Source organism: Anopheles ziemanni, chromosome 3, assembly GCF_943734765.1.
Source record: "Anopheles ziemanni chromosome 3, idAnoZiCoDA_A2_x.2, whole genome shotgun sequence".
Taxonomy (NCBI): Eukaryota; Metazoa; Arthropoda; class Insecta; order Diptera; family Culicidae; genus Anopheles; species Anopheles ziemanni.
The window spans coordinates 86,426,135-86,498,223 of NC_080706.1; the positions used below are offsets into that span (position 1 = coordinate 86,426,135).

Below are 72,089 nucleotides of genomic sequence, written 5' to 3' on the forward strand. Positions count from 1 at the left end.
TGCTTCTATTTCACTCTCCGAGGTTTGATATTACACAATTGAAATAGAACCTCCTCATACCTTTACAAAAAAAAAAGCTATTGAAAAACCCCTGCTTGGTTTTTTTTGCTTTCACAGCCTTGTTTTGTTTTTTTCTGGTATTTTATCTGATCCATGTTTGGTCCCCTGATCCAAAAGTGGCGTAAGAAATTTAATTTCTACTACCATTTCTTTCAGTACATTCAAGTGAATTATTAATTCTTAGTGGTGGCATTCTTAAGTAGCTTTATTAATATATGGCAATATCGTAATAGATACGTACATCGTTTCACCGTATGGTATTCGTTTTTTATTCTTGTTCCATTGTTTGTTCATGTTTCTTGTTCTTATCGCGGCGGCAAATCTCAACCTATAAACCACGAAATTATACGATATTTTTAAATAAACAGTAAAATGACTTTTGTGAGATTCTTTTCGCACTTTTTCGCACTTATTAAAATTATCAAAATGCGCTCGTAGGCAAACATCAAGCATGATGAATCTATCGACAATGATGATCATCGATGAACGCTTGTCAAGAATTCTCCGATCGACGTTAGAGAAGCTTTTACTCATGCAGCATCCACTCAGCATTCTCTCGGAGAGATCAAGACGACCTTTCGTAGAATGAAAAAGCGTTTATCTCTCCACGATACAGTGAGATGAGGTGTTTCGATCTTTGACCACCGCGGTGCTCAAAAGCTTTTGCGAAAAAGCAGCATCTCATGTTGTTGACCAGCGCGTGATGAGATGCCTATTATTTTGACGAGGTTATTGTTCGTACTCTCTCATTTTCCCTGGTCAGGATTTCACTGCTCGCCGACCGAACGGTGTCAAGCCTACGCCCGATCGCGTACCGGCGCCTCCATTCGCGCAGTTTTTTCATTGAAAATGCTGTTCGCGCAACTGCTCGAATATGCTGGTTGAGCTTCTCGTTCTCTATTGAAGGTCTTTCTTTCTCCCTTCTCACTATGGTGAGGCGCTACGGCACGCTCCATGATCGTTACACTGCTCGGTCATGGCCTCAAGGCTCCATCGTTTTATTGCCCGTCGAGCGACGCTCAGTTGACTGACGTCTTCCGTTCGAACCGGTTCACGGAAACCTCTCGGATCTTTTGGACGCGCGTTTGGTTTTAGTTTGGGTTGGATTCCCCGATCAGATAGAAGCATCCCAAGACTTGTGTGTGCTATGTAGTGCTACATTTAATCCAATTTATTGTGGATTTATAAGAAAAATATAGTGTTGTGAATATTGGTTTGTGGATTAAATCAACAAATTTGTGATTGAAAAAGTTTTTAGTGAGTGAGTCACTGTCTAGAAGATGTTTAATGTGATGTGTGAAAAGGTTGGGAATATTAGTTAACAGAGATTTGTGAAACCTATTGTGGTAACCTCATCGTGTGTCTTCGTGTTCACATCTTCGAGTAAAACTAGCTGTTGATGCGGAATTCGTGTATATGAATTTCGTTTGAGTACAACAAGTTCCATCGTTCCCAGCGAAATTTATGGTACCAAGTTTAAACATAACCCGTTCTTCCAGCGATAATGCACACTCAATTCCAGTGATGTAAGTTTACTCCAAATATCTTAAATCTGTCTTCCATCGCAACGCCAATCGTTGGCTACGTTTACCGAAAGTGACCAAAGATCAAACACAAATTCAGCGTTTCGTTTCTACACAGCCGATACCAGGTGTCGAAAGTGGGATAAAGTTAATGTTATCCGCTGTTTAAATTGATGGTATTAAGTACGTGCTTAGGGATCGCTACACCATCTGCCGATTGGTGGTAAATCGCAGAATCATAATCCGCCAACTAACACCGAAACGAGGCTCCATCGCCATCGAAAGTGCCTCGATAAGGAGTGCCGTTGCTTTGATATTTTCATCCGCACCTTCCAAACGAGCGCACTTTGTGAGGCGCGATATTTTCGGCGGCTGCGCAAACGTGGCGTTCGATCGTCGTGCCGTGCACTTTCGTATTCCAAACTCTAGCCCCAAAGGTAGGGGGAGTGCTCAGCCCAGCACCACACGACACTGGCCCAGCATCTCGCAGAACTAAGTCTGGAAAGAAAACTGGCTCCCTCTTTCCATCGGTGCCCATCGATCGCTTCGTTTGCGGTGGAAAGTCAGCGCGATCGACGTACAGACGCCCCGAGCCTCGGAACCTCGGTTTGGGGCACGGTTTTTCGAAGCGAGGAATAAAACACAAACGACAGCGGCGATTTGCAATTTTCTGTGTATTTATGTGTGTGTGTGTATGTTTGTTTGTGTCTTGGGGTGTCCTTCCATCAGCCCTGTTCTCCCTTCCTACCGGTGGTGATCGTACGCCAACACCGAAGCGCAACTTCGCGAGACCAACGGCGACTACTCCGTAGTAATAATAATAATAGCGACCCGAGCGAAGGCGTCGCTTTTGTGGAACACCATCAGATTAACATTTGAACCACGGGCAGCTCGGTAGGGTTAGGCAAAGAAGGAAGCAATAACAACACGAAGTGGCTTGAGTTAGAGAGGGAAAGGGCATATCCAACCGCCACCGCAACAGCATCTTCTGCAGCATCAGAAGACTCGACGTGTGTTTGGCGATCGCAGTGCTTCTGCAGTCCGCTTTTGCAGGCCAGAAAAACTCTGCTGTGTGCCATATGCTACACGTAAACGTTTTGCGCCTCGGAGGAGCGTCGACGAGAATCAATTTATTTTTATAGTCTCTCCCCCCCCCGGGTTTGGAAGCCGGATTGGCGCGGAGGTAAACGGCATACCGGCACGAGGGTACCACGCGGGTCTGTTTGGTTGGCATATTTTTCCACGCAAAACACAATTTTCTTAAGTTTATAGAGTTCTCACTCCATCGGCTGTTTTGACTGTTTTTTTTTTTGTAATGAAATATCATAATTTGGGCTTATGCTTATCTCTGGTTCTTTCATAAGTTAGTTATACAGTTTTAAAGACCCTTTGCAGAATGCACAATTTTTTGAGCTTTTCAACTCGTCGTTCCAACGTTCAAAGCAATTAGCTACACATACTAAGGTTCAATAATTGGTACCTTTTTCTTCCTGCACACATTTGGTCCGTGTATTAGTCATTGGAAGACAAATCTAGCTCACAGGTCGTCCTTATTTGGCCACTGTAGGTCCGTATGCATTGCGGCACCTCCGAGCGTGCCATGCCAAATTTAATTCTAATGAAGCGAGAGTTCAAACGCTCGAGGGAAGTGGAAGTATAAATCTGTCGCAAGGAAAGAACGAGGGGAGTACTGTCGATCCAAGCGCTCAAACAAATGATCATTAGACGGCCAAAACGATCGATTGAACGTCCACACGGCACACGAAGTCAATCAAACCCGCTCTCCTATGGTAATCGAATGAAGTGGGTTTGCTGTTTCTTTTTCCATTTGACCAATGAATCGCTGCTCGCTGCAGTCATTCATGTGTGCAGTTCATGAGCCTGAGCAAAGCCCGTGCCAAGCTGCAAAGAATGAGGCACAATTTGACGGGAACGGCACTTTGGAGCACGGCGCGAAAGAATATTGGCCCGGGTGGCCTAAAAAAACGTCTACGATGCATGGTTCGCTCTGCCAGAAGAGGCTTATTTTTATATATTGTACTTTGTACTTGCTGATTTCAATCTTTCTCGAATTTCTGATGCATTGGTGGACAAAAACATTATGTGTCTATGTGGTTCTGTTTTCCTGTATCTAAGTCTGACCAGAGAGCAAAACGATAGCAGCAAGCACAACACAAACCGCTTCATTTCATTTTTTTTCGTTTGAAATAAGCGCAAACCGGGCATGAAAAACTCCGCATTCAAGACTGAAATAAAAAAACTACAGTTTCTTTAAGGAAAAGTTTAAACCCAGAACGGCCGTGGGCAGCTGTCGGGTAGACTAGCGCTAAAGCAAACAGTGAATTTGCGCCGTCCCGCCGATCGCTTGAGACACGTAAATTGGTTTCACTTTTCACTTCGCTACGTATCTCTCCGTTTGGCAACAGGCAGGTGAGAAGCTGAAATGTATATCTGGCTTTGGTCTTTGGCTCGGGCGAGTCAAGAATAGCTCCATGACAACCCCAACAATTCTGGTACGAAGCTGTTCGACATCAGAGCAAACTCCCCGCAGAGCCTCGCAGCTCGTAGGGGGATGTTGTTGTTTTTACTCAAACACCAACCCGGCGCCAAAGCGGCATATGTGGGAGTTAGATTTATTCGCCATCCAATGGGCGAAGGGTGGCTGGAAGTCAAAGTTTATGGACAGCTTGGAAAACAGCGAATGCAAAGCGTCGCGGCCCCGGTTGGAAATGGTTCTCGACAATTTTATTGTTTCTTGTTTTCACGTTCTGCATTCATCTCCGTTAGCACCAAGGTCAACATCGAGACAAACTCCCGGCTTCTTAGAAGAAACCTTGTTTCCAAACTTGGGTTCCGCCTGTTTTGGTTCGGTTGGGCATTCTTTCAACATTCGGACCCATCGTTTTCGTTGCGAAATTCCAAACGCTCTTTTTGCGACCGAGAGGAGATGCTCAAACTTTCTCCAAACGTCCCAGCAGCCGTTCTGAAGCGGCTCCAACTTGACGAAGGTTTCTGAGCGATTGTTAAATAATTCGTACACCCGAGGTTTGACCTCAATTTGATTCTGGGAAGTTTAGGGTCTTGGATTTCTCGAGGAACCAGAAACTGTTGTCTTCCGTCGAACATTCCTGGCCCCTCTTAACGTCACGCAAGATGGCTTATTGTACCGTTTGTTTTGGGGGATCGAGAGATCACATTGATAATATTCAACATTGTAAACTTGACGAAGGAAAACGCGTTTTGTTGATATGTCGAGGAACCGTTCTTTCCATCTTTAATTGCCACTCCAAGGCGGCATTCTGGCGTTTGTTCAAGGTCCGGTGTCACAAGTTTTCGGACAACTATGTTGATATGGTGGCACAGTTTGGCGCATCGTTTAATCTCTTCTAGCTATTTTGTTGTTATGTTATGCATTCTTCCGAACCAGATTGGAAGTCGACGGGCGTGTTTTATATAATCCTACCATCTCGAAGGTTGACGTGAAATGTTTCCTTCCCAAATCTGACCCTCTCGCCTTTCGATGTGTAAACACTCCGATAACGAGGCAAAAGAAAGGGCTAGACGAGATGAAGTGCGGTTACCAGCGGCAATAAACCGGTTTGGCCGGGAGAAATGTTCGTGGAAAAGGGTGTTGGGCCGGCTGCCGGGGCGGGTGGTTGTTGCCCCCTCGCAAGAGAACAAGATGCTGATTATTGTTTCACCTTCTGCCGTGCTCGGACGGGATCGTTCCCGCTTGGTGTTTGCTCTCTTGCCATGTTGTTGACCACCACCACGCAATGAAGATAGTTCATCTTTATTTGCCAGAAGCAAACGGAACGTGTGCTTTCGTGCCCGGTGGTTAATCACCTTGCGTCTAAATACTATCTCAGATTGGGGGAGCTGTATGAACATGTCTCATTAGTTGGACCAAAACATTGTTTTAAAAGAAAGAGTGTTTCTTAACCCTGAATTAAATTGCCAATTCTTGATGATTGTTTCGCTACAGTGATGAGATTGTTTGTTTCAGAAAATACGTTATAATATAATTTATTTATCTTTTTGTTAGGTAACTGTTAAAACTAAAGATGTTTTTCAGCAAAATATTAGTTTTTTGCTTGAAACACTTGTGAATCAACTAAATTCCAATTATTTTGAAATACTTGTCGTTACTTTTTGTTACATTTTTTATAGCAGTTTTATATTTCATACCATGTTCAAGAACATTCTTCATCCATTCGCTCGTCGAATGACTAACTCCAGCTTATCGCTCACATGATAATCATTTATTGTCGATTTGGCCACAGTTACTTCCGGCCGAGTGGTTAATGTAACGCTCAAAGTATCCACCCAACATTAACGCTGGGCGTGGGTTATTGTTGTTTGCCTCGATAGGTTGGTAGTGGGGTGATGTATGGCTAACAGTTTAACGATTTCCGATTCGTTCCGACAGCCGACCGTCATGGCTAAAAGTGAGTCGGCTAATAACACAATGGTCGGCTAAAAATCATCACCAGCATTACAATGCTCCCCGCGAGCCGAGTACCCATCGTTCCCGAAACGTTGCCAGCGTTTGTCCTCCGAAGGTGAAGTTCATACGGCAGCAAATTTTTTTGGTATTCCTCCAAATGTGTGGTGCGGGATATCATTTTTTGACCATCAACAAAAAAACGCCATGTTTATTTTTTTAGTTTTTCCGATCCCATCGGTCATCTTGTTTTTTGCCACGGGATTTTTAGATGCCAAACATGTACAAATATTTTTGTCGTGCAACATACAAGCGCCACTGAATACAAAGTAAAATTAAGCCTCATACTTCATAATGATTATACGCCAGTTGAAAAATCATGTTGTTAGTGTGTCGGTGTTATGAGAATTTCTTTGCCAACCCCTGGAACTGGACAATAGAATAAAACGGTAAAAAATACGGTCGCAAAGCGGAAGCACCATCGTGATAACGATGGTCAGCAGCGCCATTTCGTGTGGAATTTATCGTTCACCGGACTTATGGACCCAACGCTGTGCACGCAAAGTCGGGCGTGTGCATTGAAAAGTCGTACTAGATTTTCATAATACTTTCATGCACGCCCCCGATCACCCGCCTTCCCGCGTTGTTGCCTTACGTTTGGTGCTGCTGAATTGCGCATCAATCGTCGTCGCGCACGAGAAAACTTGCTGTCGTCGTCGGCAGTCGTTTTCATCCGGCCTAGTTTTGTTTCCGAACGCGGGGCCCAGGCCCGGCCGCGTCCAAGGTGTGGAAAACTGGCGGGAAAACGCCGTAAAAATGGATGAAAAATAATGATGACTCCTTCTTGTTGTTTTTCACTTTCCCCACCGCCCCGCCGTTCCCTGTGTGCATCAGCGGTTTATTTACACTCCCCTCTGGCAGATCGGATGCACAAATAATGGCCACCAATTTTCTGATGCATTGGCAGATGCATTCGGTCGAAAACAAATACACGCGGAACGCGAATTTAGGCCAACGGTAGTCAGGCGATGGCGGTGAGCATCGAGTTGGAAATAACGCGGACGGTAGCTGTGTGTTGCTTGAAGGGAGGGAGAGGGAGAAAACGGAACGGAGGGTGGAGTGCTTGTAAAAAAGGGACACGGGAAGGGCTGGTTTCGGTCGTGAACATTGAAAATGCATTTGCCGTACGAGTTCTCGGACTCATTTTTATGTCGGCTGCTAATTTGCAACAACGTTCGATTAGGACGCGGCTGCGGAGTGTGGACAACTGAGGTTTGGACGAAGTGGTATCACAAACATGGAAAACTGGTTTTAAAGTTGGTTTTTCATTTTTTTTCTGCAATTGTGCATCGGAAAAGTTAAAACTAAAACCAATTGGGGAATTTTTGGCGGCTTCCTCAAAGATGTTTTTTGAAAATGCTCTTCATCATCACGCTTATGTCACAACTGGATGACCTTGTTACACATATGAAAACATCTTAAATGGAAAAGAAAAACAAATGGAGGAAATCCCGCAATAATGGCCCATCAAAATAGTTCGAGTTTACAAGTTCCTATGTAACGAAGTTTTAAGAGAGCCGGTTACATCAATCAAATACATTGTGTTAACGACTGTTTAGTATTGGACTGTTGGCGGCACCTTAAGTGGACCAAACGCGTAGCTTAAGATTCTTCAGACATTGCACAAGCAATGCGTCGGTTTACCTTACCGACAATCATAATTATGTTGTACGGTTACGTCGCATTTGAAAGATGACCATTGGGCAGCTGAAACAGGTGGTGAGCTTACTTGCAACTGATGGTTGATGCTCACGTGCCTAGCTTTTAACAAAGAGTGGTCAGCTGAATGAATGGTTTAAAACGATTTAAAGATTAGTTAATCCTTAAAATAAATGTAAACTTTAAGGATGATATTTTCGTATGTTACATTTTGATATTTTTTTTAAATTGTTTTTTTTTAACTTGCTCTGCGCATGTTCTCTCAACAGGCAGCATCACTTGTAAAACGGTTTCTAAACTGATTGTAAAATGAAAGCGTTTCGATCGCGTACGCACCAAGTCGTAAAGGAAGCGCGCACAGTGCAAGTGATGGAACGTTAGCCAAAAACCTGTTTATAAAGTTAAAAAAAAAAGTGCTAGAGAAGCAGAGAAATGTACACCATAAGGAACACGACGCCACTTTGAGCATCATAAGAAGGTCCAACCCTTGGTCACCTCATTCGTGAAGTCGCTCGACCGTACGTCGTCGCATTAATCGCATTTTTCGTATGGTGCAACCCGAGCGCCACACCGAGTTGATGATTTAATTCAGTCACGACTTACTCCCGTCGTGAAAATAATGCGCTGGTGAGCGTCTCCAGTCGTCGGTCATATCTTGAGGCTTCGAAGATTTCGTTTAGGTCGTTGTAGCTGTTCTGCAGTTGAGCATGCAACCACGATTCAAACGAAGACCATCTGGTCAAACCGAACCGGTCTCGAACCGGGGCCTTTTGAAGGGGTAATTAACTTCGTACCGCGTTTCAAATATTATGAATTGCTAGCGAGCAATAGGTTATGAGCGAACGTAGTCAACCGTCCGGTCAAATGTTCAATGCACACCGAGAGTAGAATTGTGATTTTTTAATTGAATCGGTTACGGCCTCTGTACCAAATCCTCGGGCAACATTATCCATGGGCATTGTAGGAAAAATAGGAAACAGTGCATGCACGCACGCATGAAACTGAATAAAGGTCACTATTATTAAGGGATTGTTTCTGGTTTTCTTCCTGAACTTTGTCACCATGCGTGTTCCGTTTGGCTCCCAGCGAACAATGAGCATTTACATAATTCTGTAGGGCTCGTTAGTGTCTGGTGGGCCGTTGTTGCTTAGTCGTAAAAGATCCTGGACATGGCTTGGACCCTTGGTAGGAGCGTAAGCTTCGGTGGAACGGTATTGCTATCCGCACGATGTCATTTCCAGCATCCAACGCGTAGGTTTACTGCTGCCATCAATTACGGATCGTTGTGCCGGTACGTGAAATTATTTTCTTTCATTAACCTTTTGCGTGCAGGAAAACGCGAGTCTGCCCGAGGAAGGTTGTACGCGTGGGGTCATATGATCACCACCATTGTGGTCATTGCGTAGTTTTTATTTTCCATGATATAGGTTTGAGGTTTGTTTCTCGTAAATACCCCTCTCGTCAGCGTTTGAGTACTTCGGTAGCGGAGTGATAATTGCGGTACAATGTGACCTCTACAGCTGAGGTTAGCTCTGAGGCTACTTTACCGATGTGTGAGATTTTCGTTCATTTTTTCCATCTAAAAAAGATTGCCACCAGGTTCGTCACTTACTACTCTGCGGTTTTGATCGGCATTGAAGTCGTTTGATTAACGCGTGCCCAGCGTTTGCTGGCTTTCAGGCGCACGAAAGCCAACCCATGCCCAGTTCGGGCCCTTCGATTGTTTGACCTTTATCACCGGGAAAATCTTGTTCTCAACACTCCCATCCAATTGTGGTGTCCGATTTATACACACCACTAATCGAAATGGAAAACGACAGTAAATCCATATGTGGAAGTATTATTGGACAGAAAATGGCCCAATCGTCTCAAGGGCGTCTCGCTTAGCGGCCAATTCCGAGTGCCCAAATGGATGATTCGCGTAGGATGATAAATAAAATCGTTACATTTAACAACGCCTTCTTTTCGCATCTGGGAAGCCGATTCAGACGGTGGGGAATGGTGGCGTCCGATAAACGATGAAGCCGTAAAAGCACTCTCGCCGAACGGGCAGTTCATAAATGTATGGGTAAATATAATCCATAAGGTTACGAAACCAGCTGTGTAAAGTATGCTCAACCAAATCGGGCGCGCGGGAGTGCCAATAAAGCGTTAGTTTTATGCGAATATTCCCTCCACGGAGTTCGAGTTTTTGGAAGCGAAGCAAGCGTCAATGAAGAAAACTGCCTCCTTTAAAGTTGAATGCAAATCGTAGATCTAAATTCACATATTTGAATGAGCGCACTGTTTTTTTTTCTTTTGCATGTGTTACGTGTATCTGCGCAAATGAAGAAACTTCCAGGTTTGGTCTTTTTTTTGCCTTTGCTGATTTGGTTTTATCCGTTTTAAAGAAAGCGGCGTAGTGATGCTTCGTGGGAAATGAAACATGTATCAGTTTTGCTTGGCATAATTTTTGGGAAATTTGGAAAACTCACCCCGCATCTAATCACGGGTGCCGTAAGGTTTGCCTTACGGAAAATATGTAAAAAACTACTTCCTACCGCTTTGATAATAGCGTACGGAGCCGAAAGGGCCATCGAAGCGATTTATCATCATTTAATCAACCGTTTGAGTGCTCGGCGCAATTATGCGAAGGCTGGCTTGGTTGATCGTTCCCGCGCGACCGCTTCTCAAGGGTTTTTACACACGGAAAGAAAGTGCCCGCCCGTTGTTCGGTGCGGTGGAGTGGATGGGCGCGATGATTTTGCGTAACCAGACCACCAGAGCCGGCCGCTTTTCTTTTAATGCTCACGCAAACCAAAGACGATCCATTTTGTTTTTTTCCCGGCTATTGACAGCGCTTACGTTTGGGTGGAAAGTGTTTTCGAACTGTCGGGTAAGCGTTAAAGATCGTCACGGATTAGGCGGCACTTTCCATTCGTTGTTTGGGGCGTACGATCCACTTTTCCTTCGTTTCGTCGCCCTCACGGTGCTTACGTTCTAAAGCGCTAAACAGTCTGTAACGGCTTGTCAACCGTTTTCATCGCTGCAAGTGAGGATGAAAGTAGTGTTGGAAGTAATTATGCTGGTGGAACGCCGAAGAAAAAGCAGACAATAAAAAAAGAACGAACTCATCGAAAGTGAAATCTACCAATTCTTTTTCGGTTTTACAGTTCGTGTAAGATTACCATCGGAAAAAAAAAATCCTGAAGAGGTGATCTATTTTCTGGGGTTTTTACATAGCTATCTCTTATTGCCTTCTTCGTTCCTTCTCTCCCCCAAACGATCTATAAAATAAAATAAAAAACCAAACATAAAAGTATGCTCTCGGATGGAACGAACTCGAGTATCAAAATCGCGATCGACGATTGGAAGATTGTTTTCCTCTACCCGGCTTCCTTTCCACAGCCCCGTTTCCCATCGGCAAAACGATGATGATACAATTTCCGTCTGCGCTAACACTTTTAAATGGCTTCCAAATCGATTGCTTTCTATTAGGACGTTTTCCACCATCGTCTTTCAGTTTCTTCTTTTCTGGTGGATTTGGGTTTTTTTTTTGCGCTCTCATCGTTCATCGATGGGGTGAAGGGTTTTCCTCTGCGCGCCTGGTGGTAAAAGCCCAAAAGAAGATCTTCTTGGCAAACTGTTTCGTCGGGGCGCAATAATCCACCCTATTGAGCGTTCAATTGGCCTATCGATGCCCCGCGCACGCAGCGGCAATTGAAAAACGGAAAACAACCGGAACCTATTTCGCTATCATATTTTACGCTTTTCGCGAGCCGAATCGCTCAGTTGTCCGATCGTGGGAAAGGAAGGTATACCGGGTGCTATTACTCGTAAAGTGGTAACATATTAATTATACTTCTGTACGCTTTTGCTTCGAATGCACCTTTCGTTTTCTATTGACGCACATGGGTATCTTAGCAAACCAAATGTTTCGGTACCTTTTGCTTTTTATCTACAAAAGGTTTTCATTTTTCAAATGCAACGCAGTTACCTTGGGTTAAAAGAGCATAATGGCCTCGAAGCTATTGTGCAATGTTAACGACGTTCGCACAAGTTATCTTCACTGACCCAAATTGTTTAAGCTAACGAACCGCCAGCCGTCAATGCAAATGCGTTGGGACAAACAGCGAGGCAGGTGTTCAACTTATCAATACGGTTTTGAAAGTTTCACTGTTTATCGGGATGTCCCAGCAGGAAAAGAAGCATATTGTCTTCAAGGTGGGGAGCAAACAAGGGCTTGAGAACTTTTTCGCCTTGTTTCACCAATGCTGATAAGGAAGACTAGAACCAACCCCTTTTATTCGATGTTGTACAGGTTGTGCATAGAGTTGGAAAACTTTCACTTTCCCGAAAGGGCTTTGAGGATTTAAAATTCGTTGCAGCGGGTACTTAAAAGTTTAAAGAATTGCATTATGGTCCACGACAGAATGTTCGTTGGTGGAGTGCAGAAAAGCTCGGCAATGGCTTAAAATTTAAAAAACTTTTTCGCTTCATTCTGGTAAGAGTGGTTTGAATAAGATAAACATAAATTAATCGCAATGAATTTAGTAATACTTTAGTGGACAAAGATAACGCAATCGTTGGAAACATTAACCGAAAATATCTTCTAATGTTTTACCAAATGAGAAAAGTTGTGCCACACTCCTTGCTTTGCCTTAAAACCCAAAAGTTGGATAGTTATAATCATCAACATTGTTGGCCACTTTCTCTTTCGTTTAAAAATCATATGCAATTTTCTCTTAATCGAACGGATTCGTTCCGAAGCAGCAAGTTTATGCGAAACTTCCACCCAACGATAAACACTCGATCCCAATTCCCCCCTTGTGACCTATCCGCAACAAGATTAGGCAAATTGGTGTAAAGTTTGCGGCAAAGTTCGACTGGTCGGGTTTTATGAGTTAGTATCCAAGAGCAGAGGGTTTTTTTCTCCCACGTTTGGCAAAGTTGCAGCTTAATAGTTTGAGGTAGCTTTTGCATTGTGCTACCTTCGCGCTAACAAGTGGAAAAGCATTCCGTACGCTTGTTTTGGGTCTAATTCCCTCAGCTTTCCGACGAAAGGGAGTAGCGTAAAATTAAAGTATGTTGTGTTTCTTCAAAGTTTTTAATTAGCGACGCCTTGGACCGTTCATAGGCGATGTTCCAGACACCTCGACACCGGCACAACTGTGCCGCTGCTGCCCGTAGTCTTCTGCTTTCGGGCCCGCTTTGATGCAGCATACTTGTGTGCGCACCCGTGCGAGGATCTGGTACGACGATACGTTATGTTCAAGTAAAATGGTTCGCACGTGAAATGGCCTTTTTTGAGTGAACGGAGTCGGTGTGAGGGAAGTGTGAGGTGAAATATAGAGGCGCAAAGTGGAGAGATTTCGTAAGAGTTTTCGTTGTGCATCAGCCTTTTCCCCCCTTCTCCCCCTTCTCCTCCTAATACTCCTGCCAAACATCGCTGGCGCGTTCCAAAAAACCTTCCAAATAAATAATGCTTCCCCAACGAACGCCCTTCAGCATAACGAGGCGAAGAGAAAAGAAATATGTTGCAAAGCTTCGGAAGGGTGGTATTGGAGCGTTGTTTGTGGCCCCTACTTTGTGGCCGGGGAAGAAAAGGCTCTTCTGGTGGTTGCACTTTCTTGGCCACGGAATCCTCAAACTCCACCAGCGGTCAACAAACGGCAAAACACACACAGTGCGCTGGCGGGTTTCGATTGCGCCCGACTTTTTAAAGATGTGTGCTTCTATTTTCCTTTCTCCCCATTGCTCGCTGATGTTGATGTTGATTCGCTGTTAATGCTGTGATGATTGGCCGATGGCCGGTAAAAAGATGCCACGAATCGATTCGCTCCGATCGAATCCGAGCGACCGAGATCGAGACGATCGAAGCTGAATGTAGTTTGTTGTGTGAAAGTATGGGCACACGTTCATCCATTGTTGTGGGCTTCGAAATTATGTTTAATGTTTTTTTCTTTTTGACTGATTTTCCTCTTTGTTTGGAACGAAAATCAATTTTCATATTTTCAGCCTAAGCGGTCCTTGCGCCCGCCTCCTCGTTACCCGGTCATCTTGTTGGTAGCCTGTAGGAAATCTCGCGCATGTTATTCCGCCGATTAGCGCCCCGAAATTGGCTATAATTTTATGCGTGAAGCTAGAAAGCTTTATTTTATGTGTACACATGTGTGTTTGCTTTTAAATTCGATTGCAAAAGTGTAACCACAAACTTTTCGATTTCGATTAATCGAATATTGCAATTCCATGCAAAACTAATAAACGAATTCTCTTAACAGTTGCCCTTGGAACGAATTAGGGATGCTTTCGATTTTTTTGATGCCCAACACCAGCTTTTACGCTATTTTTAAACGGTCTTCGAAACAATCCTACTAACAGTTAACCACTTTGAAAAACGGTAAACGTGCTGCTCGAATCGTTATCCAATGAGTCATTGCATAAAGAGCATCGGGTTTTTTCGCAGTGGCAAACGTTTGCTTGGTGTTGGTATTTATGTTAGCAAAGCAAGGTAAAATCAAAACCGCATCAAAATCCTTTGCAGCATCAGCCTTCGTAGGACTTGGAATGCAACGATGCAACAGATTCGAAATCGAAGTTGTCGCCATTTTTGGCAACCGTCGCGTGTGAGGAGGATGGAGTGCAAAATTTGTGTTCCGCCCAAAAATGGCATGTTGGCGGTCTCACATCACGTTCCTTCCATGTGCTCGATTTCCAAACCGGATTGAATAACGTGTACTTCCTCGAATGGACAGGATCAGGCTCGATGCGTTGCTGCCATTGAGTGTGAAGATGAGTTGATGTTGCAATTTTTCTTTCGCTTGCCATAAACATTTTTCTTTGAATTAAGTCTTTCTCACACTTTTTCATTAGTTAAAGAGCTTTTGCATTCAATATCTTTAGTTATACATTCGATTTAATTTTTTATTTACTTTAACTTAAATTAAAATCTTCCAATAGATGCTTGCATTTCTTCCCAGATCAATACATCGCCCACTGGAATGCATTGTGTTGCGAGGCTCTTTTTTCTCTCTTTGGCTGAAAATAATATTTCTTTATTTACACTCTCTGTAAGCTGCCCTTTGACATACGGAAAAGAGAATCATTATTTTGTGGAGGTGTGTTGAAGGAACGCCTTACTTTCAGATTGTCAAGCCCAAAACGAAGAGACTTTTCGTTTCTTTTTTTGCCAACTTTGCGGCGTTCAAATCTTCGTTGCACCGAATTGCATCACGGTGTTCCTGGCGTGAAAGCAACGCACCTCGTGGATCCCTTTCGGGTCGAATCAGACCGCCTACGACGTCGGTGGTGCACAGTTTTTAATTTACTGGCCAAAAGACACGGGACTACGAGACTAAGGTGACAGGAATGAATAAATAAACGGACCCCCGATTGCCACAAACCGGGCGGAAAGTTCGGAACGGCAACTCGGGAAGTGGCGTATAAATTCCACTCGACACCACATCATCGCCGCCACTTCTCCGTTCGGTTTGTTCGGGTCGGGGCATCGAAAACGATTGCAAAACATTATGACGAATCCCGGTGACCCCTAGGGCCGGAGACGGTGTGGTTTGGAAAACGTTTCACTGCCGCGGTGGAAAATGAAACCACTCCTCTCTCGCTCGTAAACCACCAACCCCCAAAGGGCAGCCAAGCCCCGGGGATTGTGCTCGTCGGAGCTGTCCCGACAATAATATTTCGTGCCAATTAGTGTGAGAATTATGTCAACGAGTTCGGGCTTTTGGTAACGGTTCGGTTTGTCGAGCAGTTAGTAAATAAGCTTATGATAATTCATCTACTTTATCTATATTGCGCGTCGTTTGAAATGGAGAAAAACTACCAGTCGAATGACTGTGAAAGTGATTTACGGCTGCAGGCCGCTGATTTACGATACTTTTCAATTAGTGAACTGTAGCATTTCATATAAAACAAATGTTGTAGATATATGAGACTGACCTTTTTCTTATTGAGTTTTTAATCAATTATTTTCTAGTTAAAAGAAACAATTTTGTAACTTTGTGTTTACGCATTTACTGACAGCTGAAAATCATTTGCGGTAGTAACTTCGTGCTAACATGCCTTGATCACTAACACCACTTCTGTGCTAGTTTTCTGAAAAATATTTTTGTTTAAAGAGTAATGAGGGTAATTTGGGAAAAGCCATAGATAGTAATTGACAAATTGGTCGATTTTAAACGCTAAAGTGTTGATTAATGCTAAGTTTATATTATAAAATATCGAATACATAATTTCTTGATTCAGCTTGATGTTTTAACGGAGTAAACCAGCACTTTTATTGTTGGACATCTGCTGTGTCCATTTTTAAGCAACACGACAGGTGGGTTAAAATTTACTGAAATATTCGTCGCATGATAAAATACGCAGGACATGATGCCACTTCCATTGACAGCTGCAATGAGCGACAAACAAAAACCTGTTCCCAGGAAGAAGGAATGCGACCCGTTTCCGCCGTGTCCTCTTTTACTCGCTGCCTTGCAAATTAGTTGTAAAATTTGTACTAAAGCCGACTGCTTCGGTGTTAACAAATGTTGGGACATTTTTGAAGCTCACCGAGTTGGGAAAATGTTTCAAAGTCTTTCAAAGCCCCAAGGGCCACTTTCAAAGTTTTTGTTTCAAATTATGCATCACAGAAAACCGCCCCGAATAAATTCACTTTCGTGGCGCAAGCGGCATAATTAAATCATAGGACGGCACTTATTCTTCCGGGTGTTTCCAGGGCGAATTTGGAGCAAACAAAAACTGACCCGAACGATGTTGGTCGTGACCGCCGCCGGACGACGCCACGATTACTCGACGGCCAATGGCGATTCCCTGGGAACGGTCGTAAGCATAAAAACGCGCACTGGAACGAGGGACGGGTTTTGCGAAACGTTTAGGAGTTCAATGTCGAGGAAGCCGAAGGTGGCCCGCAAACCTAGATCCGGTCTAGCTAACGGGATAATCGCCGGTACAGGAATCACATTAAACGTGAAGAATGTGGCTCACAGCAGCAAACGCGGTGTGCTTTTGCGTTTTTTTTGACTATGGCTTTTGTTTAGAGTTGCTTTTATACCATGGTACTCTCTCACGTAAAAACCCTTTCAAATTTGCCCTTTTGGGCCTGAAGAAGCAAACGATAGGCGAAATACTACTCGAAAAAACGATGGGCGAATACTCGTTGAAAACCCAATGATTTCTTCGTCTATAATATTTCAGTTAGTGTATGCAATTTTGACAGTACCACTAATTATTTCAACTCTCCGTATCATTCTTTTACTTGCTCTAAGTTGTACGTTTTGTAGTATGTGCATGTTGTATCTTTTATTACGTTGTACGCTACGTTGTATAGCAACGTAGTGGCGCCAAATTGGCGCCGAAGCGGAGCTAACATGACGGGCTTTTGAACGCTTCTGTTAGCTAATAAGCAGGCTAAGGGCAGACTATTTTCATACTTGACGTTTAGTTGAACATGTATATGTGAACTCAATTGTTCAGATACTTCCAGATACCAAACTTCCGCAATAAAAAAAATTAGAAATCCTGCAAAATGGAAATAATGTTCCGTTATGCCGACATCAGTACTCGGAAGACGTTAGGGTTCCTCATCTGAGTGCTTAAACATAACCGGCGAAGACTTTATTAGGTATAGCTCGACTTGCTGATTTGTTTTTGTATGGAATCACATGTACACTACGTTTCGATTTTTCTTCTCAAATTTATAACGTGTTTAAAATGGTGCACTCTACCATGTAAGGACACTGGCTGTCAACAGTGGACGAATATAGGTATGCGTAATCGCTTGGATTTGTCTTATCAAGGCTTCTTAATGTGAAGATCGGTTGTGTTCTACCGAAAATTCATCGTACATATTTAACTCTCAATAACATAGTACTTACTAGTTTCTATCAGTACCATCAGTACCTATCATTGAAAATTAAAGGGGTACATGTTTGACATAAGCGGAGCTATGAAGCAAAACAACTTGATTAAATCTTCCCTTCTTGAATGAAAGATATACGAAGTTTTTAAGGTGTTTTTTTCATTAGTTTAAGTCCATATGAAATACAAAATAAACAAATAAAGAGAACCAATTAAAACATGTAAATTGTGTGCTTAGTTGACTAGCTCTTCATCCCAAAATAGGACAAACTGAGCGTTGCGATTATTAGCCATCAGGTAAAAATGCTCCACTCTTCTATGAAACCTTCACTCTACCTTATGGGTAAAGCACGGCACGTGCGTTTGGCGAGGGCACTTGCGTTTTCCGGCGTCACAAATTTGGAACATTTTAGACCGCCTCTTCTGTCTTTCGACTCGGTAACGGTACTGTGTTGCTCGAGTGTACGAATTCATACAGTCTGGCGCCGCAAAACCATCTGGACCTTGACCACAGAGCTATCCAAAGTTGGAAGAAAATACATTTGGTTTGTTTTATTTGCTTAAAAGAAAGCACAACGGAGGGCGGAAAACGTTGACTTAGAACACACGGCCGAAATTTACGAACCGTGTCTGCGTGAACCGTTGCGTTGGTTAATTTGGTTGGTTTTAGATTCGTTCCAAAGAGTTTCAGATCAAAAAGAAGTGCTCGTAGTTCGTGGTATTCGTGATTTCTGGTTTCTTATGGTTAACATTCCAACAATTTTACAAACCTTTGTCGAGGGTATCGTTTCAGCCTTGAGGACAGTTTAATCTATCATCGCCTCGTGGCATCAGCAGTTTATTATTTACCACCAGGAGTACGCGATGGTACCGTTCTGTACAGTTAGATAATGTTGAATAATGCGCGCGCGCGAGGTGCCGTAATGAAACCTGACACAGCGGCCGGGTTGGAAGGGAACAGGCACAGGACCGTGGCCTACTAATATGGCGTCTCTTACTGCCGACCCTTTGCTTTTGCTCCTCAAATAATCCACACGCATAATAACCCACCGGTACCGGTGCAGCCGGGGCGCGGAACCGGTAATCTGTTTTGCACTCCGCGGAGACGCCGGATCCCGCACGAACCGGTTCCCGAAAGATGCATTAATCATTCCACTCCTCGTGGAACCGGCTTCTTGTGTGTGGTTTGCATCGCGATGCGACGACCCTTCGCTGCCGCCGTAATCCCAAGCCACCAACGAACGCAAGAGAGATGGGCTCAATTTTCGTTCCCGAACGAGATGTAAAAGCAATTTGTTGCTATATCTTTGCGATTGCTGCAAATGTGAGGGCATTTTTCATGCGATCGGATCGGGAATGACATCATACTGAGCATATTCGACTGCGAGATTAATGGCATCCAAAACGGGCCAGGAGCTGACTACAAAGTAAAGTATATTCTTATGATAAACCGAAACTATGGAACAGGAATTTGTTGAACAACGAAATGGCAAAGATTGCCGCTTACATCGATCGACGTTCTGCACTAAAACTCGTTCGTATGGGAAAGAATAGAAATCTTTCATTTGCTGCCCACTTTCGACCGACCTGTACACCACGATCGTCTATCGGTTGTGATCGTGATCAAACCGCATGCCTTTCTTTTCGGAAGGTCCGTACCGAGGCACCGAGATCAAACATCATCATCATCATCCATCAATCATGCAAATGGGCTCGCGAAACAAGTTTGAGTAAAAAAAAAACAAATATTAACTGAATGCCAACATCTCTCTAGTCTTATGAACGAGAATTCGTCGAGGTGAATAGTAGCGCTGATCGAAAGATAGCTTTTAATTGTGTACCTCTTTTGGATGATTCCAAACGGTTTTCTTGCGCGTGCGTGAGTGGAATGGACGAACTCACGGTTCAAAGAGATTTAAATGTTAGGTTACATAACACATAGTAAGAAGTATTACCAAAAATTCTACTGCTGTGTAGACTATAAAAGAATTAGTAATTAAAAACAGCACAGATATTGCAGTTCATTAAAAATCTACAGCTCCAAAAAATTACCATCTGAGCTAACAACGCCAGGTTTTGCGTACGTTTTAAAAAGTTTATTTTTACTTTGTCAACGCTTTTTGATATTTCCACCATTAAGTTTGAGCATAGAAGATCTTGATTGTAGACAGGAGATCTTTTTTTGGAGCACATGATTCTACCAAAAAATATAGCAATTTTTCTTCCTAAACTTACCGAATCCAAGTTTGTAATGTCGCTTGTTTGCTTGACATTATCGCTTGATGTTGTGTGGTAAATCGACGGAAAGTAGAATTTTACCCGGGACGTTGATGCTGGTTATATGCAGTATCTTTGCGCTAGAGACATGTAAGTTTTTAGCTTAATTGCTTTTGTAAAACATGTGTTCAATTTGATTTTTTAATAAAGATTTGCATACATGATTCTGAGCAGTATATTTTGTTGAAGGTGCATTATCTATTTTATCGGCTTTCAAACAGGGACGCCGTACAGTACGCTCAATTTATCGTAGCACAATAGCAACAGTTTTAAAACATTTTAATTTAACTTGTACAGCTTTCAGTTTTCCGAACTGGAGTGAATATTAAATGGAAGTCTCGTTGAAATACCACAAGCATTTGATTAATTTTGGGAGGAGTAATGCATTAGTCTCTAGATATGTTTACAAGGAAAACAAGTTGCTTAATTTTGTTCAACAAAAATATCTAATTTTATTCAACCGAACACCCGGTAGATTTCTAGTGTATCGTCTGATATGTCCATTCACTGTAATTAATCTTCGCGAGACAGTATAGGAGTTTCAATATCGAAGAAAAAAGTGTAATGCTATGAGACTGTTTACATTTCTTTTATTTTTTTCGAAAACACTGAACTCATTCCAGCGACTTTTTCATGGCGCAAAGTTCTCGGTGTGAAGTTATTTATAAACTACTGCTGCTACCGTACAGCACAAACCCATCGACGGGAGAAGAAAATCGGTCGAGGAAAAACAACACATGCTTATACTTTTCCCCCTTCTAAAGGGGTAGGCGGAATGGGGCGAGATACATACATAGCAAATGAGACAACCAAGCATCGCCCTAGTCTAGTTTTGCTTCTTCACCCGCGGGTGTGCGATCGTTCGGTTGCAAAATCCCGTGCATAAATGCATGTAACGAGGGCTGATTTATTTACTAACCAACAATGACTTCGGTTGAGCTGCTTCGCCGAGCTGCTGATGTGAACATAAATCTTCACCATTCCGTGAGACAACAAGGACGAAAGACGATTAGTAGGAAAAGTGGCAACACAGCCCTGGAGCCCACTGTGGTGCTCCCCGGTCTGGTTATCAGCAGCTTTTCCAAACCGACACTCGATGACGGGTGCTCGCGGAGGAAGCAGGAAATGCGCGTTCGACACGAAGGGGAAGCATACGCACGCGTGCGCCCGCGAAGAAAGCTATGCTGCGAGCTAGTCCATCCACCCTCCGCCCCTTCTGGACTTGATCTCGCTTTAATTGAAATTTGTCCGCCAGCCAAACAGTCAACACCACCATCGTCACTGACCTGCTCTCGGAGGCAGGCTCTCGGATACTCAACCGGGGCAAGATACCAATCTGGTTGCTCATTTCATCTCGCTACCGGACTACTCCACCCAAGCTCCACTCCACTACTCCACTTTCTTCTAATGTTGCCCCATCGGGCGGGAAGCAAAAAAAAATAAAAATAACGCGGCGCAAAAAGGCTAGACATCGGTGTTGGCTGCTGCATCCCTCGCCATCCAGACTTGCCGACGAAAAAAAAAAAGTTGGTCAACTTGCAAAAGGGGGAAGGTAGTGTTGCTAGCGATGGCAAGTATTCAAATTAAACTCTGTGAAATCGGTGCCTCGGCGCATCCTCGCAAAGCGGGCCAGCATCATTCGATACTGGTTTATCGATCGATCGCGGTATATAGCAGCAGGGCGAGGATCATTAGCGCTGTTCCGCTCCTGTTCGCGACGATGTGACTCGACAATGCACGCAAACTTTCGCGAACCGCTTCGTTGGCCCGCTTCCGGTCCCAATGGGAGTAGGATGTGCGCTTGTGTTGTTGGGTTTGTTTTCTACGTTAGGTTGTTGCCAGAGCAAACGTTTGTTTGCTTCAAAACGCGCCACTATCTCAATAGGGCTCGGCATTAATTTAGCGATAAACGACTTAACGTGCCGTGCAAGTTTCAATCTCATTTAGCACGATGTGCAAAGTTTTGCCTTTTTATGACAATTTGAAATTGTTTCTTATGTTTTGCTCCAGCGAAGCCTTTCAAGATCACTTTCATCGATAAGTTTTAGATTTGTTTTGCATCCATATTGATTTACATTTCTTACATAAATTATAAAATAAACTTTAAATCAAACTCACGAAAAATAGAAGTAAAATTCAAATAATTATTCTATGCCCAGAGTGTCCATGGAGGAGTGTGTTAGAACATTCTAAAGATTGTTTTCTAATTTTATAACGGAAGTCTTAAATTATTGTTTGATGAATGTAATATGTTTTCTTTTAGCTAAAACTGTATCATTCTTTATTTTGTAGAGTAGTTTTCTAACCGTTTCAAATTATCAAACAACTGCGAAAATTATCACTTCGAATTGGAAGGCGTTACCAGATTTCTTTTGCAAGGCAAGTATCATTTAACAAAAGGTGAAATTTAAAGGTGATAATTGTAAACTACAAAGCCTGCTAAAATCGTCCCTAAAATCGAGAATGTTGTTACAACTGAAGTAAATTCAACTCGGACACTAGCAAAGTTCCTCTTAATATCAGCGCAGGGTCTCACAGGGTCCGCCCGTCATATCATGAAACACGAATGTAATATGGGATACTCGTAAATAAGTGTCGAATCATTCGCCATTAGCAAATTCAAGCAAGGGAAGACGGTCGAGGGTTTGGGCGAGCTGGAGATTGGCCCGCACGAGTGACCCACAAAGGCCGTGCTTGGCCTTTTCGGGCTTTCGAGCTGTTATACAATCCAAACGGAATCCCCTTTCGCAATTTGGCCCCGGGTTTTTAGTGTGTCCGTTTTGCCCCGCAACGGTGTTGTGCGCGCGGTCGTTTGTCGTTGTAAGGTCGTTTTGTGCCTTCCGCTTCCGCCAGCGAACCGTTCGTGCGAGGCCGCCAACTGGTGAGCTGGAATGGTTGCTTACGGTCGTCATTTCTCTTATGAGGCTTCGTCCACAGCAAACTTCACCGCGGTTCGAGAGATACTCGGGCCAAAAGTTCGTTCGACATTGAGCATCTGACCGAGTGTTGTTACCCCTCGTGTTTTACATGGCACGAGGGTCAGGGTTTGGAGGGTCCGCTTTCTTTAACGGTACCTCTCCCGTAGTCCTCCGTGGTTAAAGTTTACGATGCGCTGGAATTCTGGCGCTGGTGTTCCGTTGCGAAACTTTGTTGCGCTCACTCGCGCACGGTGAAGGTGAAGTACGCGGATCATACTCAAGTATCCAGACGCTGTTCAAGTAGTTCGTTCTCTTTTTCCTCCTGTTACGGGATTGTCTCGACATGGGAGCGAAGTGCAGCTGTACCCATTCGATCGAACTAGAGCTCGAGCCGATCTGCCAAAAATCCATCACAAGTTGTGCGATCCGATCTGTCAGAGATCGGTTGATATTGTCCGAATGGTACAGTTTAGCAACCCGCCTTGACGATGGATCATTCGGTCCTAGCTCTCGATCCGCGCTCGTTTGATGTAACCGGCAACCGGTGGGATACTGGCGATTGTTCGTGATTGTTTTAACTACGGTTGGTTCTCCTTTTTTTCCATTCCCCTTGTAGTTTTTTTCAGGTCGCGCATAGCTCGAGGTACCTCACGAAAACGGGGGGGCCTCTTCATGACTGACCTAATTATATTTGGTTCCCAGTAGGCAAGTTGCATTTTTTCACGCTGGAAAACGGGGAATGGATCTCCATGGGTGGAGGGTTCTCTTAAAGACGTGCGTACGCACGTCAAAGCTAGCTTCTCTTTATTGGACACCCGAGACACTTCGAACCGGGTCTCAGTTCCCCGCAGCCTCTAGATCCAGAGAGTTTGTGGCAAAACATGCCAAGCGAAGTATTTGAACGAAAAACGCTTCTCAACTGTTTCCGCACCCTCTAACTCGGAGGTCGGGATGCACATATCGTGGACCGGGGAGGGAGAAGGAAAAGAAAACACCAACACCCTGTGGATCACGCAACTGACACGGACTCATTAACGGGAGACAACGGGAGGTTTGAATCGGGGCGCGAGACTAAATTCAATGACGGTGCTCCGCCCAGGAGGTCATGGGAAATTAGAACTGCTACGATGCCATGATAGCACCACTTAGAGCCTCACAGTGTACAAGAGCCGCTGTATCCAGTACGCACTGTGTTCATGATCGTTAGGAAGAGAGGGAAAGAGAGCGCGAGATAGTAGACAGAGGGTTGATCAGTTGGATAGAGGAAATTGCAAGTGAAGATCGTTAGATAATCACCGATTGAAATCCAGAGGAGGTAGTTCGTGCCATTGGCAGCGTGCGTGAGTCAATGGCCCAAATAGACATAATTTGAAGTCTCTCCTAGATCGCATCGCCATGAGATCGCGGCACCCTTCCAAATGCAGACCCTGCGATCAACTGTTGTATTGGTTTAACACTGGTTGATTGTGTCAAGATACGGCTGCCAAAGACCTACATTTCGAGGTGGTTCGTTTTAGCATACGAAAATGTGTCACGCAAACGGGTTACATTGTACCCAGTTCAGCTAGAAGTTACTCACGATTTGCTGCAGATGTGTTGGAAGTTGAAAATTCCGCATGTACCGAGAAGTTCTGATCGCTGTTCTACAAGCCGCGCACTGCCTTGACCACGTTAAACTTCGCTACACAGCAACTATAGCGACTAACGGGGACTCGACTGCGATAAATATCTCACGAGCTGGGAGCGCACGGGTTCATGAAAATATTGGGCTTTTTGCAAACAAGCCGGTTTTATTTGGAGGCACAAAACGAATCTGCAACAACGCAGGGGATAAGAAATGGAGGACCAAAGAGCAAGACCTTTTGGACCTGGCGAATGTTTACCGTACGATTCGTTCAGTCTACTAGAACGAGTTTGTGAGTCAACAACCAGAACCAGAACCAAACCGCTCGGTCCAGTTCCACTGCGCGGTGATCACCGTTTCGAAGCAGCACTGCCGGAAATCGACCGTTTCGGCTTTGTGTGATTTAGGTTGGCAAGGGATTCACTGTAAGCGAAAAAAAATCAAGCTCGGTGTGATCTCATGTCTCCAAAAATTAAATTCAATCCCTCGGTAGCAAGTCTAGTCTGGACAGTTAGAGACAGCTAGAAGTGAACGACCGTCGCGGTGAGGGCTAACGGCTTAAGCTGCAGAACGTTACAAGTTCAACAACTTCAGGCCAAGCTGGGTTTGTTAATTAGATACGCGGTCAGCAAAGGGGGCCCGTTGTATAGCTAAGATTGTACTAAATACACGTGGTTTTGCACGTTGTTCTGGTTTGCTGAAAACTGTTTGCGGCAATCTTTTCCTCGCATTTTTTCGAGCTGGTCCGACGCGCAGCAGATATCAGGGCTTTCGATAAAAATGCCCCTCCGTCGATCATTCACCGACACGAGGAAGATGGGGAGGAAAAACCGAAAAGCCCGAGGTACATGCAAAACGGTCATTACGCCCGCGATGCGACGAGAAAACTCTGCGGCGTGTTCCAGCGGGGAGTAACATTCGGTTTTGTTTTGCTGGTGCTTGAACATTTTCCAATTCGACAACATCGTCGGCCATGTAGTGTTTTTCCCCAGTCGCGGCGGGGAGTGGTAAAAATATGTGCGGGCTTTGGTGCCCCTCCCCACTCTCACGCCAGTCTGCTTACTACCCGTGAGGCAAAAGGAAAGTCTCCGCGAGTGCGTGGAAGAAGGAAGGAGCGTTAAAAAATACCACGGCGAAGAAGTCGGCGAACGCGAGCACACACACACACATACACAAACACATACTAGACTTTCCCGTTTTTCGCGCCAAGGTAACACCAGCGGCGGGGTCCGCACTAACGGTTGCGTTAGTCCACGTCAAGGTCATGACGAGGAAGGATCGGCCTGCGAGCTGCTCTACTCGCGTACTCGCGTACTTTGCGACTGTGTTCGAGTTGGTGTAGCCTTGCGGCGTGCAACCCGGTTTCGCGTGTGGTTTGTTACAGCTAAGGATATATGAGACGGTTCTTGAGATTTGTGTTTGATTTCGGTCACTTTCGGCAATCCGCGTGCACAACGGTGTGGTCTGCGCTGTCGTTGCTACAAGCGACAGAAAGCGAAGTGGACAACAAGTGCGCGCCATTCGTCAATCGATCCATCCCTCTATCTCCTCCCCTTTTCTCTGTGTTTAGAATCGCGAAGAAGGACCCCGCACCATGGCCGAGCGTGTAGTGCAAGAATGAACCATTCACCCAGGAACCGGTAGTTTGGTTCCAGATATATCCCGGACGGTCTCCAAACTATGGTACCGACGAGCGCCGCACCATGAAGCCTATCACGTTCGAATCGATCCGGAATCTGCTGAAGACGAAAAAGAAACAGAAGGATAAGTCCAGCATCGACCAGAGCTTCAAGCGCAGTGACTCGTTTAAGCGCATCAGCATCCGGAAGAGCTACCTCGAGCGGGGTCGTAAGCGCAATGCGGCGGCCGTACTCCGTGGCTCGACCAAGAACCTGGTCAACATCAACGAGTTCGAGGATCAGGCAAAGGTGGTCCGGAACCCGACGGACAAGTCGAAAACGAACGCCAGTGAGCCTGCCGTGCCGGACTATGTCCAGGGTGGTCACGAGGACGCAGGCTTGAACGCCAGTGGTTCGTCGTCGATTCCCAAGCGACTGTTGGGGTCGTCCCTTACGCCGGAGCTATCGTTCGAGGAGAAGCTCGAGTCGAACGATGCGTCGCTTGACGAAAAGATCCGTGCGTTACAGGAGATCAACGATCGGTACATCAACGAAAACCGCGACTTGATTGAGAAGACGTACGAGGTCTCGCGAAACGTGGAGAAAGTGAAGATTAAGAAACCGCCCAGACCATCTAAACAGTTCCAGCAGCAGCAGCAGCAGCAGCAGCAGCAGCAACAACAATCGTCCCAGTTGCTGGAAGTTCCCAAGAAATCCCGCGAAAACGAAGTACAAAGCAGTGATCTCAGTGGTAAGCCAGTGTCGGCCTCCGGTAACGTGCCGGAGCAGCGGCTAGTCGTTCAATCGAGTGGAAAGCACCTTTCCGCGCACGAAAGTTCTGGTGCGAGAGGCAGAGCGGCAAAGAACGTTTCGCACGTCAACATCAATGTCAGCTCGGACGCTATTCCCGAGGAGGACGAGGCGCACGAAGGCAGTGTGCGCGGTAAGTCGGTCGATGATACGGCGGACGACAAGTCGTTCTACAGCATTAGCACGTTCACGATCGAAAGCAACAATACGCTAACGAACACCGGGCACCACAACAACACTAATGCATCGTCGAAGAAGTCGTTCCGGGGTAGTTTCACCAATGGGACGGGTAAAACGGCCACCGCCAGTAGTAAAACCATCGCCGCCACCACGACAACAGCGACCACGACGGAACTCCCGACCCTTGTCACGATCCGGACGTACTGCGAACCGAACGCTTTGATGCAATCGACGACCCACGTCAACGAGCGATACCTGGAGACGAGTTTTGATAGCTGCCCCGAAGAGTCCGTTGTGGCGGGCAGGAGGGACGGAAGTCTGAAGCAGCCACTTTTGCGCGTTTCAAAGGACGCACCGAAAAGTCCCTCGTTGGACGGTGATGTCGCCGAACGGCAGAGGAGTCCCTCGCGGATCCCGCGCATAAACACGCAGACGTTCAAGATGATCCGCAGCAAATCGCGCGATGGGATCGTGATACGCATTCCAGCGATGGACGATGGTCAGGAGGGGGACGGACGGGAACAATCGGGGGCAAAATCGGACACCGGTGGTGGTGGTGGTGGCCTGAAAGGCTCGGAAGATAATCTCAATCGACAGTTGAGTAACGATTCGGCGCTGGATTTGATCGACGTTGACATTAAGGTGGACGAGAAGGATCTGCTGCGGCGGCACGGTTCGGCACAAAACTTGACCGTCAACGGCTCGGGGCTGGTGGGGGCGGGTGGCGGTGATACGGTGGAGCTGAAGAACCAAAAGAACAAGTACCGCAAGAAGGCAAAAAAGGCGTCCGTGTCGAGCAAGACGGGCACACTGGATGGAGACGCGACGAGCACCTTCAAGAGCCACGAAAACTTCGACCTACAGCGTACACCCAAAGGGGTGTCGGAGGGTGGTGGTACTCCCAACGCCAACGGCATCCCGGAGCCAAAGTTTATCTTCCCGAGTAATTATTTCGAGGAGGAGAACAACATCTTCTACGATCAGACGCTGTACGATGAAGCGGAGCTTCCGTCACCGGAGAACAGCATTCCGTACGCGCTGCGCATTAAGGAGAATCCGTTCACGAAGAACAAGGAATTCTACTCGATCAACACCGGCCGCATCTGGAAGCAACTGAACCTCGGACAGCAGGAGGAGGACCTCTCCATCCTATCAACGCCCGGGCCACGGTTAGTGCCGCCGCCAAAGGTGAAGAATGAATCGTTCAAATCGATGTCTTCCCGCGATTCCGGCTTTAGCCTTACGCTAACCAAGCCGAAGAATCTCTTCCGCCGGAAGTCGAAGAAGGCAACCCTGTTGCAGCGCCGTAAACCACCGAAACTGGCCGTAAGCCGTGACGGTTACTTCAAGCGGGTAATGGTGGTGCAGCGAAACTCCTCGAAGCGCAAGAAGTCGATCCGCAAGCAGCGCGTCCCCGGGCGAGATATCTTCCGCGAGCTGTACGATGAGAACTGGAGCAAGCTTGGGGACGGGTTCGGGGATGAAGTGAGTGCGGCCGCATCGGCAGCGGTAGCTGATAGCACCCTGGAACCCGAGGCACCCGATTTTGCGCGGGACTTTGAAAACTTTTGCAACGATCGCCGGTACAACCAAGAGATACACGATCTGGAGGCATTCTATGAGGAGCACCTGAAGCGCCTGCGCCATTACTATATCCAGAAGAAAAAGATGAACGAGGCAGCTATTAAGGAATTCTATCGGGACTATGGCGCTGGTCGGGCGGCTGGATCGGGTGATGCTGCCGCACCAGGAACGGTCGCGGTTACTTCCGGTCCGGAGGTGGATGAAGAGAACGACTACTACGATACGTTTATTGTGACGAAGAACGAAACGATACGGTTCAAGAATAACGCCCTCCAGCAGCGGTACTTTCAGCAAACGGACGCCGGTTTGGAGTTTGTGTTTCCCCATCCGGACAAGCGCAAAGGTAGCTCCGCCTTACCGGGCGGGAAGTCGTCCAAGTCGATCAAATCCACCGGTTCTGCAGGCGGCAACCATAACACCGGTACGACCGCTAGTGGTCGGAAGCAGCTTTTCCACGAGGTTCGCCCATACGGAAGCCCTCTGGAATCACTGAACGGAGGTTCGTCCGCACTTGGGCACTACACCGAGGAAGAGTTCCTTCGGGCAGAACCGTCCCTAGCGGCAAAGGCCATCGTCACCAGGTATAAGGAACCAGTGATGTCGTCAATGGCGGCCTTTAAAAGGTCCATTTCTGCTCCATTCGGTGATAGCAACTTCCAGCTAACGGCCCCTGGGGACGAGCTGAAGCGCATTCGATCCGTTGGTGCGATCCAGAATGAAATCTCACTAGCCAGTATCTTTCCGTCGGTGAATGGGGATAAGGCTAGCGATCGTCATAAGTACCTCGGTAAGGAAGCGCTTGCGGATGACGACGAGGATGATGACGACGATGAGATCGAGGATCACGACGAGGGCGATGACGATGACGACGATGGGGAGTTCAGCGAGAACGAGTTCCTGATCAACAGTCTTGGGGACAATCTGTACTGCGTGCGGTGCGACAAAATGAACAGTGACTGTGAGTGCTTCGAAGAGTCGGGTGATCGGGCGATGGTACCAAGCGCACGGAAGAACTCTGGCGAACCGCTGGCCAGTAGTAGACTGAACTGTAAGGGAGCGAAAAGGGTGCTGGGTCCAAACGGTGAGGTGGTGGTAGTGGTAGGCGAAAAGGCCGACGAAAGGCGCACAAAGGAGGAACACGGTAGTGAACACACCAACGAAGAGGAGGATGATGAAGACGATGACGACGGCCAGAATGATGAGAACTACTGTGATGTGTTCGATTACAATGATATCAGCATCATTCATGTGAACCACAAGAAGAAAGTGAAGCGAAAAAAGTCCAAAAAGCGCACCGTCCGGAAGAATCATTCCACGCTGAGGCGCGGCAGCTACTGGGGTAAGTTGAACATGCAAGCTCACGAGTTGTATGCACCTTCGGACGGACAATGGCTGCGTTAAACCGTCTCACCGATTATGACAATTTTATAGCATACATTTTTATGGCGCACTTTCATTTCCCTTCGAGCTGAAGGGTTGCTGCATCCATGGGAGCCCGTTTGTAATAAATCGTCAAGGAAAAGAGTACTTGGCAAATTTGTCCGTCCATTTTTTAGAGACCTGTACCAAAAATGTTGCGATTGTCAATTTGTTTTGACCCACGGGTGACAGCTGAATGTCGGAGAGAGGTCCATTTCGGGGTAGCTATTTCGACCGTTTGGCATAAATTAGTCCGTCCCCTGTGGGCGATCGTTGTCTGGTTGAGTGACTTTCTAGCTAGCACTAAAGGAAAATCTGCGTGAGTCCAAAATTGCAAAACCTCGCGAAATATTTCACCAGAAGATGGCAGTCATTAGTGTTCAGCCCGGCCCAACCCTGGCTGCCCATATAATCCGACCCAACAAACGTCTAACAAATGGCGGTAATCGGGTATGATAAGTTGTTTTGGGCTACTGTAGAAATAAACAACAAAACGCAAAACCGCCCGTTACGCCTCCTGTACAAGCAAACAAAAACAAGACGGAATCAATTTTGAGCAACACGCACCGTCGTCCCACGTCCTCGATTTTGGTTTGTGTGGCTTGTGAGAGCTTCGAAACTGATGGCATTGAGCGTCTTTAGTCAGGCATAAACCCGTTGTATGAAATCGCAACGGAAGCAACAGGTCCGTTCACACCTAAACGCGGACGACGGTTATAAACCGAATGAAAATGGTACCGAAGAAGTTATCAACAACAAAATAAAGCACACATCTGCATTTTAAATGTCTGTCACTACCCGCCACAAGAAGAAACAACAATAGAAACCATTGAATGGAAGCGACGAGAAAAGCTAATTGATTGACGGAAAAACGTTGCTAAATGGTTAACGGTGGTAGTCATGAGATATGCTGTTGTTTTATCTTTAGTTTTGTTTTGAATGTCCATGATTTCCACTAAGTTGAAATCCGTGCGTACTAATTGGTTTGGTTGAACTTCAGCTGGAGAAGAAATATACCCTTTTGTAACCTTGACTTATCTTGACAGTAAAGATTAGGTTAGCGATTTTGTAGATTGTTATGTTCATTTTAACATTCATCCACTGTTCTGCTTTAGCTGATTTTTATCTTTTCCCATAGTTTATATTTAGTTTAGAGGATTTAATGTGTGGTCGAAAGGAATTGGTATTATGAAATTATTTTTAGTTTTCTTTTCTTTGTTTGTGTCACGGTAATTCGGTGTGTGTTTCCTCATTCATGGTCATACACGTCTCTACGAGCTCCATTCATTTCCTTCCTTTCCTATTTGACGATTTTTTATTATGCATAGGTGGATTTTGTCTACTTTTTTTAAGCAAGACATCCATATCACGCAAACGGCGTTTTTCAATTTGTCTAATTGGATGTTATGCCATAAAATCGAACGAGGTCGTAGAATTAACGGATTATCACATGAAAGGTTATTGAAAAGATAGAATATTTTATATCACACTTGGTTATTTGAGTTTACCATCCAACAATATAGCATTTGGTTTTGTTTTTGACCGGTCGTTTTCAGATTATGATCGAGCTTATACAAATAAACTTTTTATCATAAAAGTTATTTTTCCGAGTCTTTATTCTTTTGTTTGAATCATCGTCAACTGGATCACAGTCTACCTCGTCTGTTAGTCAAGGTCAATGCAGCGCAAATGTGTACTGTCTGGAGAGAGGAGTGGCTTGTGCTCTTCATGCCCGATGGGAAGGAACAGAAACAATTCATTCGTTCCGTATCGGCCTCCAAGGCAACGCACTCCGGTTAGACAAGCTGCTGGGACCCTCCACCTATGCAAAATTGATGCTGTGGAGGGCTGTGGGCGTAAAACAGGCAAACAGAAACATGCACACACACATACACGAGACTGCCAACTTGCCGCCCTCGGATTATTTTACCAGGCCTCGCCGGCCGAAGACTTTGCTCATTGACTTGTTAAAACGAGGCGAAATAAACTGTCTTTATACGATCCATAAACCTATCAAACGAACCTGTAGCCGCTTGTTTCCTGTCACGATAAGCTTGCTTTGCTTGTGGTTGGTTGGCCTCCGCCAAGCTTTAATGTTGTAGTATTAAAATGATGAGATTTTCAATCTTCTCCTGAACACTCTTTATAGCTCCCAAGATGAATGTAAAGGGAGGTTAATTCAGAATCCACGTGTGTGGAATTTTATTGCACACCTTTCTAGGGTAGGATAATTCTCAATCTGTGTCGTTCAATTTGGTGACTTTCAACAAATCCTATCATCAAAGTTTTCTCGTCAGAAGAAGCCTAATCCTACGCTCCCTTTATGCAAACCCAATGCTGATCGTAATACATAAATTCCTAGGCGAAACTGTTTCATATTTATGTCCCTTTACGAGTTCTTTGGGAGTGTCTTTAGAGAATGAGGATTTGGGATTGCAAATGTTGCTTCATCGATTATGCATCAGAGCTTTACCCAATTCTACCACCCCCTGGTTTAAGAATCAATTTTATTCCATTCCTAAGACGTTGATGAATTCTCTCGAGGAGTGGCACGATTTATGGATTAAAATTTGCGACGCTACCTTAAATGGGTTGCAGTCAAAGGACCCCTTCCCGTTTGCCAACCGATCTACCGCTGAATCATCGTCACGAAACGTTTGATTAAGCAATTTTTCGCCGTTTGCAAAACTTTGATTTTCCAATCCCTCCGATGGCCGCACACGCAAGTTCTGCACACGCAACCGCCTCCAGAACCAGATTGTTGATTGATCCGCCCAAATTTGAGCAAATCGCTCGCCCTCCAGGAGACATTTTTGCATGTCAACCGAGCCGCCAAAGAGTTATTAGACGTTGAGTAGTCCCATTCTTGAACTGGGGCTAGTGAACCGGTGGTTGCGATTGCGTCAAACGTGCCAGCTCCCAAAACGGGATCGGAAGAAACCGGACCAACTCCGTGACCGAAAGGTGTTGATGATTGATTGCCCCCCAGCGAGCACCCCGAACTGCCGAAGTAGAGGGTAGAAGTGTACTGCTCTTCGCCTACGACACATTTCTCTTTTGCAACAAAGCTCCAGTCTGCATCGGATTGATTCGATTCCGGTGTCAGAATTTCAAATGCCAGTGGCCTGACGTATCTACGTTAGGGGCACGGTTCTGCACGAGACCTAATACAGAAACTTCAACCAACGGTTGGTGATTCGGTACAAGAGACCCTCCAATATCTGGTGGGTTTTTGTTTTAATTTGTGTGCGTCGCTTTTCTTCTGTCTTACCTTTTCTTCGTAGAAACAATTGTTTCGTTTGATTTTTTTTTTTACTTTGAAATGGTGATTTTCGACATGCTTGACCAATGGTCGAATACTTGTCGTCTGTGGGAGCGACAGTATCGGCCAGCCAGGGTGAAATGGTTCAAACGAACCATTACGAATGTCGTACCGTAACGGACGGCCCTGGTTGGGAGGCGGTACTGAGAGTTGCTCCGGGCAAACCACAGGAATTAGACCGGTTGGTAAGCTAAACCGCGCCGGATCGGCTTCCCACTCGCCAGTGAAAGAGAGTAGGAAGCGTAGAACTCTATTACCAACTCACTGGCCCGCGGAAGAACTGTGACCGGGCACAAGCCCATCCAGTCCGCAATGAGCTGGGCGAGAGCAACTCGACTTCATTCCGCTCGGCACACTTAACACTATTTAACCGTAGCCTGTAGAGCTGTGAAGCTTTACGTAAGATGTCACTGTTTTTGTCGATGCACTGCAACTGCTGACTAAATAGCGCAATGGCCGTACGGGCATACGCCGCATCAGCTGCAGCAGCACCTGCAGCCCGTGTATTTATTTTTGCCGTTGTGCAAAAGTCAACAATTGGCAATAATTATGCCGACAGAAATTAGACACGTCGGTACATGGAACCCGAGTTCACGAGCTTCGGCGGAGTGATTACACATTTCCGCGACAGGCAAATTATGCCTTCATTAACTCGACGAGGAAGCTATTTTGTGTCCTTTGAATGGTGTGTTTTTTTTTTCTGAAATACAGATGTTTTGTGCTTAAAGATGTTATGAGCAAAGACAAATAAAATATCTTGCTGCTTGATACAAATAACTAAACAGAAGTGATAATCATGAAAAAGATGTAAACCATTACCACATCTCCCTAATGTCACCTTCTACCCACATCGCTTTGCTCTTTTATTTTATTTTTTCAAACAAACCTATTAAGATCGGGCAAATTGAATCACGTACGACCAATTTTAGGACTCACGGTTATTGCCACTAGGGAAAAACAAGTTTCCCTTTTAGCAGGTGCTAAAACATGTTCTGCTTATTTGTAAAATCGATAATCGATCAGCCCGTTGTGCGTGATGCACTGTTCAACGTCAAGGTAGTCTGGGCGGGCGTGATAAAATGTGCGTATCCTTTTACGAGCTTTATTTTGTCGGCTTCTTGCTTTTGTTTTTTTAATATTTTCCACTACCGTCGTTGTTTAAATATGAACTTATGTTAGCTTAAAACTGGTGAGCTTTTGCTGACGTTGATGCCGTTTTGTGTAGTTGTGTAAAAAAAAATCATTCGTTTGTTTAATGAGTAAATGAATCATAATGGGGATTCTCCTTGACCTGCAGACACAATTTAGTTCTATTCTTTTCCTTGCAATCCTGCCCAACCTTTGGGATAGGGATTGGCTTTCGTTAACTGAATCACGATGAAAATAATTCATTTGAAAATCTACATCACGAAATAATAACATAAAAAAGAGGCAAAAAGAAGCCCCTCGAATGGTCATTCACTGCGGGCAATTTTTTTGTTTTTCATCGTACGTCTCGTTGTTCAATTGTTCGTTCATGAATAAAACAGCTCCACCCAAAGGTGCACCTCGGTACAGCTGTGTTCAATTGGATGCGGCTCCAGTCCAACGTCCGAACGAGGATGTTCCCGTAGGCTGGAGAGAGGGAGGTCGAGGGCCCTCCAGTTTTAAATTGGCTCCCCATTCCAGCGGCCCACAATGTGGCCCAGCATGATAGCGTACAGCTTCATCAGCGCCACAGGCGGCGCGCTGGAGAACTTAGTGCGACCCACGGTACCCTCCCGTTGGGTTCGCCCTCCTAGGCTCCTCTGTGTGCGAAACTGTGCAATTAGCGAACATTAAAAATTCCAATAAACAACTAACGTTGGTGCGATTTCTTTTTATTTTGCTGCTTTCGCTGCCTCTGACAAAACAATGCACCCCTAGTGTATCATCCCACCGGTGTTGTAGGTTGCATGGTCATGTTGTGCGAGTTGGTTGGGAACTTCTGGCCGTAAGAAGCTGCAGCTCAGAACGCCAGCAAGTGGCTATGCACAATTTCTGCACACGCAATTCCCCGAGCGTGGGCAGGTCTGGCCAGGTTGGACTGGTTTGTCCAGAACTTGCAACAGCAACGATATGCGAAGACGATCGGCACGAAGAGGGACTTGCCGTATCACCGTTACGGTCATCACCATCTGCATAAAGCTGCTCATTATTGTTCGATGTCCGATCCGTTCCTCGCCGGAGCACTAGCACCATAAGTTTGCAGTTTAAATCACACCAACGGACAAGGGCAGAAAAATCATGGCTCCCATGGCGCTGGAACATATCGGGATACTCCTTGCGTCGTATGCTTTTGTTTTATAGAGCTGTTGAACTGTTGAAAAACTCTTCAACTAACGGCAGTTGGATCTTCCTCGTGATTCGTTTGGAGTCAAGGTTAGGATCGTCTCTTTTCTACCCACCGATATTTTCTCGACCGAACCTTACGTCTCGGTTTACCTGGTGAAAAGTAAAAGACTCTGGGATATTGCGCTTGGCGTACGAATGGAAGGGAAACGATTCGCTTCAAGGGGGAATTAATAATTTGTGGACTTTAATCAAGGTTTCAGCCTATCCGCATATCCCCCGCGGGGACGACACTACATGATGAACCCTCCAAACTCGCAACCGAAGACCTAATTCTATGGTAGCAAAAGCAAAAAGTACCATAGAATTAAAAAAGTACCCCCGTTAGCCTAGCCACCACTGACCTCCGGTAATTGGTTTGGGCAATGAGTTGCAAATTATCGAAATGAGCGAACACACGAGCGATCGATCGGGTCGAGCTTTGGACCACGGCGGACGGAACGGATCTCGGCCATGGATATTTGGAAAGTAGCGAGCTACTGCAGAAGCTGCAAAGAACTTCGTACGGGAGCGTCTATCGGAAGCCGAATCGATCGAGATGCTGATTTATTCATCTCGGATGTGTAAGTTACAGTGGATCAATGCGGCTATGGGTTTTTTTTTCCCTCTTCTGCTGTTAGGGTTGGTAACTCCAGCCTCTCGCGGACCACTTCCCTAGCGCAGTAAACTAGTTTAGGAGGGCAGCGTGGTTACTCCCGCGGTCTAGTGTTTCCTCTTCCCAGCCCACTTCACGTGCTCCGACTAAGTAAAATCGCTTACCGCTAAAACCACCGCACAAAAGCCATCTGCCATTGCGTTTGGATGCGGGCGGAAATGGTGGTCAAATTTAGCGTGGAAATTAGAAATCTACCTCCCCGGTTTACCTTCTCCGCATATGGAAGTGGTTGCGCGTTTGGTGGCCGTGAATTTCCGTTGCATTCGATTCCCGTCCTCCCGTTAAGGTGGGCGATAGCTTAATGCCATTACCACACCATTCCAAGCTCATTTGGGATGTTTCCCTTACGTAGATCTTCAGGGAGTTGTCTAAAAAAAGAGGAAAAATATTTTCCACCGTAAGCGCATCTCCTCGTTGAGGTTTGCGTTCGCTTTCCACAAATGTTTCGTCGATGCGAGCGATTTTACTGCAGGGTGGGAATTATTGATCTAGTTGCGAGATGCGTTCACTCAACGCCATCGCCCCGAACACACTCCGACGACGGATGCTCCAATTAGCATGGAGAGCAGCACCGCCGTGCATTAGTAGAGCGATTTTTCGCACGATCCAATCTCCACCCACAGCCCACCCGATGAGAAGAAGTGATGCTTTCGCGCGCATCTTACGATCGACAGCTTCAACGGGGCGAAGAGTGTGTCTATGTGTGCCATTCGCCACATTACGATTGATGAGCGTCTTTTCCTTTCGTTGCTCCTTTCATGAATGCCTTGTGGAGGCATACTTCTTCGGCGAAGGTTTTTCCGAAGGTTCGCGACGGAAAATATATAGTCAAACCACTGTAAAGAACTAACCTAGGGGGCCATCATTGGCCAATGGGCTATTTGCTTCTCGGGTTTTAATTCGTAGTTTGCATAGAAGAAGGGTACTCGAGCAAGGATGCACGTTGAACACGCGTTCTACGCCGAACCATTTGCTCGCCATGAAGGACGGGTTTTTTTGCGCGACGTGTGCATCATATTGGTAATTTATTCATGTTGCAATCTGTGTGGGTTGAGGTCAACTACATTCGGTTTTTGATTTACTTTTACAGGTACTATTTTAGAATCGTCCAAATTAAATAGTTATAAATTTAGTTAAGAATCTGCTGTTGCATAGTTTTAACTAATTCCTTTTTTTTTCTCTCTCCTTCTCTTCCCACTCACAGGTGACATCACTCAAAAAGGATACGAAAAGAAACGAACAAGACTCTTGCAGCCATATTTGTCCAAAAATGTGCAGCATGGTAAGTGACGCTTTTATGTCCAAAAATTATCTAAAAAAAATACCTCCTCCCACTCTAAAATCTTCCGCAAACGCAAACCTGTGGATAGTAACTAAACAAAAAAAGTACATCACGTTATTTAACATCGGATACCACCCGGCAGCGAGCTCGGTGGGCTTATGATTTACGAGCCTCTCGACAGCTTTCCGAAAATGCATGTGTGGGAGAGCGTAAATGATTAAATTGCGTCAATTAACACACGTCCGATTGCCTAAATCTGGAGGACCTTGCTTTGTCTGTACCGTGGACGCTATTAATCAATCAGATCGGAAGAGCTAGGTCGTTTGTTACCAAACGAGATGAATTCCGTGCAGTTGTGGCCAACCACGCAATAGCAATTCTTTCGGCGGTAACAGACTGATTTATTGGATTAATCTATAAGTATAAGATTTAGAGATCTTCCTTCCATTGTAAGGAGTTGGTTTAAATGTTGGAAATTACAAATTGTAAGGTCAAAAATGTATGTTTTAGAATTCTTTACCAATTCAAATATTACCTCTATTTTTTTTTATACAACGGCAATTTTCCACTTTCTTAAGCAATTAGATCCTCGAATTAGCTCAATTCAAAGACAGGAGACCTTGTTATATGTTATTCCTATCACACTACGGTAGGGAGAATATATTAAAAAAGGTCAAGAATGCGGAAAAACAAAACCTGCATGCAATCATGCGCCATTCGCATGCAGACCAATGCGTGTCGTTAGTGTGCTGGTGATATGTTCAATAATTCTGTACATTACGGTGTAATACTGATTTATGGTGGCATCATCGGCCTGTGAAAGATTACGCGTCAACGTTCAAATGCCAAGCCGATCGGGAGGAGGATCGTCGACCGACGCGAGATAGTTCGCTAATGTGCGGCCAATGCCTTTGAACATTTAATCCCTCTAGCGGCCTCTAGCTTTTAGCTTAAAACACGCCGCCCCGGCTGACGATGACAGTACGAAAGAAGTGTTTGCGAGAATGAGTGGATGGAAATTTGTAAATGTGTACAAGAGATTGAGCTGCTGCTCGATAACATCTTTCAAAAGCACATTAACGTTTCTGTGTATATGAACGGTTGGTATAAACTCCCACTGTTCTTTCAGCTAAATTGTAATTTTAACTGCTTTTTTCCTCAACGATTGGGTCTGTGGTGCAATACGCACCACTCACCTTTCTCGCGTACAGGGTGGGTGACTTCTGAAATGTCTTGGGTCACTTCGAGCGTCGATGACCAACGTTACCGGTTGGAAAAATATTACATCTATCTCCATTTGTTCCTCAACCCACTACCATTACCTGGGTTGGCTTTTGATTAGAATTGATGATCAATGCCAGAACTAACTGCTCCTATATGTCAAGAGTACACAGCGACGATCGTAACCCGTTGACGTTCGTAACTCACTTCCTGTCCCTTCTTTTCTGGGCAGCATTCACGGCGAGTGGACACACACCTCTAATGACTTCCATGTTGCGCGGGATCGTGTGTGGTTCCTTTGAATGATTGTTGGATGAAACACTACGCCACAATGGTATCGTTTTGTTTTCTTCTTCATTCGAGCTAGCGATCGCGAGTTCACTGCAACATGGTTATATCTAAAAAGAAAAAACAAACGACACACAACATGGAAAGAAAAATGAAACCCAGATTGAGGAAGTGATTGGGTTATGAATACAGCATGCGCTAACTTCCTTCCTCTGGACAACAATTCAGCCGTCCAGAGAGAGGAAATGATAGTAACAAATGTTTGACTAATTTTAAATCGTGTTTGACAGATCACGAATGCTGGCAGCTTGGATTAATTATTGATGTTTTATAGTTACATCAAATTTGTTTTCGCATCTTTTTTTCACATGGTAATATTCTGATAATGGTACTTTGGTAACAGGGAAATAGACAAATAGTAAAATATTTGTTAATAATTGACTAGACGAAACTATGAACGAGTTTGTCAATTAATTAAATGATTGAAGTTCATTCGTTTGTGAATGCGAAGTAAGCAATGTATTTTTAGATGCTATCATATCGATTACAAAGTTTCGCCAAACAACCGGAACACATTGTCGTTGCTTCCCCGGTGGAAAGCAACAGCTGACAGTGGCAACAAATTAACCCATCATAAGCGCAACCGCAATTCGGCCGCAAAGAGAAACATAGACAAACGCTTGTACTCTTTGCTTCGTTACACCGACAACCGATGCTTGAACAATTGTTGTCGTTTACTGTAGCGAAAAGCAAACCAATAAAAAAAGCCCTTATGCTCGGTGAAGGAGGTAAAACCACCGCGCCAAGGTAGTTCGTCCTCCAGGGCTCATCCTCCTCCCGGTGGAGTCGCGAGACAATTAGCTGGAAGAAAGTGGAAAATTGCCAGCAAAATCGTGTACGTTCAAAACGTGCCGATGTTTTTTTTTTTTTGCTCACCACAGTTCGCTTGTCTACAAGACATCCGGGCAAAAGTCTAGTATCTTCAGCTGTGTTTGGGGAGAAAGAAAGTAACGACTAAACGACGCGTGTCGAGCCCGACTGCGATAACTCCATTGCGAGGGTTAGGAAAAAAATACTGCATGTCATCCCACAAAAAAATAAGTGATAGATATAGTTTCCGTAAGCAACACTTTAGTTTCCCTTCTTCGACATGAGTACTAACCTTCTTCCGCCCCAAAAGTATAGCCATATCAATGTTGCACCTGTAGATTAGCTCGATAATCCTATCTCATTTGTGGGTGGTGGTTGTGGTGTGTATGTGTTTTGTTTTCGTTTCATCCTGACTACTAACTTCTAACTCCCAGGCGGTGGAGGAGGTGGTGGAGGTGGAGGTGGTAGCGGCAATCCCGGCTATGTCAACGACATCCAGTCGCATCTGCATCATCCGGCGTCGCAGCAAAAGCAGAACATCTTCTCCTCCTCCGGTAGTGGTGGTGGTGGTGGAGGTAGTAGTGGTGGTGGCGGAGGAGGAGGAGGTGGTAGTGGTAGTAGTAGGGAGAGGAGTGGCCATCACCATTCTTCGTCGTCGTCCCACCAGCAGCAGCGGGATCAGCGTGAGCAACAACAGCTGCAGCAGAACCGATCCCGGCGCAGCACCCAGCGGAAGGTGACGCACAACGAGAAGCGCTACCACTCAGGTTAGAGCACGCCATAGTTGACACGCTTTGTGGAAAGCTGTCTTTTGCTCTGGTAGAAGAACGCGAGAGATATGTGAATCATCACGCTAGAGGTGTTTGGTCCTACGAGCGCAAGTTCAATGACTATCTAGGCAGCGTCCAGCGAGTTCTAAGGTGCCTATTTCACAGTGGAGGCTTATATCTGGAGTTTGCCTTGCCAATTTTCAAGATCAATCCTGCTTTTGACTGTTTAAACATTGTAAGATGTTTTACTACTTGGGTTTTAACCCATTGAACATTCAGGAATAGAAATTGGATTAAAATCCTTATGGACTACGCTAGAAAGTTAACGGATAGCCATGGAACATGCCGTAGACAACTCCGTCCAAAAACCTGAAAGGTTCTCAGGCTCATTCCAAATCCATTCCACCATCGAAAAGGTGTTCCCTACGATCGTAAGCGTCACTCTCTGGTAGTTTGTCCCCCTGCCCAGCACTCGCTGCATTCGAGTAACGTGCTTAATTTGCCAGCTTCCCATCAGGGCGCATCCCATACACATGCCGAGGGCCATCATCTTCACGCGACCGTTGGCAATGACTGAGCGATCATAATGGGCCCGTTTTTGGGACTACCTTAGTCAATCTACCGCTAGTAACGGATCCTCAGCAGCCGCCTCGCTCAGGCTCATCCCGTTAAGCGTCCCTTTTCAGTGCCTCGAAAGCAAACAACAAATCCCATTTTCTGGCCCGAAAATATCTCGACTCCGGGTTTAATTTGATCTGCGGCCTTTAAGCACCCTGTCGGCAGCACGAAACCAATCGGAAAAAAGGTAGACGCGCGCGTGTGGGGAAGTTTTTGGGAGCAGCAGCAGCATCACGCTAACGAGTTTCCCTTGAAAACGGTTTGGCTGTGATCCTCGATCGGGGAAATCTCATCCGATGTGTTTCTTTCCTACCTCCCGTTTCATTTTGAATGTTTAGTTCCGTTTTGTGTATGATTGCCGTTTTTTTTTGCCTTTTAACTTCTTGATTTTTTGTATGTTTCTTTCTCTCGCTCCGTATCACCTTGGATGGAGATTGAACGCCGGTCGCATGGTTGACGGTGTATTTTCCTTTTTTCCTGTAATCATAAGTCAAACCGAACCTAGCGGTAATTGCTAGGTTTGTGTCAGAAGTTTTGTACTGAAGATCATCTGACTCTTTCCCTTCGCGAGACGACGGTGATCATCACATCCCAACGATTTGCGTTCGCGTTTAGTCAGTTTTCAACAGTTCGTTGGATCCGTTCTAGATAGATCCGCATAGTTTTTTGCTTGCTCGAAGGGTTTTAACTTCTTAAACGGGGTAAGCATTTAAAACCTCATATGATCTCCCTTTCCCGGAACTTCCATAAGGACATTAGTCACGACAAGGTCATCTAAACAGGCAAAATTGCCTTCCCAGAACATCTTCTAAGAAAACGGTTTGGGCACTTTTTCTTTTCTTCCATTCGGGGATCACAAACCAGAGATCACACTGGCAGCGAAGGTGCTCCGTGTAGGTGCTTAAGTAGTGGTCGCCGCTTCGACAGCATAGTCAATCATTAGCACTAATAATGCCCATATACGCGAAGGAGCCATCTGTAATATGAGGAAAGCCCACGCAGTTCCCGCTACCCTAGTGTCGCTAGTTCATTGATTGATACTCCACTGCTGGTCTTCGTCGTCGGTGGCGCCATTATCGATTGGGATTTATTTGCATACGCTTTGAAAGTTATGTTTGACATAGCCTAGGACTGTAGCTTTGTCTTTAAGCTTTTCGGTAGAGGTAGTATAGAAGGGGTTATCGAATAAAATATGTATTTTGTAAGTAGCCATGTTAGATGTGTGAACGCCAACAAGCATGATTAATTCACATTAACGTAGATTTGAAATATATCATTTTGGGAACTTGTTTTCATGCCACTCGGTTGTGTGTGTGTTTATGGTTGTAATGTACAATTTTTTTTTGTTATATTATAATTATCCTCAGTTGTTCCGTAAGTCGTCCGTGTTCGTACCATTTTATTTCTAACGTGTGTTTCGTTTTTCTCCTTTTTTTCTTTTCTCTGGTTTATATGTCTATAAATATGTATTTACATTTGTGCATGCGTCGTGTGGTGTTCCGATTTGTCACTGTTTGTGTTTTGTACATCGTACTGTTAAATTTAAAAAAAATGACCTGGAAATTAAACACCGCGATGCAACCGTCATCGTAACAACGAATTCATGCGCAAAAACAAATCCATGATGGTCACGGAATCAATTGGCCGGCACCACACTGTGCATCGCACTCTAATGCGTGCACACACTGTTTGAATCCTGCTTTGCACCAACGCCTGTTGCATCACAATGCACATCCACCCATCTACTACACGCACCCACACACACAAACATGCACTCAACACCCTCCAGCTGCTGGGCGACCCGATGTGCTGCAGTCGGAAGATTCGATCCGGCCAGCGGGGGGACTGCCATCACACCTACTTCGCCAGCAGCAACATCCTCAGCATAGTCCTCTGCATCAGCTGCGCCACGTGCTGCTTTCGTCGTCTACTGCCGCCGCAACTACTGCTACCTCTTCGACCGCCTCGAGCGGCGGTCCGGCCGGCGGCGTTCTTGAGGAACCAGCGACATCCATGAACGTGCCAAACGCCACCACCACAGTGCCATCGTTGAGCGGAAGCCAACAAACCGGCGGACCCGGCGGTCTCTACTCGTCAGCGCTGGTAGCGGCCGCCGCCGAAGCGCTGGTGCAGTTCAAAGCGATGCGAATCTCGCCACAGCTGCAGCAAACCACGCCACCACCAGCCGGTGGCGCATCCGGTTCGACATCTAGTTCAACGTCGATGGACCCACCGGCCCCTGTGATACTGCGCCCGAAAGCGCACCAGCAGCAACAGCTTCCCCCGGAACATCCGGACCGGTCAAGTAATACACCAGCAGCCGCGAGTGGTGGGCCGGCGGACGGCAAGAATTGTAGAAATAATAGAAGAATCGGACGGCACGAGAGTCGCTACACCAGTGGTAAATTTATCTGCACCCCACCATTGCGCGCACAATGCTTCTTGCGCTGAGTGCCGATAGCTTGTCCACCGCAAAACAAAAATTACACTAAATTTTTCCATATCTATTGACCCGCACTGTTTATTCCTTACCCAACGTTCTTGGCTGTTTTTGGAGTTTGATACTGTCCTTCTTTTCTATGCTGCTGTCGGGTATACCTCGGCAGAAGCTTTCCACTAGGTTCCACGTACCGTACCTTCTTTTCTATTCTTCTACTCTTCTTTACATATAAGTCTAACTCAGTTTCCTCACTTATACCAATAGGAACTAACACACGCCGTCCAAATCAAACAGTAGGAAAAAAAAATGAAAATCTCTTCGTTAAGCCAAAAGCTTTCACGGTTTTTTATGTCTTCATAAAAAAAATTACACAACATTTTTAGGATATCCAAAATTTGTTGCAATATATAAACAGAATGATGAATGCCAATTATGGTAAAAAAACATATTTAGAAGTTTTATAAGAACTTTACTTCCAGGCCCACATTGATGTGTATGACTAAGTTAACAACCCACAGTAAAAAAATTGACCAATTATTTAAAAAAAAATTCAAGGGCGAATTTACTTCTTGTTTCAGTAGTTCAATAATACTAAAACTAAATACAACTTCCGTAAGGTCTGAAAACAACATTCAAAATCTATACCAGTTCCCAAAACTATCCCTCTAGTAGTTCATTCTGTAACTTCTTTTCATATGATGTTTGAATAGCAATTTAAACTTTTAAATATGATTAATAAGCATTTAAGAATCTGGAAGGATTAACATAATCAAATATTTCGATCAAAATTACCAATTAAAACATCCTTTCTATACTGGGTTTCAATTCCTGGTACTAACTTTAAAATCGAATTGCTCCCTGTTGTATAATATTAAACTCATTAACGCGACACCGTGCATTAAGATGCCGGAATTTAAATTTCGTTCGATTTGCAACTTCTAAGCACACAACTAACGGCAATCTGCGTAAAGCACCAACCTCCCCGTTAAAGTGGAGTTTAAAAAATGGATCTTTAATTCCTGCACACTTTCGCAACACCCCATCGATTAGGACCATCCCCAGGGTGTAATTCTCTTTCCATCGTCTTGCTTCATCGACACCCCGAGACGTGTTGGGGGTTGGCCAACTCCGCGAAACGGTTCAATTGACCCGTTTGGAGCTTATGTTTTATGTTTGGCACCTCGTTTCTGCACCTCGTACGATGGGGTGTTTTGTTTTGTGGCACGCTACATGCGTTTCCATGGGTTACGTGTTCATCGTCACCGGCGACGTCGGTGGCGATCGATGCCGGCGGTTTAATGTGGTACACGCTTAACATCACTCTTCAGCGAGCCCCTTCTTGGGCGGATTGGGTGAAAGAAATTTCAAACGGAACCCATTCGGTCGCGCGTGCACACGCCGTATGATTGATAGTGACCGGAGCGTTTGGGGTGTTGTGCAAAAAACCGTACTAGCCTCCCGAAACCCTCTCATGCTTCTCGAGACATCCAGCTGGCGCGCATCATACATCACGGCCCCTGTTTTACTATACTCCCCGTGGCATAGCGTGCAACTTCGAGGGTGGTGGGTGTTTGCATGAGCACACTTTCGCCACTCGTCAATCGCGTCCATATCTAGTTTCATATCAATTATTCGCTAATGAGCTCGAAAGGAGGAAGAAAACATCGATCTCAGCACAAAACAGAAGCGAGAGAAATTGTGCATGCTTTACGGCTTTTAGCATTTTTGTGAACGGTTCGATTAGTTTGGCATGTTACGTGTTTTTCTGTTATCTATTTCGTTTCGTTTGTTTCAATCTTCGAAAGCTTTCTGCATGAAACAGATTTGTAGAAGAAAAAGTGTTGATTAGTTTTTTGTTTCTTTCTGCAATAGATCACATTAGATAACATTATTTTTAACACGCAAATATAGGGTGTTTAAAGAAGGCTTAAAATTTAATATTAACGAAATGGTGCCACGTCTCAATTATCCCTTCTAATCCGTCATCTCTCGAGCCCGACAGCCGCGTAGCCGATCAAATAACACAATTTGTCGGTCGTCCGTCCGAATGATCGGCTCAAAGATTCCGTCTGGATCTACCTACGTCGCGTCGAGGTCGAGCCGGTTCGAAGCATCTCCGATTACTCTCCACTATTGTCGCCTGCTTATTGATTGACAAGTGACGATCAAGTTCACTGCATGAACGGGCGACAACCTCACTGGCGATGGGCGAACATTGAACCAACATCGAGGCAGAACTCGTGGGTGCTTGGCATTTTGCTAGGGATGGCCAGGAAGGCGCTAGGATTTAAGACTCAACTCAAAGCTAAGCGATCGTTCCGGCTAAGCGTTTAACGACCGAAACGGTCCAACGTACCGACAGTGGCCTACGCGTGGCAAGACAGAAAGATTAGCAGTTATGGACGCCTAGCTACGTGCGTAGCTGCAGGTTCTGCTAGTGTCTCTAGTTGGTCAGATCGTGGCCTTTACTCCCAGTCCAATATGGTAACATGTTACGTCAGTTACGTTCGCGTACATATAGATCGTTATCATGAAAAAGGGCCAATAGAAACCGGATTTTTCGAACGTTTTGATTTTCAAGAGCAAGGTATCTGGCAGCATCGTGCAAGATACACTCACGATCAGCTGGAGATTGACAATCGTGAAACCGGTTATAAGGTGTTCACCGACCTACGTATTCGAGCAAATGTGAAACTGTAGCGCAGTATGCAGTCGGTGGAATGGACACAACTAGCTGGAACATAAAATACGGTTAGAAAATTGTAGGTGGAACCAATCGTAAATCTTTCTTGTGATAAAGAAACGAATTATGCAGGCGCAGACACAGCTCATCAATCTTGCTTTTTTTTCTGTTCGAGTGTGATCATGATGACTTGATACTGCACATAAATATTTTACGGCATTAAAAGCTGGCGCCCACATGCACGTTTGAAAGCATTTCATTATAAAAAAATTATATTGACACTAAGCATCATGCACATTTACGGAAGCTCTAGGCATATTCCGAAAAGTTTCCGATGGGTTGTTCGTTGAAAATTCGACCGAGCTTTATCATGCCCATAATTTTCAGCTATCAAAATTAGTTTGCTTTATAGTCAACCTTCTTGAATGCGTAGGCATCTTCCATGAGGGTCGATGTTGAATTTAGTTCCCTTCAAATAGTGAAACCCCCTTCGAATAGTTCGATAGACATCATATCCCTAATGAGCAAACATTAACTAATCGCCGCTCGTTAACTTCTGATAAAGTGGAAACACCCACGTGTGGCACAGAAAAAGAAACACACCTGATAGAATAACGTGAAACCAGAAGCCGCAGCTAGAACCTTCCCTTAAATGCCAATTACCCTTACGATCGTTTAATGCAGCATTCGTTGGATGACCCAATTGAGTGTGCGTTGGTGAAAGAGGTTTCATCGCATCGCAACGTTTAATAACCTTGTCATAATGAACGCTAGTTAACAATCGTCTACTCGTCATTTATCCCCTGAATAAGCCCACGATCGTAGGGTTCTAGTAAAGTTACACACACGAACGATGGTGGAAGATTTAGTTGGTGAATGGTAGTAATCCTTCAGTCTGAACCGGCTACATAGAAATAAGCTTCTTCTTATACATATCCATCCTATCGACGTAGACTTACGAAAATCAAACTCCTAAAGTTGCCCCTTAACCGTTAACATCTGAAATGATGCGTAAAAATCATTTTTACATTGTTTTCTTTTTTGTTTGCTCTCTTTTTTCTCTCTGCGTTCTCTTTCTCTGCTCCCTTTGTTTGCATACATCCTGCTCCGATGCGATGAATGGCTGCTATCATCATCACCATGATCATCTCCATGTCCGTCATCAACATCCACATCGCGATCATTCGCTTATCGCCGGCCGTCGGGCTGTCGTTGTTGTTCGCATGACAACTTCATCTACTATCATCCGCTCCTGAATCCGAATCTGCCCATAATGACAAACCAATGGACGTCAACAAAACCACGATCACGATCCGATCCTTTCCACACCACACTCTCATTGTCTGCCGGACGCACACAAACATCGACACCGATCTGACCACCGACGACACGGATCTCGCTCACACAGAAGTACGCCAGGAGGCGGTACAGCAGGCACTAGCTGCATTAAAGAATCGCCCCAAACCTAGCTTACCAATGCCCTCCAAACGCAGCTCCGTGCTTAACCGTAGCCCCGAGCGCGACCATGACGATTCAGGTAAATGGTTCAAACGCAAAGCAAACCCTCCCACAGCAATCCAACAGGCTCCCGTTCCGTTACTGAAACGATACTCATTTTCATTATTCACGTCACTTCTGGCAACACACAATCGATAGGGGATATCATGGAGACTTCCGTCGTACTACTACTACAATGTCCGTTGTTTTGTTTTCAATTGGCTTACCTGGCATGCACGAACGCTTCCATCATTCCATGACGGACATTTTAAAATTTAATTGTCTTTCAACAATCATGATTCGTCTATAGGCAGCCAACTTTTGTAAAACATCGTTTTATGTTTGCTTTTTACTGTTATAAAACTAGTTTGGGTTCCCTAAACTAAACGAGGAAGAATTATAGTAGGCTTAAAATTTTGCCAAAAGTAAATTCTTTTTGACGTGTTATTCGGTTGCTTTGACTAAAAATTGTTAGATTATAATTGTGCCTCTTTTTCATGTCCACTGCAGACTCCAGTACGGAAGATGAATCCATACCGGAGGAAGGTATGCTGGGAAGGATATCGACCCCGGACCGGGACAACTACAATCTGCCTCGTGATCACATACTCACACGGGAACCGATGAAGTTGCCCTCCTCCCGGGATCACCACCATCACTCACAACCGCAGCCATTGCCCCCGCCGCAGCAACAGAAGCAATCGTCGCAGCACGGCATTGAGCGCCGACCACCACAGACAATTCCGACGCAGCCGAACAGCACACAGCACGCAACGCTGTCCGACACGTCGTCGGCCGGGTCGCCGCCGGCCGTACACCGCAACAACCACCAGTACCAGAACAAACCCGGCTACGATCTGACCGATCTGAGCGACTTCCAGCCGCAGCAACGGACACCGTATGCCGCGCCAGACATCACACAGTTCAGCGCGAACACCAGGCGCGGTGCGGACCGGGTGACGCGCTATGTGAATCTGGCGAACCAGGAACCAGGCGATACGAGTACGGCCGGCCGGTGGAAGGTGTCCGCGAAGATACAGCAGCTGCTCAACACGCTCAAGCGACCGAAGCGACGCCCACTGCCTGAGTTCTACGAGGACAACGATATCGAGCTTGAGATCGCGGCTAACCCGAAGGATCCGAACGCACCCAAGCCCGAGGGCAGTCTGATGACACCGGTGCAAGGGGAACAGCTGATCGTGCCATCCGGGTTACCGCGTACACTCGAGGCAGCCCTGCAGCGGTACGGCACGAGCTCCTTCAAGGCTCCGATGGCAACGGTGCTCGATCCGAACGGAAAGATGACGACCACGCTCACCTACGGGAAGCTGCTGTCGCGCGCACAAAAGATCGCCTACGCTCTCTCGACGAAGGTCTTCAGCAAAGGACCGGAACAAGTATCTCTTAAACCGGGCGATCGCGTAGCGCTGGTCTACCCAAACAGTGATCCGTTAAAGTGAGTACACGATCGATGGTTCCAACCGAGGTTCTGTTATTTTATCTTGCTATTTTCTTGCAGTTTCCTCACAGCCTGGTATGGTTGTATGTTCCGTGGGCTCGTGCCGCTACCAATTGAGCTGCCACTGTCCAGCTCGGACTCGCCACCCCAGCAGGTCGGTTTTCTGCTAAGCTCGTGCGGCGTCCATGTGGCGCTCACTTCCGAGGCCTGCCTGAAGGGACTGCCGAAGTCATCCACCGGCGAGGTGGCCAAGTTGAAGGGCTGGCCCCGATTGCACTGGTTCGTGACGGAGCACCTGCCCAAGGTGCCGAAGGATTTCAACACCAGCAACAACCGCATCAGCGAGGACTCGAACGCGTACATCGAGTACACGACCGACAAGGATGGAAGCGTGATGGGCGTGACAGTGTCACGCCAGGCTATGATAAATCACTGCCGTGCGCTAACGATGGCCTGCCACTACACCGAGGGCGAGACGATCGTCTGCGTGCTCGATTTTAAGCGCGAGGTCGGTCTATGGCACAGTATCCTCACGTCCGTACTGAACGGCATGCACGTTCTGTTCATTCCGTACGCGCTCATGAAGCTTCGGCCATCCTCCTGGATGCAGCTCATCACCAAGTATCGCGCCTCGTGCTGCCTTGTGAAGAGTCGGGATCTACACTGGGGTCTGCTGGCCACCAAGGATCACAAGGAGATTTCACTTTCGTCGCTGCGGATGCTGCTGGTGGCGGACGGCGCAAATCCGTGGTCACTGTCCAGTTGCGATCAGTTCCTGAGTGTGTTCCAATCGAAGGGACTCCGGCCGGATGCAATCTGTCCGTGTGCGAGCAGCTCGGAGGTGTTTACGGTTTCGTTGCGCCGACCGGGACGGTCCGCTGTTGGAGGCTACAATCAGTCGGCCACGGGCCGCGGCGTTCTGTCAATGTCCGCACTATCGCATGGCGTTGTCCGAGTTGATAGTGAGGATTCGCTTACTTCACTTACACTCCAGGACTGTGGTCAAGTTATGCCGAGTGGTAAGTCGTCATATCTCTAGGATAGCAATGTAACTTATTATTATATTAATTATTATTATAAGGGCAACCATTTTAAAGGGTTTTCTAAATTTTGTTAGATTAAAATGTTTCTTAAACTTGAGTTTAAAAATAAGTTGCCCCGTGCATTTGGATTGGCAATATAATAAATAAGAATATCAATCATAAACCTTATTTTAGTTTTCGATTAATACAGAAAAAAATAATGCTTAGTCCTTCAAAACCAAATAATGTTGTGACATTTGTAGCAAGATGGTGAAAAACTAGCAGTTTATCTCTCAAAACGACTAGTATTAAATATAAATATAAAATAGATTTAACAGTATCGTTATAGTTACAGGATAAATGGTTTTATACAATGTCCAATATATTCGCATACAAATTCAAACATCAATAATTTCAGAACACTAATTCGAATTTTCTAGGTATTTTTTTATTGAAAGCTATTATATTAAATGAATGTAGCTTTAATTCAACGCCAATCCTATTATTTCTGTTACTTATAAACTGGAGAATAAAATCCTCACTGTTAATTTTACTCCTATTAATATTATTTTGTCTTCCTCAGCTACGATGGTTGTCGTCAGTGCCGAAGGATCACCGGTGCTGTGCAAAACGGATCAGGTCGGCGAAATCTGCGTCACTTCCGGATCTAGCGGAACTGCCTACTACGGTTTGGAGGGCATGACAAACTCCACCTTCAAGGTATGGATACCTTAGAACTTGCTTAGTCCTTTTTCGCTTCATCCTAATCGCAAACTCTTCCTTCCGTAGGTGCAACCCCTTCTCGAGGCGCCCGTCACGAAGGACGGCGAAACGATCCCCGGGAAGCCGATCGGGGAAGAAACATACGTACGCAGCGGTCTACTCGGTTTCCTCGGTCCGGGTGGGCTCGTGTTCGTTTGTGGCTCCCGGGACGGCCTAATGACGGTGACTGGCCGGAAGCACAACTCCGACGATATCATCGCGACGGTGCTGGCCGTCGAACCGATGCGCTTCATTTACCGCGGCCGCATCGCCGTGTTTAGCATAAAGGTGCTGCGGGACGAGCGGGTGTGCGTCATCGCCGAGCAGCGCCCGGACTGCTCGGAGGAAGAATCATTCCAGTGGATGTCGCGAGTGCTGCAGGCGGTCGATTCGATCCATCAGGTCGGCATCTACTGCCTGGCGCTGGTGCCTCCGAACCATCTGCCCAAAACTCCGCTCGGTGGCATCCACCTGACCGAGGCCCGGCGGCGATTCCTCGAAGGTTCGCTGCATCCGGCCAACGTGCTCATGTGCCCGCACACCTGCGTCACCAACCTTCCGAAACCCCGCGAAATGCACCACGGTATGTATTGGGTGGGAAAATACCATCGACATTTTCTGTGACGACACTTTTGTACGCCTTCGTGCACCTCGCTGTACCACCTATGTGTTTTGTATGTGTGTATGTGTGTGTGTGTGTATGGGTGTTTGTGAGTGTCGTCGAAACGTTCGACATGAGGGAAAGCCTCTTACCAGGACACTTTCCTTAAGAGCATGGCTTTTGCGTGTGTTTGGCGTGTGATCGTGTGCTGATTGCGGTGTGAATGAGAGTGAAAACTTTAGGTGTTTTCTTGTTTTTTACATATACGCGTGTCATTCATCACTTCCCACTCGTTTTTCACCATAATCTTTTTCCAACCACCATTTTCTTCCATTGCCTCCGAGTAGAGCACATTGCACAGTGGCGCGTGTTTGAACGCCAAAACATCACATCATAATTTGTATAAATGTGTGCGAGTGTGTGTGTTTTTTATTGCAAAATTATGCTAAACTTTCGTTAACAGAGCCATTCCAAATCATTTGCAAACATTATCAAACTGTTAGGTATGCAAACCTTTCTACTAATTCACTCAAGTAAAGCTAAGTCCGTACTCATTCTGAGTGTGTAATTTTTTGGCTATGACTTTTTTTTAAAATTATTTTTAACACTTAACAAATGATATAAAAAAGGTATTGCATGGTCCACTCGAAGGTGTACATTTGAGATATTGTGATATTCACTAGATAAAGAATAACCAATAATAACCAATTCGACTCATTTCTAAAATCAAACTATAAACTTACTTGGTGTTATTTAATTTTCACAAATGAATTTTTTTATTGAAATGTATGAAACGATATAGAACCAATTTTGGCATCAATTTATTTAAATTAACCCCTTTCCATCCGGTTTAGTCATTCCTTCTTCCAAGGTGTTCCGGTTTTAAACACTTTCTTTTCACTCCCCCAAATGAATCCTACCTTTCATGTCCCTCAACCTCTGCCCCGCGTCCCATTGGATTGGCGTGTACTAATCTTTCACCATTCGTTGGTTGCCATTGTTTTCGTATAGTTTTCATTTTCTCAAAATTAATATCATTTTCTCTCTCTCTCTCTTTCTCTCTCTTTCTTAATTTTCTTTTCAAAATGCTGCTCTGCTCCTCACAAATAACAAACCAAAACAAAACCTCATATTATCACGCGCGCGTCAATATCGATTCGTTCGGCATACTAACAAATAACTGGCGATGGTTTTCCTTCCTTGCAATGACTCCGGTGCCGGTTACGATTGCACATTGTTTGCTACCCGTAAAAACAACTCCCCCGTATTGCGAACGTTCGTTGTTTTGCGTTTTGCGGAAACCGTTTACTAACCTCTCCGATTACTGACTCCGATTGGCTAACGGACCATGGTGTGCTGCATCCTTCTAACAACAAAACGTGCGTGTCGCCCCGCGATGATGATGATGGTCCTGTTAATGTTTTTTTTTAATCAAAATCTAAAATCTTCATATGTTTGTCCATTTCTTGTGGGCTTTCGGCGGATGTATGAATATCGTGCCCATTTATATTCGATCATAACATTCACAACTGTTACCACATGATCCATCACCATTTGATTATTGTTTTGTCTCGTGCATCATCGATTTCATCATCATTATCCTCACCGATCAACGACAACATAAACAACATCGACGATATTTTCTATCATCAACATTGGCGAACAAAAACAACTTTCCTACTATTTGTAAATACACGATGTATCCGTTCACACTGTTTATTTATTTAATCGACGATCATATGTTCTATTGTTTTATCATCTTTATTGGAACACACATCATCGTTTCACTGATAACTTGGCAAACGTATCCATACAACCTTGTGCTATCGGCACTACACTTTCATTGTTTACAAACGCTTTTATGTTATACTGTGAAACAAAAATTTTATTCACCTTTTCACACACCCAACACACTCGAACTTGATAATTATTGCCTCCCACCATCACCACGGATGTGGTTGGACAAATGTGCCATCAATGCTTTCTGGGCACATGCGCGCGCCATCACGTTTGATTGAAAATCCAAACAAAAAAACAACAACCAACCCCACACAATCTATTGCGCAAACACTAAAATCAGGCTCTATCCAACAACTTCAAATTTCCGGAACGTCGTCTTCGTCCTCCGCCTCGAATCTTCTCGGCGTCGGAACGGGTGGAACCGCGGGTTCTACGGTGGGCGTCGTCGGCGGTGCAGATGCCTCCGTTGGTCCGGCATCCGTCATGGTCGGTAATTTGGTGCAGGGCAATCGGCTTGCATCTGCCCAGGGTCGCGATATCGGTCTGGCCGATGACAATGAGCGTAAGGTATGTGAGAACTCGCCACAAATAAGCGCCAAAAGAAATTAACGTTAACGCCCGTTCCGTTTCGCCCAAATCTAGCATCAACTGATCACGGGAGTCCTGCGATGGCGTGCCAACTCGTCGCCCGACCATGTCCTCTACACTCTGCTCAACGCGAAGGGTGCGGTCGCGAAAACGCTCACCTGCTCCGAGCTGCACAAACGGGCGGAAAAGATTGCCGCCCTGCTGCAGGAACGGGGCAAGGTGAATCCGGGTGATCACGTTGCGCTGATCTTCCCGCCCGGATTGGATCTGATCTGCGCGTTCTACGGATGTCTGTACCTTGGCGCAGTTCCGGTTACCATTCGGCCACCGCATCCGCAGAATCTCATCACCACCCTGCCCACCGTGCGCATGATCGTGGACGTATCCAAGAGTGGTATCATCCTTTCGATCCAGAGCATTATCAAGCTGCTCAAATCACGTGAGGCCGCAACGTCAATCGACCCCAAGAGCTGGCCTACCATACTGGACATCGAGGACAATCCGAAGCGCAAGCTGGCTGGTAAGCAAAATGATGATCTCGACAAGAGCATTCGCTCTTGATATTTGATATTTGCCTAACGGAAACGCATCCTTTTTCCCTTCACTACTTTCAGCCATCGCCAACAGCACGTTGGATTCGACGGCCTACCTGGACTTCAGTGTTTCCACCTGTGGTCGCCTAAGTGGCGTCATAATAACGCATCGGTAAGGGAGATACCTAGCCATCGTAAAAGAAAACATCAGTGATGTAGTAACACATTTTTCATCTTCTCTCGTGCACATCCAGATCCTTGTCGAGTCTTTGTGCCAGTCTGAAGCTTGCCTGTGAGCTCTACCCTAGTCGCCATGTGGCACTCTGCCTTGATCCGTACTGTGGCCTTGGCTTCTCCATGTGGACCCTGATCAGCGTCTACAGTGGCCATCATTCGATTCTGATCGCTCCGTACGAGGTGAGTTCAGCATGAAATGCTGTTAATATGGTTTAAATAGATTGAAAGGATATATACTGTTACACAGTATCCGACAACTTCAAACTGGGTCTAATTTTTGTGCGGTTTTTAGAATGAACACTAAGCAAAACCAGTAATAATAGAATCAATTCAAAAGAGAGATAAGATTGCCTAATTGTTAAACGGGAACGGAACAAGCCGAAAATTTGATCTTCAATAAATTACTCACAAATAAAAGGTTCTTAAATAATTTGAAAAACACGCTATCCACATATTTGTATACTTCATGCTCTCGCTCTCATTTACCATTTGCACAGCAATTAATTAATACACAATTAAATAACCAATAATTTTAAATGTACCATACTTAAGTTTAATACAATTTAGATCAGTTACAACGAGGTCTTACCTATAAATTGTTTAAACAGTGTTGGCTGTCCTTTCAAAAATGTTGCAACCCTTTAGTGCATTGCATTCAACAATGAGTTGAATAGAAGTAATTTTTTTTTAATTTTATTTATCAAAAAAAATTCCTAGAAGAAAAGATCACTTTCAATTCAACATTCCCTAACTTCCGAGGCAATAATTTTGGATGAAAAAAGTAGTGTTATACAGGTTAAAATATGCCATTGCCCATGTTCAAAATACAACAAGGAAATCTTCGCTTCAAAGTAAAAAGGGTGTGTGTTATATTCAATATCTTAATATCTGTTCTTTATCGAATTCCAATATTCTGTATAAATAAGTACGCAATTTTAGCCATAACCTAGGTGAAACTAATAAGCCTGTTTTTCCTTCCCGTTTCAGGTGGAAGCCAATCCTAGTCTTTGGCTGAGCACACTGTCGCAGTATCGCGTGCGGGACACGTTCTGCTCGTACGGCGTCATCGAGCTGTGCACCAAGGCCCTCAGCAACTCCATCCAGGCGCTGAAGCAGCGTAACATCAACCTCGGCTGCGTGCGGACGTGTGTCGTCGTGGCGGAGGAGCGCCCGCGCGTACAGCTCACGCAGCAGTTCTGCAAACTGTTCCAGGCGCTTGGCCTCAACACGCGCTGCGTATCGACGTCGTTCGGGTGTCGCGTCAATCCGGCCATCTGTGTGCAGGGTGCCAGCTCGGCCGAAAGTGCCCAAGTGTACGTGGACCTGCGGGCGCTGCGGAACAATCGGGTCGCTCTGGTCGAGCGGGGTGCACCAAATTCGCTGTGTCTAGTCGAATCGGGCAAGCTGCTGCCGGGCGTAAAGGTGATCATCGCCAACCCGGACTCGAAGGGACAGTGTGGAGATTCGCATCTGGGAGAGATTTGGGTAAGTGAACAAGGACAACTCAATCAGGGCCAGTTTGTAGCGAACTTAAATCAAAGCAAACTACAACTTACGAGTTCAATTAAGTTTTTCTGCAAAGAGGATGCAGGTCACTGGACTTGGCTCCTAAGAACACTCATGTTCGTTATACAGTTAGTTAGTTTTAATTGAACTGTAAGTTTCTCACTTACGCTAAAAATATTTCAAACTCGGGGATATAACACTATAATCCCTAGCAGGCTATGTAGAACAGTAATGTTGCCATGCCATCGATGATGCGCTGTAGCCATTATAGAGCTCAACTTGTCTGATGACCTGGCACTTGTTAGTGTTTTGATGAGTAAAAATTGCCTTACTGTTTGTCTGCACCCTCTGTATGGTGCTGGCATTATGGTCCAGGCTGTGTTTTACTGACGCAATGTTTTGCATTCGCCGCGCATTGCCAGTTCCTATATATTCCTGGCAGTTGTGCTATACAATCTTCGGTAAATTACCTGAACGTTGTACTGCCCCGTTTGGGTGAGCTGGGTCGCTTGCCTCGGTAGAATTGAAGTGAAAAGGCATTTTTCTTCCAATAGCAGAACCGAAGCAACGATTTCATTTATCGAAGTTGCGATCATCCTGAATTTTTGGCAAAACATACTATACGTGGGGCAAGAATAGCACAACCCATGTTTTTGCCAAAATTTATGGAATTTCCTAAAAAAAAAAGAGCTTTTTCTTTTAAAATCGACGAAAGAATTCAAATCAACGTAAAACGTTTATTTAAATAAAACTAAACTTACCAGTTCGTAATCCATGTATTAAATCTGAAAATCTCTCTTATTCCATTCAGGTTCAATCACCGCACAACTCGAATGGTTACTTCACGATCTACGGCGACGAGACGGACTACAACGACCATTTCAACGCTAAACTAGTGACCGGCTGTTCGACCAGCGATATCTGGGCCCGGACAGGCTACCTAGGCTTCTTGCGCCGCACCGAGTGCTCGCAGGCGGGCTCGATCCTGGACGAAACTACCCCGAGCATAGCTAGTCGCGATTCGGATACCGAATCAATCCATTCACAGGTATGTTCCTCTTCCGGTGGTAAGCAATCGTTCGTTCGATTCAAACTGATTTTGAATTCGTTTTCTGCCAGGGTCACAATACGCTCAACTCGACGACAAGCTCGAACGCGGCCACTCCGGCAACGACGGCGGTCGTCGGAGGCAGTGAGCAGGAGCTGCACGATGCGGTGTACGTGGTCGGTGCACTGGATGAGGTGATTACGTTGCGTGGCATGAACTACCATCCGATCGACATTGAGAACTCGGTGTTGCGCTGCCACAAGAAGATCGCCGAGTGTGCCGTCTTCACCTGGACCAACCTGCTTGTGGTCGTGGTCGAGCTGGACGGGAACGAGTCGGAAGCGCTCGATCTGGTGCCGCTGGTGACAAACACGGTGCTGGAAGAGCATCAACTCATCGTCGGCGTGGTCGTTGTCGTCGATCCCGGTAGGTTAAATCGAGTGGGAGCGGTGTCGTGCGGAAGTTCATTAACCATTTTCGCTTTCTTCCGATTCCAGGCGTTGTTCCCATCAACAGCCGCGGTGAGAAGCAACGGATGCATCTGCGCGATGGTTTCCTCGCCGACCAACTGGACCCGATTTACGTTGCCTACAACATGTAAAGCACAACTAGCAGCAGCAGCAGCGTAACCAATAATGCCAACCAAACTGCCTCGTTGTCGGATGCCTACCGCCCACTCGCCCCGCAGCATTGTTGTCGCACTGGACTCTGTACACTGGACATACACATTCGTCGACCGGTTGTTGAAATTTGCGAGCGGTTGCGAGGTGCTTATATTGTCCCACAATTGTGACGAAAACACGGAAAAGGAAACGTAACTGTTTACAAGGAGATTGCTAAGAGGAAAAGCAGTGGGCGCGCTCACAGAACATTGACGACATTTCTCTTCTTTTCCGCGCTGGTGCAGATGCGCAAACACAAAGGGAAAATTATCCAGAAATGTCTAAAGCGAGAGCGATAAAGAGCAGGGAAGAAAACTCACTTTGAAGCATACGCAAACAAAAACGCACATAATAATTTGTAGTAGTTGCAATTAGAAACTAAATTCCATTGAATTGTTGTTGTGCGGTTATGTCGGGGGAAAAGGGATGCGAACATTAATTTGTATTCCCCAAACGAAGCATGAGAATGAATGAGAAGCTGTATAGAGAAGGCAACCTTTGCCATATCGATGAAAAATTTCTCTGCCGACAGGGCCGGGAAGAATTCCAATTCCCAACCTACGCAATGTAGTGGTAGAACGATAAAGCTATTCGAAACATCAAATGGGCAGCGTGAAGCGACCACACTCTAATCTTCCTTTGGAAAACAAATCATTTAATCAATCATCATCAAGCGATTAGAAGCGGCATTCATTAGCAATTTCGATAAGACCTCCAAAATGCCGCTGGTATTTATCTAATCTATTTCCCTTTTTTATAGAAAGCGTTGTACATTTGGTTCACGGTTGGTGTGATTTAGGTTGAGGTTTCATTTTAAATTAAAAAACAGTTTTTGAACAAATGGCGAACGATTGCGACAGAATAGTAAAAGTCACACTAAAGCTTTCCATCGTTTGTCCTTCCGTTTTAGGTTGTATCGACACGGTTTCTTTTTGGAAGATTACGATTATATACGACCTCTGTACATACTACTTAACGTAAAGAAAAGGCAAAAGGATAAAAAGGGAAGCAAACCGGAGAATGGAGCTAAATTCGCTCTAACGCGTGAAAGTGAAAAAGGAAAAACACTATTTAAAGTAAACAGAAATCAATTTGCTCTTGTCCGCAAGAAGCGCCAAGCCGGTTTTGCGAACGAGGCGAGGGATTAGTTATTCTCGTATTATCGAAGTGTATAACGTATACTTAGTACAGTAGCGGCACACAAACGGACGCCCTCAAAGTAAGAGGATTTTTTTTCACATGATAACAATACACAGACGTACTTTCCTTCCTCGTTCTTCGATTCTGCCCTGCTCTGCAACTTCCTTCGACGTACATGTAGGTTTACGAGTGTTTTTTGTGGTAGTTACAATAATATAACTTCCTTTGTGATTTACTAAGATGTAGCAAGTTGACAAGCAGCGGATGTTGGATATATAAACGACGAAAGCGTAAAGAGAATGAAATACATGAACTAGAAAACCCCTTTCCGACCTTTTCTTACAACTGCGACAACGGTTACGATTGGGCTTTGTGGGGAAATATAAATATTTAAAAAGCATCCTAAAACTCCATTTCTTCCTCCATATAGACTTATATTAACCATCCTATTGATTCCGCCAATTGGTTGATATGAGAAAGCCACTATTGAACGGCTGATTTAGTGACACGAAGCGGATAAAAATAAGTGACTTTTTTCCAAATAATTATTGCGGAAAAACTTCCCTACCCTTCCCAACGAGCTCTCTTGCTGTTTAACAGTATTTTTTATCCATTCACGATCGGTCCCGTTTTAACTAAGCTTAAGTCACTGTGTTCGCGTTCGGTAGGTGCAAGGTTGAGCGATATGTAAGACAACTAGGGTGGTAAAATTCTTTCGGTTTTGATGAGATGACCGAATAGAATGAAGAAAAAAATCGATAGCATTAGGACATAAGCTTGCTAACAGGTAAAATACAACCGTGCGATGGTTTTGATTATGTTTCCTTCTCTTTATTGCATTCAATATGCTTTTGTTTTCTAGTCTGCTTCACTTTTCACATAGTTCATGTGGTGACGATGTAAAAAAGGGCTACATTTTAAATGTTCTTCTTCCATGATTCGGGGAGCTAAAGCGCTTCTTATGTACATTTGTGTAAGTTGTAAATTTATTTACTTTTTTTTCTATATTGCAAACACATTAGTTTACTTTCTATTGACAGCTTTCGTGTTGTACGCGCGCATTTGAGTTGTTTGTCGAGTGGATCCCATAAAACTTATAATCGAATTATTATTGAGGATCTCAATCGCTAAAGACACACACACACACACACTCAGATACATACATACAATTAGAAAAAAAACTTCTTTACGAATTTATCCCTAAATTAGTGTACCGTGGCTTTATCCAGCGAATATCGTTCAGAGATTGCGTTTCATCTTAACTGATCGTTAGCGATAAACTTGATCCGGAAGTTTGATCCACCGCCCCCTACCCCCTTCTCCCTGCTCCATCGTAACGAACAAGTAAGTCTAAGTTCCTTGCATAATAAACATAAAAAGGGCGGAATAAACTTTGCGTTAGGCAAATGGTAGGTAAACGGAAGGAATGAAATCACAGTAGGAAAAAAGGTAATAGATAAGGTTAAGGTACGGTACCGGAAACCCGTCGCGCGGGTGGCCGGGAGGTAGTAGGTGAACGTCGGTGAGAAAGAAGAAGAGTTCACTTTCGATTAACTTAACTTACTGCATTACTTTACATCTATCAACTCTTTCTTCAACTCTCGAATATCGTAAAGAAAAAGGAAAATAATCGAATCGTATCCGGATGGTACTGGCCGGAAGTCGGCCACTACGAAGGGTCAAAACCGACGAATATAGTACGTACGGTGGGAAGAAGCACGATCACTCACTCCAAATGTCCCCTCTCCTCCACTCCTCAAGCGAACATGGAATAGCTAAACATGCGTACGTTGTGGGAGCACAAAGAGGACACACACGTACACGCAAAACCCGGATTGGAAACCCGGGGAACATTGACCAGGACCTGTTTATGATTAGAAAGGAAAATAAATGTATTTAAAATGAATTGCTGATGTTGAGTTGTATTATTTTACTTGCTACGTTGTTCGTCGACGACGTACCGAGGTGATGAAGAGCAAGCGTTGACAATCCTTCTAAGCTTGATGACAAATCTGTAGAAAAAAAACTATACACAGAGTCGAAACGGCAAATAAATATTTTCTTGGTAGACAACAAACTTTTTACAACTGTCCTGACTGATTTATTTGATGATCCATTAGTTTTTAAGTTTTGTTTTGACCGTAATAATAAAGACAATTTTTTAAATATAATTTGGTCCTTATCAGATGATGTAAAAAATGTAAAATGTACAATGAAATGCAACGAAATCATCAATAACTGATAATTCGGTCCATGATGTGACTATGCCGCCAATGGAGAGAACTCTAGTGAATTATACTCAAGTCTTTCGGACAGAATTTGAGAAGCCTTTTTCTGTGCGCCGCGACTTCGCCGACGTCGAAGAGATCGCAACGGAAGTCGAGGTAGAACTTGTGAATTTCTCAAGAATTTAGTTTGGGCCGTGACTATGCCGCTAACGGAGAAGTATCAAGCGTAAAGGAGGGGAGTGGAGTGAAGCTAGGTTTCGGATCGCTGGATTGTTGAATTAAAAAACTGTACTTTTTTTTCCTCACAAATGTCGAGGAGAAAATGTCTGCTTTATTGATCAAATTTGTCAACTTATATGCTAATTTAATTCCTACTAACTAATGAGTGTGAACGAGATAGAAGATCTCGTTCCAGAATCCAGATAGTCCAACGCGCATCGTGGGAAAGTTATGCGATCCTGTATTTCCATTACGCATTTTGCTTCCCTAAGCTTCTCCCTTTCTCCTAATGACAACACGTTTCGTACTGATCGTGATAGCGATCCACTTGACGCTTTGTCCCTTCGAATCCTGTCTTCTTATGCGGGCATCTGGCTCTCGTCACGTGGTTATCTGGATGTCATTGGCTTTGTCAATCGTGAGAATACGTTGTGATTAAACATTGTGATTAATAAATGACCTTTTTGGTCTCGATTTCTAGCGATACCATGCATTGCTGCCTAATCCTAAAAACGTGGCTTCAATGCTCACGATTGTTTTCCTACTTTGTTATGCACGCATCTGAAAATCATCAAAGCCTACGGGTTTTCTTCATTCCTGTTCGCAATGTAACGCGACATTGTTGTTATTTCTTTCTTTACTTTTCCTCAGCCCGCTGAAGGGTAGATTTTCATCCCATGTCTTTTCCCCAATTTGTGGCCTTTCCTTATACATTGTTTACCAGTATTTTCCCTCACATGTTTTTCTTTCGTGGTCAGAAGTAAATTTTTCTATCTGCTTGGTATCACGAACGAAAGCTATCGTCCGTCCGTAACGCCGCCCCTCGTAAAACGCGTACGGATAGTTAAACGCCATCCGTAATAGGACGATATCGGCTTGATCGGCTTGTGCTTCTGGCGCTGGGGTGGTCTGGTCTAGGGGCTGCTGGGCTCCTGTTGGTCGATCGGCTGCTGGTGCGGCGTAAGTCGCGGCTCGGATGGTTGCGGGTCGTTCGTTGGTGTGATGGGGTGGCTCGGTGGCTTGGTGGCTACGGATCTTCAGGTCCTTGTCCTTAAATACTATCGGGCGCGTTGTTCAGGGTACTTTCTTCGAGTGAAGGAAACTTATTTTTCGCATGTTTGGAGTCCAGCCTCTTTTTCGTCTGTTTAAGATTCGGTTGTACCCTCCATGTATTCTTTATGGGTAAGCAATGATGTAAGGGAATCCCTAGTAGTTCTGCCGATTGCCGTTGACATCACATTACATAGCCACGTCAACCAGGACATACATTTCGACCAGTATTTGCTTAAAGCATTGTCAATCACCTTTTCGGTAGCAAGAGCATCGAGAAGCATGCATTACCGATGAGGCAATTATTCTGTCGCCTTGTTAGTAGACCATGCTTTCCATCTTTTAGAGGCTTTCATCTTCTTACACGCCACTTTCCATTAGGCTTGGAAAGGAGGTGTATGACCGAGTCGTTATTATGTCCAAGGTCAGTTGTTCCAGTGGCGTTGTTTCTCGTAGACGTTGATTGGTTGTGTACCATCTTAATCCGAACGTAAATTTTGCTAGGAGGCGTTTAGTGCAATCTATCTATCCATTCAAGGACGTATAATACTCCAGGTGTTGCGACTGCTGTGTATCCAGATCGTTTTACCAAGTTGGAGACGAATTCGCTCGGGTTAAGGCGTGCGAGCGTTAACTTGGTTTCTATTAAGGCCTTGTCGATTTTGCATATCTTCGTCATTACAGTAGCATGCACTTCAGTTAATTTCTGTCCTGAAATAAATTAACAGATCGAGGTTCTTTCCATGACTGCGCTTTCTTTCGAAGGGACACCGATATCCCATTCGTTCCAGGATGAAGATTCGTGGATCGAGCCCTGATGGAGAGCATGTGTGATTCTGTTACCAACGTGTAGACATCCTTCGATCGGGTTTTGACATCGTCGTCAAACGTTTAGTTGACCGTTCCTTCGTTGATTACGTCGTTCCTCGCATTGTCGTCTTCGATCGACCTCCCACGTGCTGTAGCCGTATTCCGCATCCAAGCACCAGCCAACCGAATGTACACATACGATCCCCTTGCGAAGCGTTATCTTTTCATTCTCGATGTGTGCCGCCGTCGTGTAGTCGTACTCGCGATGTACCAGCCCGTCCTACCAAGTATATCCTGCCGTTCTGTAGACTCCACTATTACAAGTTGAGCCTCTAAGGCTCCCTACAATAAGCGTCTGACCCTGGTTTTTTTTTAATTTTTTTGAATTTCCCTGATCCTCTGATCTACGGATAACAATATTTCGCCAAACGCCTGTTCGATCCTAAACTCATTTGGCGTGAATTCCTTTACAATGTACGCGTTTACAATGTGGGCGAACATTTTCGGGCTTCTTTGTAGGTCTTGAATTTTTACCTCTTGTTTGGTTATGTTAGTGAAACGCAAGACGCTACTCCCATCAACGAGTAGCTAGTAATGTTGATATCATTGCTTGCACAATCGTAGGCAATTAATCTATGCGAGATATTTCCGAAGACCTGCGCAGATAGGAACAGCAATGTCATGATCACGAGTGACCATGAGTTCAACAACATTACATTGGGTTTTCGATTATTGCTACTGCGTTTATAATCGATCTTTAAGGGCGCATTTCGGCGTATTTCGTTTGGGCCTGTATTTCTCCGTTACCCCAGGTAGACGGCTGTATGCCTGTCCCTTTCTGAAACCTTTTCTCTATTGATGGTAAAGAGGCGGTCTTTTTATGTGTTTCTATGTGAAAAGGACAGAAATTTTACTTTCACTGTTCAAGATTACTCCCGCTATTTTCTTTACCCTTTTCTGTACCCCAGTGGTTTTGGTGTTAATTTCGGCAACGGCTCTTTTCCTGTTCTTTTGTTTTGCTTTCAGGGGTGCTATGACCCCAAGCAGCTATGAGCCCAAAAACATGCAACAAATTCATTATTTAATGTTTTATTTGAAAAATTATAAAATTTAAGTTTGGATTAAACTAAAAAATTTTAATCAATATTCAGATTTAGATTAAACTGCAATTTTTCCTTAATAATATTTCATTGTTTGTAAAACTAGCAATAAAAAAAAAATATTTCATTGAAAAGTTTTCATTGCCAAAAACCTGATTTCATTTGAAAAGTTATCATTGCCAAAAACCTGATGTCAAAGCCTCATTTCATGCGAAATCATCAATAACTGTCCAAGAGAACCATGTTCCAGGCAAGTTATTATTTTTGAACCTAATTGACGAGTATGTTATTCTTTATGTAGTACTAGTGACAATCTTGAAATGTTTAAAAATGAAAGAACTAAAACTAATGTTAAGCTAAACTACTATATTAAAATGTGCAGGACCATTGCATGTCCATTGGTCTCAAACTATTCTGAAAATGTTCCTCATTTTTAATAAAACCTCTGTTGTGTTCATGTTAGTGCATCAGTCTAATGTTTTTACCCAAAACACACCGCACCTTTTCTGTATCAAACAAAATTCAGATAAGATGGATCATTCTCACATTTTCATATTCTTCATTTACTTTCATTCAAAAGTAAATTCACAAATTAATCACGCATTTGATGAAACAATCAAACAGAAAAATAAAAATAACCCCACCAAACTATTGATTTAAAAAAATATGAGCCTAAAGGACGAGGCCCTAGAAAGCTCGTGGCCCCAAGCAGCAGTTTAGTTTGCTTACCCTATGACCCGCGTTTGTCTTTACCGATCTTACGTGATCGTCATTATAATGACGGGTATAAGGGTATACCCTTTATGGTCTCAATGTCTCGTTCCTTTAGCCATTCCATGCTATGTTCATTTTCATGTCTACTCCTGATTCCATTTTACCTTTAACTTTTCTAATTAATTCAGTTCGTTGTTAGCCCAAAAGAAATTGGTTCTGTTATCGCTGTATTCGTGCGATACCGTCCCTCGTTTTGCCTGAATGTTAACAAAACTCAGTAAAAACGAGTAGGATCCTTAGTTTTCCGCTAGTTCAAGAGGATCTGCTCGAGGCCGCATGCAAGTAAATACACCACACCCCGTATTGTTTTTCGTTGAGCGCGATTACATCGAACGGACCGAAGTAGTCTACTATGGCGTGCGTGAACCGAAAAACGGGAGTGTTGATTCTGCATTCTGGCAACGGAGCCATTAATGGAGGAATCCATCTAAACGCTACGTATAGTTTGACCACGTCATTCGGGTAGACGTCCATTTGTGTCTTTAAAGAGGGGGTCAGCAAAATGAAGATTCAAATTTTTCAATAATTAATTAAAAAATAATTCAGGAAGCTCCCTTGAACATTTTTTGTTCGACTTTTTCTGTCGTATTTGCATTATTGATCGTAAAATTTCTTAGTCTCGTGAGTCTCACCCAAAATCCGGCGGCAATAGTTCCTTTGCATCCAAAATGGCTACGTTCGAGGAGAATTTCAATACCTATTGCTATATGAAATAAAGCACGCAAAACTGAAAAAATCAAGATCAAGTAGTAATTAAAACAATCATTAATAGTAACAAACCAAAAATGTTTATGCTGAAAAACATAAAAAATTAAAGGAAAATAAGTATGAATATGTTTTAAAAAGTGTAACGATAAAATTTCTAACATTTCATCTTTACCACTTTTGTATATCAAAGTTTCTTTTACATCTTATTTTATTTCATAATTGTCTTCTACTGAGGAAGCAACCATTGTGTAGGATATTTTATTGTCAGCGTTTTGTTGCCCATATATCAGCCACCCTAATCTGGTTTGCATAGCGATGGGTTCTCCTAATCGTCCACTCCGGTGGTTTCGCCCCAGTAATAACTGGGCATTGTTTAAGCCAATTGACAACGTTGGACGAATCTCACCGAAGCTCTGAATTGGCAATCCCTGTAAATGAGTGTACCTTTCGGATAGACTTTCATAGTCTAAAGATTGGCAAGGTAGACTCAAGTTTCGAACGGTTCTTACGTCCTGCAGTTGGTAGTATTTTTTATATGAACCTCGTATCTTTAGAGACACCTGTTGACTTTCGGCGTTTTTCATAGTGAGCTCTTGCGTCCATTTCAAACTAAGGGGAACCTTTTTACCCTTTAGTTTCAATTGCTCAGCGATCGTTTCTTCCATCAACGTTAAGCATGATCCTGGTGTTAAGAAGGCGTAGGTTTGGACTTTATGGATTCCGTTAGCTAATGTTACCGGTAGGATTTGAAACGTTGCTTCAGTTGTCGTCACCTCGCTATTATTTACTGGTGCCGGTTGCTCTTCTTTGATTACGTCATTGGGCACGTGCAGCATTCGGTGATGCTGACCTTTGCACCCGTTAGTGTTGCATGTTACCCTTTCATTGCAATATTCTTTTATATGGCCTCTTGACAAACACCCGTAGCATAGTCCTTTACCCGTAACCGTTGTATTCCTTTCTGTTGGTGTTTGTTTTTTGAATATTTTGCATTTAGTTATGTGATGCGCTTGTTTGCAGAGCGAACAGGATTCATTATCGGGCTCGCGTTGCAGGTTTTTGATTGCCTGTTGATGAAATAGTATTTCGGCATATGGTTTTAGCCAACGTGCCAAGTCATCAAGCTTTGTAAGATGTTTCGCCGGTGTTTCAGCTCGCATTTTTATTATATATCTTGCAATTTTCAATCGAAATGAGTATGGAAGCTTACCAATTAATTCTCTTACTAGACGATGATCATTCAAATATGTCGGTTTGTCCATAAGGTGAATATTTCTAATCAAGGTTTCTAGCGCCTCGCTCATCTTTATTACTATGTTTCGCGATTTGTTTTTCAATCTTTGAAGATCGCTTACACACTCCATGTATATCATTTCTGGATCCCCGAACTCCCTCTCCAGAATAGACATTATTTCCTTTACATTCCGAGAATCCTTCATTAGTTGATGTACACATCTGAGAGCTGGGCCGAATAGAGCTCGATTTAACCTTTTTAGGTTCTCTAAATCAGAAACGGCTCCCTCCTTAGTAGTGATATCATAGGTCTGTTTGAAAATCGGCCATTTCTTGGGGTTGCCACCGAATTTCGGTAATTGCGCTAGCACTTGTCTTGGAATAAAACCCTGAGCTTCAAGCAAACCCTTAAGGAGTGTGAACTCCTGTACCTCGAGCCTCTTCGTTTCGCATTTTCGCTCGTGGCATTTTGGACAGTCCCATTCTTCCTTATCCGTTGGTTTGCGAGTCGTTTCCACGCAACTTAAGTGAAACAATCTCTCGCACTCACAGCAAGATACCATTGCGGAATCCTCCGCATCTTCCTCCAGACAGAGGCGACAATTGCCGTTCGGGTTAACCGTGAAACCAGTGAAAGGCATGATTCTTCCTTTTATTTGACCCTTAACGCCGGTCGTTGTTGACCACGCTTCACGGGAATTTCTTTTCGCAGCCTTCCTATTTATTCTAGGAACCTAATGTGGTCCTTTTTGGTGCCCTTCTAGACGCTTAATTTCTCTTTACGTTGTTTGTGATGGGATTGACGGAGCTGATAATAAGATTCACTTACCAACCTTTCAAATTCTGGTGAATTTGAAATAACTCCAGTCCCAGGTGGTTCTTCACCGTCTTCCTTCGGTTGGTTGGCCTTTCGTGAATGATTCAGTTATCGCCTCGTTCCTGCTCCGTGATTTCACTTGCACTTAGTGTTTGTTCTACTAAACTTACTGGTTTATTTTCACACACTGTATACTGTGTTGCGGCTTGAGTTTGTTACGCACGGATTGCACTGATCTTCGGAGCTACTTGAGGTCCCTTACAGGATTTTTCCTGATATTCAACGCCGCATGGCGTCACTAATTGCTTGCATCTGAGAGATTTCTACGATCAAGACCTTTCGACCGTTTCTAGGGGCTCACGATTTGTTGAGGCTGTCAAGCGTCAACTGGTCTAAGTTTCACTCAACTGCTGCTATTCCATACAGACGCTTCAGCCGCCGTGTCCTGTTGCCAATTTGGCAGTGGTGCGGTACAATTACTGAATTGGCGACGGGACTGAAGGTTCGGACCGATCTCAGCTGAGGTCGGCGTCCAAGGAATAAATTCCCTGGTATCGTTTATACAACCCGGTCACCAAGAGATTACTCTTTCCTTTACGCACTTTTTCACTTCACGATGCTCACGAACTTCACTGTACTGCGCTCGCTTACAAACCCTTTTAACCCACAGCTGCCTATTTGTCGGATGTCACCTTAACTCACCGTATCAGTTAATTTTCAGTGAGCACGTCTGTTCTTCATGCGACAGGATACCTTTTCACTACAGCTGTTCTTCAGGCGACAGCACACCTTTTCACTGTAGCTGTACAGCTACAAAGCAAACCCTTCGGTTTCGAAAGATAGAATTTAACCAGGACTTAGAATTTTCTCAACAAAAACAGTTATACGCAGAAACTACGCGAAAAAATCACAAGTCCCTTAAAGGAAAACCTTAAGATCGGTTCAGTTCCGTTCCGATCAGGCCGAAGACGGAAGAAACACGATGATGAGGTGTTAGTCAAAGGGAAGCTCAAAGAGATTATGCTGGAATTGAAATAATTGCCGGAAACTTCTTTTCCACACAAAAGTCGAAATGATAATGTCTGCTATATATTGTTGGATTGATTTTTATAGAGACTTTGAGCCTTTCGGCTACATTCGCCTCTTTCTAATGTCTGCTATATTCAAATTTTTGACTGTTTATACTGCTTATATACTAATTTGTTCCTATCTTCTAATGGACGTAAGCGAGAGAGAGAGTGTTAGGAACGGACGATAGGTTTCGTCCCATTCGTTAAGAAGAAAAAACTATCCGCAAGCGAACGAGCTGAAGAAAGAACAGAGAGCGACGAAAATTGACAAGTCTATTCTGCGTTAGGACAAAGCGAAGGTCGCGAGAATAGGAAGAAACAGCGATTACCGCTGTTGCTGCACCAACGGAGTGCGCCTCCAGGAGAACTGGAAAGGGGTACAATGCGTTTGGTACCGAGAACTTTAGGAGTAATGTGTAGGAGTAATAAACGTACGATGCACTCCAGCCAACGTATGCATGCAGTTGGTACGCATGTTATGATAAAAAAGGGAAGCATCGACCACTCAGAAGAACCCGGGCAACGACGCGACGATTGAAATGCGTGACCAAAATTGGAGCAATGTAACCGGCTACTTTCGGAGCTCTATCTAGCTCGCGTTCATTAGAGGATAGGAATCAAAGTAGTAGATAAACGATTAAAATTTTTCATAAAGCAGATATTTTCATCTCGGCACTTGAGGGGAAAGGACGAACGATCTTTATTTCGCCACTCCAACATTCTTACGCTTGAGTCTTCTACGTTAGCGACATGTCGCGCTGTGGACCGGTTTCATCGTAAGTCTCTTAAAGAACTTAGCGAAAACCTCGAATTCTTCTCTCCGGCGTCGGCACAGTCACGGCCCGGACGGAACTTTGAAACTTCAACAAGTTCTAACCCTTCCCAATGGGATTTCCCTTGTTTCCAAAGAGTTAAGGAAAATTCGTAGGAATTACTCTCCGTTCGCGGCGTATCGCTCTGCGGATTCCCGATTCGCCTTAACTCTAGGTTGAAAGTATCAAGCGTAGTTTTCTCCGGCGTCGGCCAGTCACGGCCCGGACGGAACACTTTGATACCAAAACCATCGAACTGCCAAGTGTCCAATAGGAAATTCTAACGTGTTATCTTCGCGCCCGGTCGGATAACCGGCTCGTTACATAGAGGATCTCGCTCTAGAATACAAGATTTTCTATACATAGGAAGGTTATCCAACGTTCGATCTTCGTTACGCGATCTTTCTATCTTTCCTTGTGAGAAAACGCGACCCTGCATGGGCATCTGGATGTTGTCTATTTACTCGAGTTTTCCTAGCATCCTCGCGAGAGTCCCAGTGGAGTAAAATTTACGATCTTAACCTGATCTCGCTTTCGTTCGTTCGCATCGTTGCATGGGTCCTTTCAGGCGTTCTGGTTTGCTTATCGCTCCCACGCATTGCCTCTTGGTGCCGATGCGTCGTGTCCTTATTGTGTTTATTTAGGATCACGACCGCGAACGTTACCGGTATTTACATGTAAATTTTTCTCGCCGTTTCTTTCTATTCTCGCGTCCTTCGCAAATGAGGCTTAATGTTTACGAGTGGATTCATACTTACTATGTACGCGTCTGGAAATCGACAATTTTTATGATTTCTCTTCGATCATAAAAAAGAAAAAATGTGTTTCCGTTGTGACTTCTCTTTCTCGTCCTAACCTTTTTTGTCTTTTGAAGAAAGAGTTTGTCCCGCGTCTTTTCCCATGTTCTATGCTTCCTTGTATGGTCAAAGCGAAATTCATATCACGAACAAAACATATCGTCCGTCCGTAACATTGAGGGTTTGCGTTTCTCAACGTTCTTGACGGTGGGTGAAGATATTTTTTTTTCTAGCAGATCAGGAGCGTCGATAGACCCTGAGACTAGTTTCTAAGAGACATTGTGTCAATTTTGTAAGTAAGAGACATTTTGTTAATTTCCTCCTGTTTTCGAGAGAATCGAGTTCAAATAACAGACAGCCTGGCAAACGATAATACAAGACACGTGTGGCCGTTTTCTGAATATTTTCCAGTGTTTTAAATCACGTGATTGAACTGGTGTCCATACAATGCACACAAACTCAAGATTCGGTCTTACCAACGAACAATACAGAGAATTGAACGTAAACGGACATTTAAAGCTCCTAGAAACACAAACAAAAAATCCTGATTGTTGAAGCGCTTTGGCAATCGTGAAGTTAAAATGGTCAGAGAGCGCCATTATAATATCTAGCAGAATACCAAGGTCCCTGACTACCTCCGATCGTGGGATCGGGGAATCTTCAGCGTAATAATTAAATTTGGTTGTCACTTTTTAAGTTTGGCACTTTTTAACATTAAGCACTGAACCGGGTGAGTCCTGAAGACGAAGAAGGCGTCATTTCGTCGCGTCAGACACAAACATTTTTAAATAATCAGCGAATAGTACACAAATCAATGGTCCGCGAATACTCCCTTAAGGAACTCCACCAGCAGAATGGAGACCCGAGGCTTGAACCAGGGAATGCTCCGATCTACACTGGACAAGGCCACCATGAACACCATACCTCGTCAATTTTTCAAGTAGTAGAGTATGGTTGACAGAGTCAGCCTGGAAGACCGTCTAAAGAGCGTCAAACTGACCGGCATTGTCGAGAGACTAATAACAGAGTTTAGGAAGCACATGATATCGATTGATCTGTTTGGCATAAAACCATGTTGAATACGAGACATCGTGAGTCGAAATGCTCGTTGAAGAATAACTA

The 72,089-nt window shown here is 44.7% G+C and overlaps 1 protein-coding gene across 1 annotated transcript; it reads left to right on the forward strand.

The window, feature by feature from the left end:
- The first annotated feature begins 26,126 nt into the window (after window positions 1-26,126).
- On the forward strand, window positions 26,127-58,172 carry LOC131285707 (disco-interacting protein 2). The gene is made up of 22 exons (XM_058314562.1): window positions 26,127-26,803; window positions 26,897-27,159; window positions 27,193-27,579; window positions 27,613-27,696; window positions 27,763-28,987; window positions 29,051-29,702; window positions 29,781-29,955; window positions 37,587-37,664; window positions 40,478-40,810; window positions 47,963-48,091; window positions 48,562-49,507; window positions 49,571-50,529; window positions 51,116-51,252; window positions 51,322-51,877; window positions 53,976-54,202; window positions 54,278-54,743; window positions 54,838-54,928; window positions 55,011-55,173; window positions 55,981-56,478; window positions 57,311-57,547; window positions 57,619-57,973; window positions 58,045-58,172. Exons 1-22 carry the CDS (start codon window positions 26,127-26,129, stop codon window positions 58,146-58,148), a joined length of 8,742 nt encoding a protein of 2,913 aa, XP_058170545.1. The 3' UTR covers window positions 58,149-58,172.
- The last annotated feature ends 13,917 nt before the right edge of the window (window positions 58,173-72,089 follow it).

What these genes read in the sequence shown, in the direction of transcription:
- LOC131285707 (XM_058314562.1), top strand. Translation starts at nt 26,127, where the DNA reads ATGAAGCCTATCACGTTCGAATCGATCCGGAATCTGCTGAAGACGAAA. An exon ending in GATCTCAGTGGTAAGCCAGT is followed by an intron (nt 26,804 to 26,896) that starts GTCGGCCTCCGG and finishes TGCGAGAGGCAG; the next exon opens with AGCGGCAAAGAACGTTTCGC. An exon ending in CCGATGACAATGAGCGTAAG is followed by an intron (nt 54,203 to 54,277) that starts GTATGTGAGAAC and finishes GCCCAAATCTAG; the next exon opens with CATCAACTGATCACGGGAGT.